This window comes from Perca flavescens, chromosome 13, assembly GCF_004354835.1.
Source record: "Perca flavescens isolate YP-PL-M2 chromosome 13, PFLA_1.0, whole genome shotgun sequence".
Taxonomy (NCBI): domain Eukaryota; kingdom Metazoa; phylum Chordata; class Actinopteri; order Perciformes; family Percidae; genus Perca; species Perca flavescens.
The window spans coordinates 26,006,396-26,078,484 of NC_041343.1; the positions used below are offsets into that span (position 1 = coordinate 26,006,396).

The 72,089-nt window shown below is 39.3% G+C and overlaps 2 protein-coding genes across 2 annotated transcripts; one reads left to right on the plus strand and one right to left on the minus strand.

The window, feature by feature from the left end:
- Positions 1-1,601: 1,601 nt before the first annotated feature.
- On the minus strand, positions 1,602-31,279 carry rabep1 (rabaptin, RAB GTPase binding effector protein 1). Its single transcript, XM_028596122.1, has 18 exons — positions 30,949-31,279; positions 26,387-26,515; positions 24,435-24,638; positions 23,312-23,472; positions 22,203-22,322; positions 21,506-21,641; positions 20,260-20,438; positions 18,517-18,627; positions 17,554-18,015; positions 15,418-15,522; positions 15,122-15,238; positions 13,444-13,542; positions 10,775-10,915; positions 8,747-8,936; positions 5,887-5,942; positions 4,664-4,762; positions 3,665-3,781; positions 1,602-2,463 (listed from the first exon to the last, which is right to left on the minus strand). The coding sequence occupies exons 1-18, from the start codon at positions 30,992-30,994 to the stop codon at positions 2,362-2,364; spliced, it is 2,574 nt and encodes an 857-aa protein (XP_028451923.1). The 5' UTR covers positions 30,995-31,279; the 3' UTR covers positions 1,602-2,361.
- Positions 31,280-43,535: 12,256 nt separating this feature from the next.
- Positions 43,536-70,083, plus strand: vps37d (VPS37D subunit of ESCRT-I). The gene is made up of 4 exons (XM_028596202.1): positions 43,536-43,832; positions 49,943-50,114; positions 62,811-62,893; positions 68,723-70,083. The coding sequence occupies exons 1-4, from the start codon at positions 43,710-43,712 to the stop codon at positions 69,254-69,256; spliced, it is 912 nt and encodes a 303-aa protein (XP_028452003.1). The 5' UTR covers positions 43,536-43,709; the 3' UTR covers positions 69,257-70,083.
- Positions 70,084-72,089: the final 2,006 nt, after the last annotated feature.

The window sequence follows — 72,089 nt, forward strand, 5'->3', positions numbered from 1 at the left end:
GGTTCCCAACCTTTTTCCTTGGCGCCCCCCCTACTCATGTCTAAGAAAAGCTGAGCCCCCCCCGAAACCGAAGTTGAGGTAACTCTCGAGATAGAGCCTTACTTTCTTTTTTGATACAGAGGAGTTATCAGCACTGTTACGTTTCTCCACCATGTTTCATTCATGAAATAGTGATGCCGTGGCAGCAGGAAAAACGAGGATACAACAAAATATATAGTTTTTATACAGACTTTTGTATACATTATATATTCTAGTGTATTATCATAATTTGTTTAACATGTGCAAATATTTTCTTTTTACCTCAACCTCAAACCAGATAAAGACTCGCGCACCCCCTGTGATCTTTGCCGCCCCCCCTGGGGGTGCCCGGACCCCAGGTTGGGAACCACTGGTTCAGAGTACGATTCAAGCTGTTCTTTTAAAAGGTCCCATGACATGGTGCTCTTTGGATGCGTTTATATAGACCTTAGTGGTCCCCTAATACTGTATCTGAAGTCACTGGGGGGGGGGGCAAGGTGGATGTTGGGGGTGTGGCATTGACCAACTGCCACTTTGCTTTTTTGAAAGCCATGATGTCTCTCTCTTTCTCATGGGCGGGCCAAATTCTCTGGGTGGGCAAAGCAGAGAAAGGGGAGGTAACCTTCCTCCTTATGATCTCATAATGAGAAGATTCCTGATTGGCCCATCTGAGCTTTCATTTTCTCAAAGGAAGAGCAGGATACCCAGGACTCGGTTTACACCTATCACCATTTCTAGCCGCTGGGGCACCATAGGCAGGCTGGAGGAACTCATATTAATGTTAAATAACCTCATAAAGTGAAATGTTCATGCCATGGGACCTTTAAGTGTAGCTATTTGTGTAAAGTGTAAAAACTTTTGCCTTTTAGATAAGGTCGGATGACGTCGTACAACCTGGTTTGCTTTTAGCATGCTTAGGCGTTAAAATAAACTTCTGGTTATAGTAGAAAAGACGTTATTATTGTTATTTTTTTCCCCTGGAAAGCATTCATGGTGTTTTATTCGGTTGTTGACATTAGAAGTGACAATACTAGGTTGAATGTCGGATTGTCAGAAAGTTACAGAAATGGTCGGAAACCGAAAGGTGTGAGGGAGAGGTTTCTGAAGCTATCCCACTATCTGACAAGCAGCTTCGACAAAGCATACTTGCAGCTTTAGTCTTCAGGATGTTCCAATGAGTTAGGTAGTGACTTAATGTTCAAGATTATTACTTTAAATAAATCCATTAGTAGCCTCAAAGATAACGGAATTTCTCGTAGTGATAAATGAACCTCGTAGGCAGACTATAAAGTAAAGCTGTCCTTTAGTTGGTATGTTATCCACTGAATCGGCCAGGAAGTAGACACCTTGTGCCAGTGTTGTCAGAACGGGCGCTTCCATTATAATCAAAAAGCTGCTCGCTGTAATTTAAGAGCTTTAGAATTACATCAAGAAACTCAAAAAAATAAATTAATAAAAAGGAGCCAAAGTGTGTATTAAAATTCATTATTTTCCATTTTCACTTCACCAAACATGTCTTCACTGTGAACGGTGTCTTTAACAGCAAGAAACAAGTGTGAAAAATAAAACTTTGATACAAGACATGAATGTTTCTTCACTGTATTTCAGCAGCTTTAGAAAAAGAACAAGACTTCTGTGAGACGTTTAGAACAAGAAGGAAGCAAGATACAGTCAAGGAGGCTTTCAGAAATGGAGGGTATTGCTGAAATGGTGTTGCTTTTTTCTTCTCGGTTAAGTTACGTGCAAGTATTTTCCATGAATCTCCTTCATCGTGTCTTTGTCACAGGGTTAATGACAAGGACGAGGTGGAAAATGTCAGAGAAAAATAGCCAAAAAGGTGTGGGTGGGGTGGGGTGAGGGATAACAAGTAAGTGGAACGAGGAAGCGATTATCAACCGCTTTGAGAACAAGAAGGAGAAAAGTTATGCATCCTGTTTTCTATATTTACCTGGAAAAAGAAGTTGCAGATGAAAAGTGCTTTTAGAAGACGACAAACCTTTTTTTGGTTGAGCTAATACAGACGGTCATATATCTACAGTAGAAACAAGACACAGACAGACCCACAGGAAGATGGACTCCCTCTGTTCATAGTCACACATTTAGTTATTTACATTTTTCTTTTCTTTTTTAGTAGTGTTCTTCTTCATTATTCTATCCATCTGTTCCAAGAATCTTAAATGGTACACAAAGAGGCTCCTCATGCCATGTCGGTCCCTCCAAACTCTTCGTCTGTGGTGGTTATGGGAGGGGGGGTGGGGGAGGGTTGGATCAATAATGTTAATGGGGCCAGAGATAAGAGAAAGAAGGGGGAATGCAACTGAAGGCAGCTTTCATTCAGTGGCATCATGTATCTGGAAGCTGGTTGATGTCAGTCAAGTTGGTGTCATTGAGGATAACTTTGATTCGATCCAAGGAGTCCGCCTGTCGGATTCGCTCCAGCTGTACCTGCAGACGCACACAACTCACTGATTGGTCCATTCAAACACAAAAACAATCAACATCTGCTTCTGTCTCAGCTATTTACAATAACATTTTGTTATAAAAAAAGTACATAAACATTTAATCTGTATTTTTGATGTACAGTTAAAGTCTCCAAAAAAACAGACATTAGAACTGATCATAAATAAAATATGAGGGGCACCCAGATAGCTCAGTTGGTAGAGCCGGCGCCTATATATAGAGGTTTACTCCTTGACGCAGTGGGCCCTGGTTTGACCCCGACCTGCGGCCCTTTGCTGCGTGTCATTCCCCCTCTCTCTCTCCCCTTTCATGTCTTCATCTGACCTAGGCCAAAAATGCCCAAAATAAAATAAAGTAAAATACAAAAAATATGAGCCTGTAAAGGACAGTGATCTTTGTAGTAAATATGTATCTATGATAAAGTCAGAGGTGCAGGGTCGTACCCATCTACAAGAGAAAAATAGAGACAGGTCTACAGGAATTTGGTTCAATTGAGAACGATTTTTTTTGGGCTTTTCTGCCTTGAATTGATAGGACAGTTGGGTGAGAAAGGGGAGAGAGAGGGGGAAAGACATGCAGGAAATCGTCACAGGTCGGACTCGAACCCTGGACCTCTGCGTCGAGGCATAAACCTCTCAGTGTATGTGTGCCTGTTCTACCCACTGATACAACCCGGCCACCAATTGGGAAAGTTTTAATTGTTCTTTCATGTCAGCTAGTAATGGCCACATTTCATGCTGTCTGGAGACAAAGACACGCTATGGGAATATCCAGGAAGACGGCGTCAGGAAACAGCTGATCAGTCCTGTGAGTTAAATGTTCGCTGTCAGAACTTATTCGGAAAGGGCATTTCCATATTCCATTTAGCGATTCAACTCTTTTTTGACAAAGGCAAAAAAAAAAAAAAAACTCAAAGGAATGTAAAAGTTGTATCGAATTTTGCGGTTTCCATCCAGCTTTTCCAATGCGATATTTCAAAATGTGCATACAAATAAGTAAATGGAAACAGGGCTAGTGTGGCTCATTGATGTGCTTTACAACAATGGAGCTCTACAGAGGAAGAAGCTATATTACACAAAGCACGTTAGTGGGTAGTTTTAATGGGATTTGTTGACAATATAGAAAATATCAGCCTTTAAATGTTTGTACACAATACTGTTCCGTAAATAAGACGACTCCTCCTTACCTGAAGGGTCTGAGAAAGTTTGACAAAGTCCTTCTGCACCTGCTCACTGACATCCAGCTCTGTTTGCAGCCGCTGAGCTTTGTCTTTCTCGTCAAACACCTGATTCTCTAGTGCACTCTGCAGTTACAACACACACACACACACACACACACACACACACACACACACACACACACACACACACACACACACACACACAGGATTAGATTAGACAGGCTAAACAGAGGCAATAAATTGCAATAAAAAATCTTCAACATTACATAAGAAGTGAGATAAATATTTAACTGAAACACATTTCCTGAATAATTTAAAATGATGTAGCTTTAGTGGCTGAATTAATGCTTCAGTGTCATCACAGCAGTAGTAGTAAATGCTTTAAAATATTTAAACACTGTATATAATCATGCTTCATCAACTTCATCTAACATACTACGTCTTCAATTTCAATAAGGACATCAGACATCCATTAAAACTGCTGCGTGGGAGCCACATACTGTATGTTGTTCATGGTCTCATCTATATTATTAATTGATTATTATATTGTGCACTCATTTGTAGGTGGTGGTTCATGATCAGAAGTGATAACATTATATTTGTTTGCTTCACCTGTTCACCTGGGTGTTTTGGGCTTTGACAGAGAGGGGGTGAGCCTGGGAGCTAACACTTTCTGTTGACCGCCACACTAACGCACTTATTTCGACTCACTAAAGTTACTTTACATTTGGTAACTGCAGTACTAGTTGTATTTTACGTGTGGAGGAATAAATCATTGCAAAACAATCTTGAGCGCCTCACAGTGTGTTTATGCATCTCTTAGTGTTTGGTCCCTCGCGGTAGCACTATGTTCGACGGCTTACAGCCGCAACATGCTGTCTTTAGATATATAATATCAGGGCTAAGGTTTATGAAAGATCTGCTATGCTCTGATATTACTGGTCACATTTTGGGTAGAGTTTGGTGTGGGAGGTGTACAGGAATATGTGTGTAAACGAGACTGACCTTTGCAGTGGTGAGCTCTCTGAGCTGATGCTCCAGGCGGCTCCTCAGGCCCTGGATACTTTCCAATGTCTCAGTCTTCTCTGCCAGACTGCTCTGCAACTACATAAACAACAGAGATATATATATATATATAGTACATAGAAGTACTGCAGATAATACCTTTTCACAGAGTCTACAACTGAAGTGATGGAGAGGGAGCAGTATGGCAATTAGGAATGAACCAATGTGCAGGATCAGAGATTAAGACTTTTTTTCCAAATGAGTTGCTACAAAGCTAATTAAGACTATCAGCTCCACAAAACTCTCTCTGTATTTCTCAATAGGACTATGTTCAGAAGATTGTGGCGTCCGGTGACTTTCCCACGCAGAAACTTGGTTTCCCGCGGTGCGCGATCACGGAAGGCTTGCACCATGTGGACGCGTTGACAGTTTTGTTGTCATTACTTAGAATTCCTCATGGGGCCGGCAGAAACTACGCAATATAGCTTTAATGTATCACCTTATAAAGCTACTGAACGTGTTAGCAGACAGTTGTCGCTTCACACATCCAGCAGGGACGGCGATTCATTAGCATTCATCTTGAGTCGTGTTTCTGTCCAACTGAGTGAAATATTCAATCTTCTCTTGGCTACATTTTTGGTTTCCATTAACTCCTGAGAAAAATATCTAGCTCTTTAGCTGCTAAATGCTCCAATATTTTCAGCAATGTCCAAGATCACCCCACCACTCCATTTTTTTTAAGTGTCTGAAATGTATGAAAAAAAATCCACAGCATGTACAATATGAAAACAATCCCACAATGAGTTGCATTTTTATAGATGTGTAAATTACAGTTGTGCGTGCCACTGCACCTTTGTTTGTTTATTATATATATTACAGAGCTTTTCCACTAAAAACAGCTGCCTCCTGCGACTGGAAACAGCGCTGATGATGAGAGCGCTGAGACTCAACCAAAACAGTGACGTTTGGGGGCCCTAAAACCAAAACGACAAGCTAAAAAAAGATAAAATGTTTAGTAGAGCTTAGAGGGAAAACTGCAGAGTTGGGTGATCCCTCATTACAAGCAACCCCCTTTCCCACTACATGTCATCATTTGATCCATTTTTAATATACGTTTAATATACGTATACATGTTAATACAGTCTTTTCACAGGCATGTACATTAGAGAAAGCTCAGTAAGGGACTCATTTTGACATAATACGTCATAACTTAGAGTAAGTACCTGTTCCTTCTCCACCTTTATTCGCTCCAGCTCCGTCTTCAGACTGGAGAAAGATGCTGTGGGAGGGAGACATCATTAGAGGATCTTACTGTACAGAACTCATCTGAATCTCAAATGATATTCTCTCTTGAATCATTACATAGTCTCTTGACAATTATTTGGCATTACATGAATAATGCAACAAAGCTGCACCTTTAGTGAAGGCAAAGAGCCTTGCTGAAAGAGTGTTTGGCTTTTGTGGAACACAGAGTAAGAGATCTACACGATAAACCCTATAAGCTAATAGACTGGCTTGGCCTTCAAGCCAGGGTTGGACACACTAACATGAAACACTCCGACATTTATTGGCTACATTGATCTTTTTGGGAGCTCAGCTCACTGGTCACTTTAAAAGAGGAGAGAACTGATATCAAAGTCATCTCTGGTACATCTGTCAGGTGTGAATGACCATGTTTTAACATCTAAATAAAGATGAACCTTTAAGTAATCCAATCATTGTTAATTTTTTCTTTTCTTTGTAAATTAAAAACAGCAAGAAAACAGATTCAGTTTTTTAATGTGCACTTTCTGTGCTCATATTTTACTCTATTTTGTTGTATTAGTTTTCTAGGATTAAACTAGAGCTGAAACAATTTTAACAATTTTGATAAGCAAAACATTACATAAAAATAGCAAATATTCTCTGGACCCTGCTTCTAAAACGTGAAACCTTTCAGATTTTCCGTATTTTATATTATATCTAATTTAAATGATAATATTACTAAATACAGAGATCCAAAGACAAGGCTTCAACGGGGTTCAGCAAGTAAAATTCAAGATTTTTTTAGATGTTTTTAACACCACATAGAATTTAATTTAATACCTGTTTTACAGTCATGAAAGTATGAAAGTATGATGGAAAGCCAGTAGTAGGATGATCTATTATTATAATATCATATTTTCCAGTACATCCCAGCAGTATCTAACAATAGTTTTGAACAATTTACAATTACAATTTAATGAATGCAACCTAAACCCAGATTAGTGGCATGAAATTGATGTATGATTAACCAATTAAAAATAATTCATTTATTCAAGGTTATTAAAATGTCCCATAACATGCTCATTTTCAGGTTCATACATTCAGGTTTCAGATTGCTACCTCCTGTATATATAATATAGTTGTGACATCCCAACTGTACAAAAGTCCTGACGGCTCATTTAAAGGCACAATTTCTGAATATGGGCTGTGTGCATTCCTCTGTGAATTAAGCATTTTACTTTCACAGTATTTAGCACCTTGACCTGCTTTATATTAAAAAAAAAACACATGGAAATCTAACTTTTTACAAAAATCTGAATTTTTCCCAATATGAGACGATATGCTTCGTAGCTGCTGTAGCTGGCAGGGGTGACAGTGTGTAGCAGGCAAGTAAAAAGATTTAAGATTTTGGTAAATGAAATGTTGTCGTTGACCTGTAGATATTCTGGAAGATGTTACTTTGTGCTCTCAGAACTTGTGATTGGCTTTTATTAATTTTTTTTAACCACAGAAATTGATAGGCTTAATTGATTTAAATAAATTGGAAAAATAATCATGGCTATATTGATAATAACAAAAATTGTAAGCGGCAGCCTTAGTTTAAACATTGTGTTAATGTTACACGAGACAGAACTATTAACCAAAAACAGACGATTTGGACGCCAAAACTTTCATCACACATTGGGTAAGGTAAGTGTACACATTTTACTAAGAACAACAGTGTTACTTATCAACAGAACACGCAAACATACTTGATATAACTACAGTGAAACATGTTATGAGCAATCTGTGGGGCAGGACAACATTCAGGGAGGTGAATTAATGTATCTATTAATGCACATTTTAGCCATTCCAAGACATTTCAAAACATTTTTAATGTGGTAGCATTGCTGCAGTTATTTATTAGTCTGACAGCTATGCCCTAACACGCACGCACGCACACAGGCAGTTAAAATGAGCTTGTTCAAAGTGTTTGTCATACCTTCCAAGATGTCTAAATGACAGGGTATCAATGGAGAAGAAACAAAAGCAGAAACAGAAGAGATTGTAAAAAATGTCCAGAAAAAGAAAAATAAAGTATGCTGGAAACATCCCCACAGAAGTGAAAGGAATAGGTCGCCCAAAAACAATATAAATTGTATTTAGGACTCACCTCCTTAGGCTCTGTATGGTCCAAAAAAAAAGTTTTCTATGTCGTTAAGGAGATTGGAGCGCATGAAAAATGAAAGCATCATCAGTCCATTTGTTTGGTCGTGGAAATCCAAACAACAATTTTCGCTAAACTATTGCTTAACAAAGCATTTTCGGGTTTTTCCACATGCACACAACAAATTCCTTCACTGGAAAAGCTAAGTTTTGTTTAGCAATAGTTTATCAAAAATAGTTGTGTTTGAATAATTGAATTTCCATGAGCCCACGAATGGATACAAAACACTTGGATTATGCTCCACAGAAATTTTTAAAATGTTTTTCAGCCATTTTCTTGTGTTAATGTGTGACTTTCCTGTCTCCTTCCTGCTTCTCCAAACTGGGAACGTGCCGACCACTATGTACTGAAGGTAATAAACTGACAATGGAAAAGTGCCCTTATACCAACCCCACCTCAAAAAATCGGAACTATCCCTTTAACGCCATTTGTTAGAAAACCTTTTCTGGGACCATAGAGAGGCTAGGGAGGTGAGTACTACATACAATTAAAATTGTTTTTTGGGTGAACAACGTTAACTTGTTGAGAGTTGAAAAGATTATTTACTAAAAATGAATGTTTAGTTATCTACGATTTAGCTGATCAAAGGTTAATCCATGATCCAACTGGACACTTGACCATGTGAGTCTTACCTATCTCCTCCTTACAGCCCTCAATCTCCAGCTGCAGAGTTTCCTCCAGGTTCTCCTTCAGACACTGCTCCGCCTGGTTCTGCTCCTTCAGAAACAGAATCTCAGCTTTCAGCTTCTCTTCCATGTGATCGGCGGACGTCCGTAACGCCACCAGGTCCTCACGTAACAGCAGCACTAGGCCATGAAGCTCCTGAAGAAGAATGAAACTACATTACAGGCATCAATGTGGGGGAATCATCATCATATAGCACCATTTGTTAAGATACAAGGACATTAATTAAGGAAGAACTTGCAGACAGAGCTGTGAGTTTCTTACATTTGGTTTTTGCACCTGTTTGATAATCTTTAATTGTTTCTATTTTGTTTTTTATTTGCACTCTTTCCTACTTTGTACTACAACTGTCGCAGCTGCACAACAATTTCCCTCTGGATACATACAGTTGTATCTTCTCTTATCTAAATGTCTGCTGAAGATGAAGTTGGAAAATGTCTCTATATTTATATGAAACCTTCTAAACTAAGATAAGTTGTTTATTGCAATACTTGTTTATACACACACACACACACACACACACACACACACACACACACACACACACACACACACACACACACACACACACACACACACACACACACACACACACACACACACACACACACACACACACACACACACACACACACACACACACAGTTTGGGGTCAATAGAAATTTCCATTCCACTCCATTACAGACAGAATACCAGCTGAGATCAGTTGCATTGTCTTTTTTAATCAGGGCAGCAGTTTTCAGATTACATTATGTGCTTACATAATTACAAAAGGGTTCTCGACTGTTGTAGAAAGAAGTGGCTGATCTTTAATGCAATATCTACATTGCCCGTTATCAGCAACCATTCATCCAATGTTCCAAAGGCACATTCTGTTTACTAATCGGATATCATTTTAAAAGGCTAACTGAGAAAACATTGAAGAACCCTTTTGCAATTATGTAAGCACATAATGTAACAAAAACTAATATATGAATGTTGAAAAGTTACACTGCCCTGTATTCATTTAAATGTTATGTGAGCAGCTTGTTTTAACCACCAACAAGTTGAAAATGTCCCTGGATCATCAGTGTTACTCCACCTCCACTAAAGCACGAGCCCACGCTGCCAGATATACCGCAAGAGAATCATTTAGCAAGAGGCTAAGATTAACAGTGTGGGAGGATGATGTGTGTCTTTGAGAGCACACGGTTGTAAAAATAAAAAAAGAAAGTGATATTCTCACCTTGTCAGAAAGTGAGTTTGGGTTCCTGCATTTTCTGTCGAACGCAAGTTTCACTGCAAACGCAAAGGCAAACCCGCGTCCACCTTCACACACAGTTTTTTTCATGCTACAGGATTTTTCATTTTCATGCATATCATGGAGTGGAACTGGATCATTCAAACGGCGTGTCACACAGGTGTTGATTGTTCCCTGACTCAGACTCTCAGCGGCATATGGAGGTTTCAAAGAAGTCGCTATATTTAGTCAACAGAAAATGCAAGAACCGAAACTCACACCCTCTCCAGCTTCCATCATGCATGTGCACAGGTGTATAAATAGACAATGACTGTGACTGACAGACCAACCCCCATGACATCCTACAAACATAATCGCTACAAACAAACATAATAGCTACAGTGCAGGGAATATCTTTCTTTAATTTGGTGTCCCTACTGTGGCATGCATGGGGACACCACTGCTCACACTGTGACAGTTTTAAAGAGGACCTATCATGCTCATTTTCAGGTTTCTTTCCACTAGAACATGTTTACATGCTTCAATGTTAAAAAAAACAACAGTTTTTCTCATACTGCCCATGGCTGCTACACCTGTATTCACCCTATATCTCAGACGCTCTGTTGTAGTACCTGTTTTTTCAAACTATTGGACCAAAGAATAATAAAAAAAAAAAAAAAAAAGACTATGCAGTACTTGACGGTTTTAGAGCCAGGCCCTACTATTGGTGCCTATGTTGAGTTTGGGCTTCACGTACTTGCACAGTGTTGGGCATCTGGAAGTCCTCTTGTTGCTGCAGTTCTACGTGCAGCCTGTGTTTTCCCTGCAGGCTCTCGTTGTCTCTCTGCAGTCGGCTAAGTTCATCTGCCACCTGCTCCCTCGACTTCACCAGCACCACCTGAAACACATAAACAATATAAATCACTCACTCAATCTAATCGTGTATAAGCTTCTTTCCCTTGTCTTATGTGGAACCAGCAGCACCTCCCCCCGTGGTGATGAGTGACTCACCAGCCATCCAATTCTCTCTGCATGGCCACCATTCTGCTCTGTGTAACATTATGACTGAATTCATGATAATATTAAGACCCATATTTCTTTAGCTAAAAGCCACATGCGGAAACAGAAATGTCTTATTTTTCTAGAAGACAACTTTGTCTGGTGGATGTCGGGGCTGGACTGGGACAAAAAAATTGGCCGTGGCATTTTTGGCCCAGGCGGCCAACACCCACTGTGATTGGTCAGACACATTCCCTGCAGACAGTCCTCTTGAAACATGCGTGCATTCTATGATATGAGTTGCCTAGTGTTCAGCGTTCATGTGATAGTTTTGGATCCTTCAAGAGGGGTGTCAAGATTTAACTGTTGATCTTACACTTAAATAATTAATTCATTGTTAGAGTTATGATTTGTATATTTATGGTATTTTTATATTTTTTTATTATTGATATTTGATATTGTATTGCCATTATTGTTATTATTATTACTATTTTGCTTAATATTGGCTTAGCAACTTTAAATTTAATTTTAACTATTGTAAGATTCATATTTTGTCGCTTTGGACAAAAGTGTCTGCTAAATACAATAACCATAACCCTTCCCAAAAGCTACAATAAAGCTGAGAGTAGTATATACCCTGGAAAAGAGCACCAATACAAGAGAAGCTAATTAAGCCATTCAAGGAACACTGATGCTTGTATCAACACTGATTGTATAGATCACACAGACTTTTCAGCTACACAACAGGCTAACCGCTAGCATTTTCAATGTAAGCTTAAACAGATAGGTTACCTGACAGCCACTAACTTTAATGTTACAGCCAAACTGCTTGTTGTTGTTATGACGTGACGCGCACACACGCACACGCCACACACACACACACACACACACACACACACACACACACACACACACACACACACACACACACACACACACACACACACACACACACACAGCCTCCCTCCCTTCCTGAGAGTCCCTGTTAATTTGCCTACTCCTTACCACGTCGTCATCCACTCTCTCGTCCATCTTTTCCTCACTCGCTCCCATGGCCCTGTCATGGTCACTCTCCTCCTCCTCGCGGCTTCTTCCCTGTCATGAAGTTGTTTCTGCCTCTCTGTATAGCCAGCCACCTCTCGGCACCTCACCTCGGCTTCAGGTAATGCTGATGTTGAAGCAGCTACTACAGCCCCAAACATGTCTGAAGTTTTTGAGGAATCCGCCTATAGATTCTTAATATTTTTCTCCTCTAATTTATCTGCACCTTCCTTGCACTTCAGTTGTCGTTTGTCCATTTTAACGGTGGATGCTAAACTTCCAGCATTACTAATACAGCTTGTGTCTCAGGGCCGGGAGGCGTGGCCATGGTGGGATTTGTAAATTTGTGGCCCGGAGTGCGGAAGGGGGTTCCTGGATTTGATTGGGTCAGGCCAGTGCCAATAAAGAAAATTAACCAATGGGCCGCTGTGAATTCTTTATGGGCCGGCCCGGCCAAAAAATTAAAAAGGCCTATTTATATTGGCAATTCGGCCCAAAAGTGCGTCGGCCCACCGGGAAAATGGCCAGTATGCCAGATGGCCAGTCCAGCCCTGGTGGATGTACTTATTATTTTAAACTTTGGGTTTGGGAATGTTGGTTGGACAAAAAAAGACAGACAATCAAATATGTCACCTTGAACTCTCAAAGCTTGTGATGGGCATTTTCACAATGTATTACTTACTTACATTTTACACTTTACTTTGTAATGCATATGGCAATTTTTTTCAAGTAAATCTTGATTTTAAAGCGGTTAAAAAGGTCCCATATCATGCTCATTTTCAAGTTTATACTTGAATATGTTTTCATGCTTTAATGTTCAAAACACATTTTTCTCATACTGTCTGTCTGAATATATAGTATAGCTGTGACATCACAACTGTACAGAAGTCTTGATGGCTTGTTTAAAGGAACAGTTTCTAAATACGGGCTGTGTGCATTTCATTGTGCTAGCATGGTGATACTTTCACAGTATTTATTTATATAGCACCTTGACCTGCTTTACATAAAAAAAACAACAACATTTTTTTACAATATGGGACCTTTAACACAGTAATATATTCTCATTTTTTGTATAGAGATGTACAGTGAATACATCTGTAATTTCCTGTTTCCTGTACATATTTAACGTAATTTTCCATCCCCACCTTCACAGCAAATGTTTGTGGTAGGGAGGAACAGTAACGTTATTGTCACAGAGGCAGAGAAAAGTAAATCCAAAACACTAACAGGCTGCAATTCAGCACTGTTGTCAAAACAAACAACTGATATGCTTATTTAAAAGGGCTAAAGTCTCGCCAGCTTTAGCGGACTCTCAAATTAGGAAGGAACTCAAGATCCAAACACAGCTGGCAAGAACAAGCAACACAGGAAGAGTATGCGGCTCACCATCTGTTCCTGTGTGTTCCTTTTTGCTTCACTGAAGGCCTGTTGTAGTGTGCTGAGCAGCGTTTCTGACTCCTGGACTCTTTGGATGAGAGCGGACACCTACAACACAGAAAAAAAGATAGAAGATGGATAGAAATACTCAGTGGTGGAAGAAGTACACAGATTTTGTACTTTGGTAAAAGTAGTAGGGCTGAGCCTAATGCTTCAAAGTTTCAATAATTGCAAGTAATCGACGAATGAGTACTTGAATTATTCCTTTTTTTATTATATAAATGTATTACCCCAGAAATCCCATTTTATTGTATTATATATTGTTGTATTCTAAATTCAAATATATTGTTTATACATTTACTGTGTGTAGAGGGAGCTACAAGTACATTTCATTGTGCAATCCTGTGTTGTATAATGACGATTAAAAATCCATGAATCCTCGAGTTTGAACACTTTGGGCTTTAGGAATTTGTAACAAACATTTTTCACTATTTTCTGATTTATTAAACCAAATGACTAATCTGGGAAACGGCGTAAAAAAAAAAAAAAAAAGAATAACAAAACGCAATGTGAGGCGGCTGGTGTTGATAGTGCGGCGCAGTGTGGGAAACACTGTAGTAGCATATATCTCAGAATAACTCCGTTAACCCTCAACAGATACTTTTCTATGTCAGTAGTAGTTGTGGTTACAGCAGCGTGAAATTGAAGCAACAAACACATTTATGTGATTTTGCTCCACCACATCATCACACCCACAGGTCTACTGAAAACAAATGTGATGATGCTTCAGACACTACTGTAGTTTTGTCAGTCAGAAAGAGGATGAGTCATGAGTAGGCTGTTGCCCTGGTAACCAGCTGTTGAGAATACACAAAGTTTTGAATCCTGAAGCCGCCTATACACGATAAGACAGCTGAATACTAAGATGTAAATGGCCAGTTTCAAACGCAAAAAAGCACTGAAGCTTGTGTGGTTATTTTTTTTTTTTTTTTTTTTTTTTTTGATCTAAATGTGTTTTTTTTTTTTTTTTTTTCAAGCAAAAATATCAAACATTCTCTGTTTTTTGCATCTTAAGCGTGAGGATTTGCTGCTTTTCTTCGTCATAAATGATAATAAACTTAATATCTTTGTGATTTGGGCTGTAATGAATAATCAGCAGATTGACTGATAATTAAAATAATCATTAGTTGCAGCCCTACACATTTTATTCTTACTGTGCATTTAGATGTAATAACTGGTAGAAGAATGTACAAGAGAGTAATTAGATAAGCAAATCATACATAAAAGGAGAGAGGCCTATGAAGAAACATTTAAGCTGGTCCAAGTAGGCACATGGTGGAATGCAAAAAAAGACAATGAATCTTGTCACCAAAATTACAATGCGCTGCTCAATCACCAGTTAGACTCCCTCCTACAGCACCTCTCCTCCCACTGTGGTAACTCACTGAAATACTAAACCAGATAAGAAGAAATCCAAACTGTGGATTTGCTGGTGCAAAGCTGCACTTTAGGTAATACACCTACATAGAGATAGTGCCTATTTTTCAGGAAGTCAACACATTCAGTCACTGCACTAGATCTAGGCGGACATCCTGCAAACAGTTATCATATTATACACATAGGACATTAATCACCAAACCAGATATCCCAAGAAAATAACACAAAGATACATTCACTGTGTCCAAACCTTTGCAGCGGTTTCCTCATTGCCGACTTTGACTGAATCTTCCAAATTCTGTTTCTCAGTCATCGTTCTTTCCAGCTGATCATTGGCCTGACGTAGCATCACCTGCAGTTTCTTCACCTGGAAGACAGTATGACGGAGAATCCTTCTAATGAACATTTTCAAAACACTATCCTACAAAATGTAGATCTCTTGCTGGAGTCCACACATCACCATGCTTTTAAAAGCATCTGTAGTATGATGTCAACAATCGTTCTTGTGGTAATAAAAGGTATCAAAGTGACAGCAAAGACAAAAACCTGATCTCGTGTCTCGGCCTCTTGTCCTTGCATGGCCTGCAGTTGCTTCTCGTAGTTGGAGCACATGTCACAACGTCGGCCAAGCTTCCTGCCTGCATTTTTCACCTGGTGACAGACCAACAAGAAAATCATATCCACACTTATATATGTTGCCAGGCTGAGACTGCAGCATCCGCAACAATGTTGCTAGACAATTGTCTCACATAGTCAGACATTACTTACCACTAAGTAATTGATTGGTTTCATTTTTGGATTTATTACAGTACATATATTACATATTGGACCATAAAGTGTGGTGCTTAAAAGAGCACTTCAACTTCTACTCAAGTCACTTTTTTGATAGAGCACTTGTACTTTTACTCAAGTATGGGTCTCTAGTACTTTATACACGTCTGCTTAAAACAAACCTCAAGAACAGTCTTTTTTCACCTACGTAACATTGCCAAAATTAGGAACATCCTGTCTCAACACAATACTGAAAAACTAGTCCATGCATTTGTTACTTCCAGGCTGGACTATTGTAATTCCCTATTATCAGGATGCTCAAATAAATCCCTTAAGACTTTCCAGCTGATCCAGAATGCTGCAGCGCATGTTCTGACAAGAACCAAGAAAAGAGATCAAATTTGTCCCGTATTAGCTTCTCTGCATTAGCTTCCTGTACAATCCAGGACTGAATTTAAAATCTTTCTTCTGACCTACAAAGCTCTAAATGGTCAAGCATCATCATATATTGAAGAGCTCATAGTACCTTATTGTCCCACTAGAGCACTGCGCTCCCAGAATGCTACTAGTTACTTGTGGTTCCTAGAGTCTCTAAAAGTAGAATGGGAGCCAGAGCCTTCAGCTATCAGGCTCCTCTCGTGTGGAACCAGCTCCCAGTCTGGGTTCGTCAACACGTTTAAGAGTAAACTTAAAACTCTCCTCTTCGATAAAGCTTATAATTAGGGAGTGAGGAGTTGCAGCGTTTAGCCAGACCGGCGGGGGAGGGTGTGTGTCTGCAGACGCGGCACTCCTTCTCTTCTCTGCTTCTCTTCATAGTCAGACTCATCTACCAGATAATCAATGATATAATCAAAGTAGAGGGAGGCAGGCCAGTACAGCCCGATCCGGCAGGGGAGAGTTCTAGCCCGACCAGGCTCCTCTCCTTAACCTGTCTTTCTTAATTATGCTGTTATAGTTTTAGACTGCCGGGGGACTTCCTTTGACAGACTGAGCTTCTCTCTCCTCTCTCTTTCCATCTGTTTGCTTCCATTTCCCAGAAAAACTCGTTACTAACCTAGCTCTGGGGAGCTTATTCCCCGGAGTCCTTTTTTCCACCCAGCATGTTTCCTTGGATTAGGGTGGCACCTAAATCATGGCTGCAGCTGTCGCCGTGGTCCTGCTGCACTCCCTGCTATGCCCTGCTACGCTCTGCTGTGCCCTGCTACGTCCTGTTGTGCCCTGCTACGTCCTGTAGTGCCCTGCAATGCCATGAACTACTACAACTACTATTTCTAGTCACTGTTCCATTATCTTTATTGTGACTATTATTGCTACTGTTCATCACACCCCCAACCAGCACCGTCAGACACCGCCTACCAAGAGCCTGGGTCTGTCCGAGGTTTCTCCCTTAAAAGAAAGTTTTTCCTCGCCACTGTTGCACTGAATGCTTGCTCTTGGGGGAATTACTGGAATTGTTGGGTCTTTGTATATTATAGAGTGTGGTCTAGACCTACTCTATCTGTAAAGTGTCTTGAGATAACTCCTGTTATGATTTGATACTATAAACAAAACTGAATTGAATTATATTATCTATTTGACAATGTGAAGACTAGCACCTACTATAATGGAATATTTGGGTTTATGAAACTTCTTTACCACTTAAGAAACACCTTTTACGAGAGCTATATGGCATGTTCAATAACAGAAATTAAAGTTCGGATGTTAAAAGATTATGGCGGCAAATGCTGGGAAAAGTAATCTAATACCTGAAAGTAATCGTCTTAAAATCCCAGGTATCCTTCAATGCTACCTAGTGCTGTTTACATTTAATGTCCTGTTATAACTATTAAATAGTTCAGGCTATATTTAACCACAACAGTGTAGTTAAACTAGTAGTTAAACTAAAAAAAAAGAAAAGCCTCAGTGATGCACCTCTTGCTGCAGCAGGTTCCACTCGCTGTCGCTGACGAGTCTGTAGCCTGCTGGCGATAAGTAGGCGCTGTCGGGTGCGTGGGAGATGCTGGACAGCAGTGACGCTGTCTCCTCCTGCTCGGGCGTCATGGCCTTGATGGCTTTCTCCTGGTCTTTAGTGAGCAGGAAGTGGCTCGCCGTCAGCTTGATGGAGCTGATGGATGAAGTTTCACCAAAACTACTGTCTGTCACCCCGCAGTCAGCCCCCACCAAGGGCCCAAAGTCTGACTCGTCCAAGTGGCTGGCCGACTTGGCCTTGTGGTTGTGGCCACCGAGGCCCTGCTGGACGGACAGCGAGGAGCCGAGGCTGTCTGTTGACTGAACTCTACGCAGGTTTTCCTTGTATGGGTCCATGGGGCCACCTGCCACCACATCAGTGTCTAAGGAGTGCATAGAGCCATGGCCGCTGTGATTGGCATGGGGCTGAAAGAGAAAGTAAGTGTCCTGAGAAATTCTGGTGGCTACTATAGAAACATGGCAGTGCAACATAGCGAGCTCCGTGGAAGAGGACCCGCTCCCTATGTAGATATGAAGGGCTCATTCTAAGCTACAAAAACACAACGATTCTTAGTTTCAGGTGATTATACACTGCTAACAAAACATAATTATGAATATTATATTTAATTTCTACTAATAGATTCCCTTAAATCCTACACACTGGTCCTTTAAATATTTAAGGTAGAGTTGAAAGTCACTAAAATAAACATTTCAAATCATCACTGGTTTCCACAGTGAGCTGGTTATCAATTACAGCAGTGTCAGTTCATGGCTGCTAGAAACACAATACACGAGGAAAAAAGTGAAGGTGCCATGTTGCCTGTTTGAAGCTCACATTACTCAGAAGGGAATTTAATATGACGTCAGACGATAATAGCTCTGCTCTGTTCTCTCTGAGGGACATATCGCATTACGTGATGCTCATACCTCCTCGACGCTCAGCCCGAGGAATAAATCCTCAAGAGGCTCGGTGTTGTCTCCCACATCCTCCTCATGCTGCTCCTTCACTTGGATCAGTCTCTCTTTCTCATCTTCCTCCTTGGACGAAGAAAAAAAGGTTTCAATCACACATTTTTCACGGAATTGTTTCCTTTACTGAATTTACTCCACTTTATTAGGTAAAACATGTCAAATCGGATGCAATCCAATACAACAGCTCAGCCAAAAATTCTACCTTTACAAAGATAATAATGTTCATAACACTGTCAGAGAGGTGTTAATTTATTTAACTATATGTAGAGGACCCCAATGTAAATAAGCCTTCGAACCTTATTGTGTTTTTATCCTCAATGATTTTTATTGTCAGTCTATGTAATTACTGCTGTGCAGTGTTATATGTGGTTCTTTTTTAAAATCATCAAATTTATTTAAATACAAAAAAAAGTTTATTAATGAGGTTGAAGTTTGCAGTGGTGTTAGACTTGAGTGAATTGAGTGCAGTCCAATTAAATGGACAATACAACTTAAAAAACAAGAATTTAACATTAATTGGAAAAACACATACAGCACAATAACATATTTCACATAACCTGCAACTCCACATAAAGTTAATACAGAATAAGATCCTGCATCAGTCCACATCACCACCCATTACAACGGTCTTGCATGGATCCACAGACAACAATGCACATTCACTAGATAAGAGGTCATGAGGTTCTCCCCGACTAACGTTACCAACAACACAGGACACACTGCATTTGTTTCCAAAACAAATCGTAAGAATCCAAATTTGAACTAGAAACCCCGATATCAGTGCTATGATAAAGGCAGAGTTAAACACTCTGTATTATTAATAAGTAGGTGCACTCAACAAGTTGAGTTGTAAGCTATTTTGTTGAGTTGCCTCTTAGTGAAATGCTCAGTGGTAAGCAGTGATTTTTTTAAATTTAATTTAATTTAAAATCATCCCCATCAGTTGGTGCCAATGGCACCAGCTAGTGTGTATACATCACACTGTATACAACATCACATTTACGTGTTACGCTATGTTCATCCCATCTGCACCTCTGAATGTGTTACATTAAAAAGTGGAAAAAAAAGTTGTTTCTAGGGCTTTTATTATAAAAAGGTAACAACGGAAATAGTAAAGCTGTAATGCACTGCAGTTGACAATGTGGGAGGCTACAAATAGTTTGTCTCGATTCAGACTGTGGAGCCTGTTATTACCTGGGATGACCTTAATAAGTATAAGCACAACTAAAGAGCTATCCTATTCCTTGGTGCCGTAAAGCGAGCCTTCATTTTCCATGAGATCATAAAAACGAGGTTCATAGGGAACCAATCTAAACACCGATGGTGGCACTAATCTGTAGTATTACATTGTGCAATCAACATTTACTTCATAATGATAAGTTAAAGCAAAAACGCATTTTTGCAAATCTCCAGGTTTTTTTTTTTTGCAGACAGAATTTATTCTTTTTCCTTTATATTATTAACATTTTCATATTCTTAAGTCAATGATTTGCAGGTTCTACCTTCTTCATTTTAAAATATATTTTGCATATTTTATTTGGAAATTTCAATTTTACATTTAAGACTCTTGACTTTTACAGTATTTGTTTGTTTTTTTCTGACTTTGAAAAGATAGAACTAAATTATCTGTCCTGATGGCTGAAGACTGAAAAACTATTTTACATAACAGGGGTGTCGTCTGTGTTTGTGTGTGTATACCTGGTCTTTCTTCTTCATCTCCTCTACCTGGCGGAGCTGTTCTGAGGACAGCACGCTCTCTATCCTCTGCATGTCCCTCATGAGGAGGCGCTGGGACTCGAGGAACTGGTCGTTGGCTCTCTGCCATGTGTGTTTCAGCTGGTTGTGCTGCTGCCGCTCCAACTCCAGCTTGTGACAGACTGAGAGGCCAAACAGCAGCAGAGAGAGACAGAGTGAGGTGAAAGAGAGAGGAAAGAGGTTGAGGTTGTTGTATTCTTATAGACAGTGGTGAAAGAAGTAATCAGACTTACTTAAGTAAATGTACCAATACCATAATATAAAAATACTCCATTACAAGTGAAAGTCATATATTCAAAATCCTACTTAAGTATAAGTATAGACATATTATCAGCTAAATGTACTCAAAGTATCAAAAGTAAAACTACTCCTTAATAATGATGCATCCACGCATAGGCAGCATTTCACTGTTGTAGCTGTTGTTGCTTTTATGTGCAATTTAGTCCAGTCGTTCCCAACTTAGGGGTAGGTCTCCTCCAAAGAGTTATAGGATAAATCTAAAGATAAAAAACAAAGTTTTACGTCTTCGGCCCTCAAACAATAATTAAAAATAAATATAAAATGTACTGCTGTTTTTTTATGCCTCACAAGTCTTAAACACTTGGAACCAGTAGTTTAATCTTAAAAAATGCATTTTATTTTATTAAATAAATGTTAAGTTATGTTTTTATGTAAAATCTTAATCTGAAAGGTAACAGATACATAGTGGAGTAAAAAGTACTACAGTTCATTTTGAATTAAAGTGGAGTAAAGAACAAGTACCTCAACATTTACTATAGTACTTAAGTAAAGGTAATCGTTACTTTTCACCTTTGAAAGGTTGTGTGCTAGAAACAGTAACAACATTGCATGTAAATGTGTCTACAGTTCGCACGCACGTACGCGCACACACACACACACACACACACACACACACACACACACACACACACACACACACACACACACACACACACACACACACACACACACACACACACACACACACACACACACTGAATAGTAAATTACTGAGTTATCTTACTGATTTTTATCACTAATGAAGGATCTCAGATCTGAACAGGACAGTGCTGCTGCGTTTCTCTCTAAATCAGCTCTCTCTGAAGTCTTCCTCTCTCATTAACCTGTGCAGCCATCACATATCTTCCATTTAACAAAAGGACATTCAAAAAAGAGCATAACTAAGTACCTTCGTGGAGCTCTTTCCGTAGTTTCTCCGCATCTTCCTGCAGGACAGACTTCTGAGTGTTCAACACGGCTACATACATCTCCAGGTCTGTACGACACGACTTCTCAGCCTCAAGAACGTGATTGAGCTCCTTGACCTGTAAAAGAAAAATGAGAAACATGCAACTCTGATTTATTTGATTTGATATTTTGATCAGAGATATTTAATATAAATGTTTCGGTACACAGACCTGATTAGGATGTTTTAAATGAAATAACATGGACACGTGGTTGAGACATAAGAATGAACAAAAAAAGTATAGTAGTAGTAGTAGTGTAAGTAAGTAGTAGTAGTAGATTATATATATATATATATATATATATATATATATATATATATATATATATATATATACACACACATACACACACACACACACACACACACACACACACACACACACACACATACATACATATATGGTATGTGTGTGTGTATCTTTACATTCTGTCTTTCTATGCAATGACATAATGTCCTAAATACCACGGACTACATTTTGAAATGGTAAAAAGGCTTTCTACTTGTAATATATTGAACCACTTAAAATGAAATTCACTTAGAAAAGAGCAGCTGCCATGCATGGTCAATATCATGCCCAGTTAACATCATCTTCGCCTCCCATTTCCCCCACTGAATCATCAATTTACTGCCAACTAACCTTAGAGGCCTCCAGCTCCTTCACCCTGTCCTCAGCTGTAGTCAGCTTGGCTTTCAGGGCGGCGATCTCATGCTCCATGGGCATCACCACTGAACGCAGCTTTTCCGCATCCTCCTGGGCCTTTAAAGGGTTTTAACACTCCCTCATTAAAACGTTAAGATGTGTACAGCCACTGAATAATTACAATTACAATTTTCTTTTACAGCAATAACATGATTCTTACAAAAACTGCATTTTAGTCTGTAAACATTCTCAGTCCAAATAAAAAGAAATCTGTACTGGTCTTAAATAAAAAATGTATTCAATCAGAAGGAAACTATCCCAAAAAGCATTAAGAGATAACACCAGGCTGAAAAGTAGCGTTTCACTGCCCTCTAAGTTCAAAGCCTCTTTCACCTTTGTCACGGTGTCCTGGAGTACACCTGTAAATCTCTGCAGCAATTTATTTATTTTTGTTGGTCCTATGACATGCTGCTTTTTGGATGCTTTCATATAGGCCTCAGTGGTCCCCTAATATTGTATATGAAGTCTCTTTCCTGAAATTCAGCACAATGAGCTTTCCTTAAGACTTGCCATTTCTGTGTCTGTAGCTTTAAATGCAATTGAGGAGGAGAGAGGGGGGGGCAAGGTGGAGGGTGGGGGTGTGGCCTTGACCAACTGCCATGCTTCACTTGCTTGCAAGCCATGATGTCTCTCTCTTTCTCATGGGTGGGCCAAATTCTCTGGGCGGGCAAAGCAGAGAAAGGGGAGGTAACCTTGCTCCTTATGACCTCATAAGGAGAAGATTCCAGATCGGCCCATCTGAGCTTTCATTTTCTCAAAGGCAGAGCAGGATACCCAGGGCTCGGTTTACACCTATCACCATTTCTAGCCACTGGGGGACCATAGGCAGGCTGGGGGAACTCATATTAATGTTAAAAAACCTCATAAAGTGAAATTTTCATGCCATGGGACCTTTAATCTTGCCTTGTTTGTTTTTTAAATCATGTTTATGTGGGTGTAAAAAAATAAACTATTGAAACTTGTGTAGTTACAGTATATGCAAAGACATGTAAAATAAAATATAAATTCTCCAAGTTCTAATCCTGTCACTCACACACACAGCCTACTTTTTTCATTTCGTCCTCCAGGTTCTCCTCCTCCTGGCCCTCAGTGAGGCGGCGTCTCAGCTCACCCAGTTCCCTCTCCACTGTCTCCCGGTACTGGTTCCACTGGGCTCGCTCCTGCTCCAGACGCTGGTGGAACTGGACCTCGTACTCGCACACAGTTTCTGGTCGCAGGACAGAGAGGAAGCACACAATAAAACAGAAAACATAGAATATACATATAACAAATCATTTAGTCAAGATGGAAATCTCAGAAATCTGTTTTGTTTTTGTTGTGTGTAGTTTTACAGTGAAAGGATTAGGCTCATTACTTTTAAATTCTATTATTTGGAGATACTTGCAGTTTTCCTTGAATACTCCCTTTAGACAGGCATGTGGACACTTGCAGTATATCAGCTATGGGCAATGCAAGCAGTTATATTTTGGGAGTTTGTGTTATTCAGGTATAGACTTGCTTTGGAAGACTAGCATGGCTAAAATTACCACAATTAAGCAGCTTCCTTAGGATCATTATGAAAGCCCACGTAGAAATCCTCCATCATACCTGACTAGGTAACATTACCTATACTTTGACTGCCTCCCATTTAGGTCACTCTTTGCTTAAGATATTTTTTTGGCATCTACATGCATCTAAGCATTCCTTCTTTACTTCCGTCATGGTACAGCTAACCGTTTACAGGTGTTTTAATATTGTTTTATTATTTTTTTTTGAGTCTCCTGATAACACTTCTGCGCTGCTAAATTTTATTAATGAAGTAATCCGGTTGAAAGAAGCACTTTACAACAGGTTTGTGCAGTTACAAGAATTTAGTGAATTCAACTTGGAGCAAATCTCTTTGGGAAGAATACAAAAATGTTGGCATCTCTCTTGACACTTTTTGCAAATGACTTATAATAAAGTTTTTGATGGTTCTACCAATACTTTACAGCTGTGACACTGCCACCTTCTTCCCACTCATAAATCTCTCTCGCTCTTCTTCCTTCTTGCTGAAAGCCAGGGTAAATAAGTCCCATTTTCGCAGCACAATTACAATATTTAGTGTATTGAATAACAAAGTGTTCTTTGTTAAATTAAACCATGTAATTAGGATAATATGTTTCAACTGCACTGTACATGCAGCTTTACCTTTCATGATGGCCTGCAGCGAGGCCACATCCTCTTGCCACTGGCTGCGGACCTGGTCTATGGCTTCCTGCTTGGTGTTTTCTGACACGGTGGCAACCGCTTTGAGGGTCTCCATCTCGGTCCGGGCCTGAGACAGCTGGGCCTGGAGGGCGCTCAGCTCAACCTGGGCGCCCTCCAGCACCACGTTCTGCCTCTTCAGCTCCTCTGGGGAAGTGGGGGGGGATGACATGTGGTTCAAAGATGACATTAATGATGGAGGGGGGAGGCAAATGTGCAAGCAGAGAAAGAAGGGGAACCAAGAGAAGGGGGAAAGGAATACATGAGAGCCAAAAACAAAGCACAGGGAGGGACAGATAAAGCAAAAGCTGCACATTACTCACGTTAGTTCAGTAGGTACAATTCCAGTGAGCATGTGTGGTTATGGTTATTCAGTGTTTCCTCTAGGATTATTTTTTGAGGAACTGTAGGTCTACAAACTTAATTTTACAAGAAATTCTGCATAGGGAAACCAAAACCCAAAGTAGGCTTTAGTATGAAACCATTCATAATGAAACTAATTTGCCTCAGTGGCAAAGTTGGCAGCCTTGCTGTGTGCATTTGATTTTTCTTGGCTTTTTGAAAAATAACTCCAAGGCTGGGTTATAGGGGAATTCAGAAAGAGGTGGCCCATTAATGCTGAGTAACAAGCATGCTGCTAGATGGTACCCCTGTGGCCTGAAATTTTGAAATTGATATGTGTAATAACTTTGCTAAATAAAAAAATTAAATCCTGCTGGTACCTGACTTTTCATAAAGTAGTCTGTATTTTCATTTAAAATTGTTTTTAGGCTATATGCATTACACAAAAGGCAAAGACCTATTTTGGCCATTTTTGCGGTTTTGTTTTTAATCTTTTGCGTGGTTGAAGATGCATCTTGGTTGCTTAGTAATAATCATAGTCTCTGTCAGAGAAACGGAACTAGCGGTCTCGAGTAACAAGTGTGGGCATTAAGGGCATTAAGGTGATAGCCTAAGTGGGCAGAAGAGCGATAGAGAAAGAGGAAGCAGACATGTTGTAGATGCAACCGGTGCAGAGGTGGTGGTTATTCATTTTATAACGTCGGCCCTGGAGGTAACGAGTCTCCCCTGGTTTTCTGATCACGGTCGGAAACGAAGCGATCGGGAGGTTAACCCATTGAACATTTTAACAGCTTATTAACGTGCGCTTGTTTCCCCATGCGCTGATGCGCTCATCTGTTGACATTTCCGAATGCCTTCCTACAGTTGCTTAATAAAAAAGGGCTTTCCACACAAACAAACGTAGCCTACATGTGTCATTAGTATGAGGAAAAAAAATGAGATTTTAACTGTGTTGGGCTCGGACACAAATTTCTTAATGCCTGTCGGGCTCAGGCCGGGTTCGGTCACGGCTCTGTCGGACGCAGGCCGGCTCGAACAGAAAAATTCGGCCCGATCCGGACTCTAGTGGGCATCACCGATGGGCCGAAGGCAAAGCCAGAGTCGGTAACGCAGGCTACAGCGTAGATAGTCATGAATGTATGAAATAATCACGGTTTAGCCTACTTGCCAGGATATGATATCAAGGGCGTTGTATTGAATCAACAGCCACGTGCAATTTAGCTAGCAGGTGAAGGTGAAACTAAAAATGTGCAAGCACTATAGACTAATACAGGCTTAAATCAACTGACAATATAAGTTAGGCTATACGACTTACAGTTCTCAAGGATGCACACATGCCATCTCAACCGGGTCCTCCGGACAGCCTGTCTCTTTTTTTTATCTCCCTTATCTCTGAGTGGCACGCGTGCCCACTCGCGTTGTGGAGTGCGTGTCCACGCTATTCTGCGACTCTCTAACAATCACTGCTTTTTTCAGAAACTGTGGTGGGAGAAATCTAACCGTGGCGGACCGCCACTTGCCAATCAACATAGAGGAAACACTGCGGTTATTACCTTCCTTGGACAGGTAGAGCTCTTTGAACTTGGCTCGTTTATGGTTGAACTCGGCCTCCAGCTGCTGCTTGAGTTTGATGAACTCGGCCCTCTCCTGCTCCAAAGCGGCCACTCGCTGCTGGAGCACCTCTGGATGACGAAGAAAGCAAAACAACCATCAACTGTTGATCACATATAGTTAAAAACAAAACTTGAAATTAAAAGACATGAACGTGCAAATTCAACTTTCATTCACTACGTCACTTCAGTTGCAATGTAAGGCCAACAAACAATCAAATAACAATAAAAAACAAAATAGTAGCAAGAATAGACAACTAATTGTTGAGTTATTTTCCAAGCTAAACGCTCTGGTACAAGCTTGTCAAATGTGATGGATGTGCTTCTGTTCTTTGTCTTCTATGATTGGAAAATAAATAGTTTTGGGTATAAGAGGATTTTTTGGGACAAAAACTAGACATTTGTAGATGTGAATTTGGGTTCTGGGGGATCGTGACAGGCATTTTTCACTATTCTTTGACATTTTATAAACCAAAAAAAAAAGTATCCATTCCATTCCAGGATTGATTTGTTTTAATAATTTCTATTATTTTTTTTATTTTAACACAGGCAGTATACATTTTTACTGCTTTCCTCTGCTGTTAATCATCTCACACCACCTGAGATCTTACTTGTGGACCCCCAGCAGGTCTGGAAAACACAGCATCAGAATGTACTAGCAAAGTTAAATAAGCCCCCCACCTGCTAGGGGGTGTCAAACTCAATTTCACTAAGGGCCACACTGGAAATGACAATCACAATAAGGCCCAGACATGTTGATTTTATTGACATGCTTGGAATTCTGAGTCTCAAAGTCTGCAAATTTGTCAAATTCTGCACAGCAGTGTCGCATAATTACAGTATGAAAAACAGTTTCCTGATTTTTTTGGTGTGGTGCACAACTAGTCGGGCCAAAATTTGCTGTGAACCTAAATTGAAATGTGGGCCGGATCAAAATTAGCAAGGGGCCGGATTTGGCCCCCGGGCCTTGAGTTTGACACATGTGCGCTAGGCCAACATATCTACTATTACAGATAGTTTTTAACATTTATTTGGACATAAACACCCCTTTAAAGCAGAGATCTTTAACAAGGGGTACGGGACACCTAGGGGGTCCTCCAACTACTGCAGGGGGGCCACCAAATTATTGTTAATCTTTTCAAAAACTAAAATGTCTTAACATGAAGTCAACATATTATTAGCAAAATGAAATCAACCTATTTGTGGAAAAAAAAACATTGACTACCTTACCTATGGGCTTACTGGCACATAGGTAAGGTAGCCATCCACAGATCCAGTTCATCATAAGGATTCAGTGTGCACATGTATGTTTAACATTAGAACATGATTTATAAAATCATGCCAACAATTATTATTTTAATAGCTTAATATTCTATGCACTAAAAAGGTATGTATACAGTACTTTAAGGCTACCCTACATGTTGTTGTACGCCCAGTTTAATATGCAACTTAATTGTATACAATATATGTAGTAGGGGGTCCCTGATCCGTCTCTCTCAGTTAAGGGGTCTTTGACATTGAAGATTCCTGCTCTAAAGCACCAAAAGTAACTCAGAACTGGAGAACATATTGCAATGGGATCCCACCAGCTGCGACGCCAAATCAGGCCAGGGGTGTTAAGTGGGGGAACAACCTTCCCTACTTCCTAACCCCCTACTTACAGAGGCCTTTGTGACTACATCTTCATGCATCTGGAAGACCAGCTAGTAGTATCATTTGTAATTATCACGCAGTATCAGGTAACTTATTAGTCTTCCCAGACAAATACGCCAAAGCCTAAACTGACAAAAGTCTTCCAAAATGGCTTGAAGTGACAAGTTCTCCCCCCCCCCACATAGATCTTGTTTGCTTTACATCTTATTTATTTCCTCTCTGTTTCAAAACCGAGAAGACAGAGAGACGATGATACCCTCAAACACAGACAGACAAACGGAAACATTTACTAGCACAAGCAGCAGAGCGGCTCAGCATAACTCCACCACCATCATGTGATAGCTGAACGGACTCTAAAGCAGAAATTCCATCACCACATAAGCTCAACACGCATTCACATGGATCTGTGGTGAATTTTAGCAGACTGTAGTATGTTAAGCCCTTTTGCACTTTAACTCAGCTTCTATGGTTATAAAACAATGGCTACCCAAACAATTGTTTTTCACACTGCCTGTCTTGGTAAGAAAAACTTAAGTCATTCAGTTCGGGAATGCACCAAGATCACGTGACTAACTGTGTTAAAAAAAGTCAGTAATTAACCAACAATCAATTAAGCTAAAGTGCAAATATGTAGATAAAGCTCAATCTCACTCCACTTTTGAGCAGTAACGCAACATCTAGAACCAGTATGCTGAATTAACAGTTAACATTGATCTTTTTATAACATAGAATGTATATTTGTATTTTGGTTTATGTGAGAGTAATGCTTGTCACATGTTGTTTTGATAGTATTGTCTGTATTGCCTATATTGCCCTTTTATCTCCCTTGCCCAGGGACCACAGATGTAAATTAGTTGTATAGCTAACTCTGGTACAGGGCCTGAACTGTGCATGGTCCCTGACAAATAAACTAATAAAATACAAAAACAAATGAAGACATACCGAATAAAAGTAGCCTGGAAACAAAAGTAAAGAGGCTTTAGGGATCGTTAGAGAATATTACATAGGGTCAATGTAGACACTTGGATCTGGTCCTGACTTTACCTCTCAGCATTTGTAGTATTATCAGAATCAGAATCAAAATCAAGCTTTATTGGCCAGGTTTGCATAGATAAACAAGGCATTTTACTCTGGCTAATCTTTGCTCTCAAGTACAACACTCACTTAACCTATAAAAGAATAAAAAATGTAAATGACAGTAAGAAATATATAAAAAATATATATAAAAAAGTTAAATAAAAGAAATGTGCAAAACTGCATACTGTAATCCTGATCCTGAGTGACACATAGAGCAGTATCACCTGATAAAAAAAGGACCTTTTATTTTACTCAATGTTTTACATTTATTATTATTATTATTTATGTTTTACATTGTTCACACTGAATGGCACAAGCATATTCTGTATTGATAAAGTCAACTAACTGGAGGGGAGGAAAAAGAAAAACAAAAGAATATTTCATCCACCCACACAGTCCAACCAATAGAAACTTGACAATTATACAATGCATCAACAGTCACGGTCATCTTTCAGATAATTTTACATAAAAGGGTTTAACTAAATCCACTAGGATGTAGGATTTAATAAAACCAGCAGCTGTTTTAAAAAACGTCCCTTGTCTTAAACCTTTAGAGCGTTTATAGTCAATCAGACTTTGAAGATCAACAGATCAACAACTGAAAGCATCCTCATACCCTGTATTACACTATGCTTAAACCACTGACATGCTCCATTTCCAAATATTGATGGAAATGGCCATATATCCATGAATGTTTTATTTCAGGTGTGGGAGTATGGGTTTGTTCACCTATTGACGGAAGCTGGCTGCTTTAGGTTTATCAAGGTGTATGTGATTATACCAGTCTGCACTAAATCACACACGGACACTCTCCTGGAGAGGGCTCTTAAAATAATCAAACTGAATTGTACATGGCATAAAAATGTTTTGCAACCCCTAACACTAACAATGAGTGACTGCCAGAGCTTGCTTTCTAATGCTTGCAGCAGTCATAAAAAAGCAACCAGAAAGTCACATTATTTTGTGGTTCTCTCGTGTTTCCACAGCAGTGAAACTGCAGGAGGAAAATGGGAGGCACTTTACATTAGTCCCAATGAAGCATATGAAAAGATCTTTGTTTACCTACCTATGCACAAAATATTATATTATATATATTATGCTTATTGCATAATTTGCCACCAACACGTCCATACCTGCTCATATCAACTATATTTATGGGTGCAAATTGTAGCAATGACTAACCATAAATTGTTATCCGGTAGGTGCGACTACAAAATAAAACCCTGCAAGATGAGCACTTAGCAGCCCAGGATAGTCCTCGGACCACGGTTTGAGAACCAGAGGAAGAAACCTCCTGCAGGATCAACCTCCTGTATTATGGTCCAACCCCCGAGTGAGCAGGTCATACACAGCACATTGTATTGAACTGATGTAACCCATATGATCCATATTAAAAGACTAAAAAGGCCATGCTAACAGCGGCTAGTGCCGACCTTAAAGATCAAATTAGTCAGACTAGCTTAAGCTACAAGCTAACTTGTAGTGATAAAGATAATACAATATTAGCTTGGTGATATTAGGATGCACTATCACAGCTCCTATTCAGCGATATAAAGTGTTTTAACTTCCCGCAAATTAGGTCAAGTCGATATTCTTAAAAGCCCCAACTGCGTAGTGTTAAATGTTCAATATGCCAGTGACAGCCAGTGACACGTCTCCCTGATGATGCTAACTAGCTAGCTAATGTTGTCAAGGATGCAGAGAGGGCCGCTGGCTTCGGTGCTCCCTGCCCTCAACAGTCCCAACACAAAACCCCACAGACACAGCAAATTTACCGTCATGTTGGGACGACAGAGGGGGTCCCGAGGCCTGCTCGGCCATGGTTTCCTGAGGGGGACTTGAGGAAATTACCAGGGCAGTGGGATAAGCGCTAGGAGTGTCCAAGAAAACAGGCTAACATCACAACTAGTGTTAGGCTAGCGAGGGGTAAGCTTTTTGCTTAAACTTTCAAAATAAAATCCATATGTCACTGCTCGACGACGTCTGTTTGAGTCGTAACCAATACGAATACAAGAACATATATCATAACAAATACTTAAAATGTAATAAGAATTTCAGAATCAATGCCTACGTTATATAGCCACGTCTTATTAATTTTCTTTTTCTTACAAATTACGACGCTGCGCTAGTATTTTGATGGCAAACTGCCCATTTCCTGTTTACTAAACGTAGCTAGCTTGGATGATTCCGGTGTCTTTCAAAATAAAATCAATTTACATAGAATAATTTTTCTGAGAAAGTATCAAGTTCAACATTCAAATTTAATTTGTCTATCTATTTTTTGACACAGAAAGAGTTAATGCACCAGATTATGAAATTGGTAATAAAACCAATGTAACACAATACTAATTTAAGAGGAACTAAAAATAAAAAGAGATATGGGTGTAATGATGTCCTCTGGCTTTGAAATAAGCCTCAATTCCAGTGGAAAATGTATGCATACAATATTGGTTTACATACTTTTAACATCACAGAGACTGAGTGAGTATAATTTCCCGTAAAAACATCACGCTTTAAGTCTTCACACACACACACACACACACACACACACACACACACACACACACACACACACACACACACACACACACACACACACACACACACACACACTGTAGTCACTGGAGCATGGCAGAGGGGCAGAGGGTGGGGAGAAGAGCAGTCTCAGCCTCAAGTTCCTTTATTTAACTAAGAAAATTAGAAACTGTCATGCAAATACAACACATGATGACTTTTGTCATATCTTGCCATCCGCTTTTATCATCCATTGACTGAGACTTTCAACCCACTTTAACGCTACCCTGTTCACTGAAAAGGTAAGGCACATTCTGAGTATTTGGATAATGTATGGTAAAATAACGTTTTGAATTCTAAACATCAAACTACTTAATTAATCAATATTAGTGACTTCAAGATAAGTTAGTACAAAAAGTAAAGATTGGCCCTAACTTCAACTATAAAAGTCACTTGTTCTGAAGAAAATAATTTAACACTTTCATGTGCATCCATATCCCAACATCCAGCAGGACTTTATTCAGAATCAGCATGTGTCAGACTTGTCTTTTTGTTGGAAGTTGACAGGAAGCTGTTGCAATTAGAGGATATGTGCCATTTAGATAAACAGAAAAAAGTATTTGTTTCATTCTGTTCATAGCGATAAGGGAACATAAATACGTCTTCCTAGCTGACATAAACAATTAAGTTGAAAACCCACCCATTTCAAGTTTATATCAACTACAGGCATAGATACCATAGTTTAACAAAGCTATAACACTTTTGTTAGACTTCTTCACAAGAAAAAAGTCCCTAGAGTTTGCCAAGAGGCTAAAGCAAACACCAAAATAACCTGAAGACTTAGTCAACGCACAAAAAGAGGAAGTGGTGAATGTCTTCTTTCCGATCCACAGTTTTGTATACTGAAAAGCAACAACTCAGATAGGTTCTTGTAGGGAAGAAAGTCTTTAATGTAATTTTTTTTCTTTAATCCTCTTTTGTGTCAATCAGAGTCACCATGGATTATTTGCACAAATACCGCTGGTTATGGATAATAATTGGGGTTATTTTTGCATCTGGGATGGTCATCATCATCTTCATTTTCATCAACAAATGCATATCAAGACGAGGTAGGTTGAACATGCTCACACACATTTATAATAAAGTTACTGGACGTGGCACCATTTAAATGTCAAAACAAAATGTGGTAATAGAAATGTGGAATCATGACCTCAAAATTAATAAAATAATGGACCTCTGCACCTCACTACAGTTTCTGTTGTGTATTACCTCACATCATTAGGTATTTTATCTTGACCAACAGACAAAAAAGTGCTCCCACATGTAGTTATCCTGTGGGGGAAGAAGTATTCTGATCCTTTGCTTAAGTAAAGTATTAGTACCACACTGTGTAAATACTCCACTACAAATAAAAGTCAAGCTTTCCAAACCTTACTTAAGTAAAAGTATGTAAGTATCAGTATCATTATTGATTGTGCAAAAAGTCAACTTTTCATGGTGTCAGAAAAACAGCCCTGTTTTCAGCTTTGGGACAATGTATTGTCCAGCTGATTGTCTGCTTTATTTAGCTTAAGAAGTATAGGAGAATTTTCTTTATCATTCAGTTTATCACAAACATTCAAAATCAACTGAAGATATTTGGTTTTTACTGGACAGGAAGGGGATGAAAAACTGTAATTTGAAAAGTCCCTAAAGCTGTCAGACAAATGTAGTGGAGTAAAAAGTACAATATTTACCTCTGAGATGTAATGACACAGTAGTGGTATAACAGTGAACAATAAAATAAAACTCACTACTTCAGTAAATGTACTTAGTTACATTCCACTACTGTATTTAACAGTTAGCAGCACCCTTAGACTTGGCTCAGCTACCAGCATTCATCACTGGTGACATCATTAGTGACAGCTGCCTACATTAAGTGATTATCTGGTAATGGTTTTCCACTACAGTCATTATACATGCTGGTAGACAGCGGGGTGTCTCAGAGTGAGACAAGAGTGACAAGCTTTTAATAAGATGTACAAACCAGCAGCATAACGTAATCCTCAATGGCATATGTTGGTGGGAAGTGAAGTGACATACGCCAGTAGCCAAAAATCCTTTAGAGTTAAAGTTTCAATATTGTAATAGAAAAAATACTACATTACTTACATACATACTTCATTGAAAATCTCAGTTAAATAAAAGAATGCAAGTATTATCAGCAAAATCAAAAGTAAGAGTACTAATAAATGATTCCTGTGAGTGTTATATTTAGCATTAGCATTTTTACTGTTAAAGTTGGTAGAAGTGGAGCAAATTTTTGCTATTTATTGGATAGTTTAATCTATGCATTTCATTTCATTTGTTAATTAAAAAAAATGTAGTGACGTAAAAATTACGAAGTATAATATTTCCCTCTGAATTGTAGTGTAGCAGAAGTATCAAGTAGCATAAACTGAAAATACTTGAATAAATATATTTGCCATTAGAAGAATGGTGGCATACCAGCTCATTAGGCCTTCATGTTAATATGTTACATTTACAGGAAAAAGAAGTAAGCAGTTAGACATTGGTTTCATTTTCATATTGTTAACTACCTGTTTGTTTTGTTAAACTCTATTACCCCGAATCAAAAGCCAGAAGAGGAAGAGAAACCAAGCCCAAAAAGACACTACATTATACTGTAACAGTAAAAGTATTAATCTGAGGGGTTTATTGCAAAGCAGAATGAAAACTATTATAATTGTATGAATTGCTTTAATCAGTGGTGCCCTCTGGATTTGATTAGTTTAGATGAAACTTTAATGATCCCTGTGGGGAAACTGGGCTGCAGCAGCATAGTGATGGTTTAGAATATACACAGAGCAAATAAAGGCAACAAAATATAACTGATAATCCAGCATGTGGGGATAAAAGAAAAACATAAATACTGTATGTATATGAATGTAGAAATAACCATGATTTAATGTGCAAATGTAAGGTTTTATCATGATTGTGTCCTACTTTCAATTACATTTTTCAATTTTATTGATAGTGTCAATTAATTACAGAAGTTATTTCAGGACACTTTACAGATAGAGTAGGTCTAGACCACACTCTATAATTTACAGATATCCAACAATTCCCCAAGAACATGAATTTGGTTCAACAGCGGCGAGGAAAAACTTCCTTTTAACAGGCAGAAACCTCAAACAGAACCTGGCTCTAGGTGGGCAGAGAGAGAGAGAGAGAAAGAGAGAGAGAGAGAGATGCACAGCAACTACAATAATAACTAACTATAATAATTATAGAAATATAACTAATAATAATTATATCAGTGGGTATAATGGAATGACATGATGAACAGCAACAATTATAGTAACTGTAAAAATCATAGAACTATGATTTATTATAATAGAATAATAATATTAATAATAAGTTATGATAATAATAATAAAAGTAGCAGTGGGCGTCGAGCAGGCCCAAGGCAGCAGCATCAGCCAAGATCCAGGTGGCACCACAATCCAAGGAAATCTGCGAGGCGAGAAAAAAAAGCTAAAGTAAAAAAGATAAAGAACCTTATTGTATGGCCTAACAAATGCTTTTGTATTATTTTAGTTCTCATCTTAAACACCCTTATCCTGCATCATACACCAGCTGAGCTGTTAATAAATTCACCAAAAAAAAACAACAACAACCCCTTTTGGTCTTTTATAATTCTCAAAGATTTAATATCAAGTTTTTAACATTTTATAAAAGAGTTTTCTTTTTGTCTGTCACCTTAATTTAACAGCATGTGTTTGTTTTTTCCACAGGAAAACACAGAATCTCACAGCTTCAAAGAAGATCTTCTGACTTCACTGTCGAGTAAAATATGAATATACACTGTCTTTCTCACATTTAATATCCAATACATGGATTGTTAAAAGTCAGACCTTAGCGAACTGTAAAAAGGAAAAGTTTCACATTTAACAAGATACACTTATTTACTTTCTACAAAACATTTCTTCTTCTCGACTTCATAGGAGCAACAAATACCAGGAGAGAAGCCTTCAAATCAACACCCCACCTTTACCTCCTCGGACACAGTTTCTCACAGCAGGCAAGACATAATTCTTCCCCCCAAAATCCCCCCTTCCTCTTCCAAACCACACATCCTCCACTCTGTTTCACCACATTATCACAAGAACTGATTACAAAACCTCATTCCATCTGCCATTTGACATTAACCCAACATCTAAAGGGGAAAAGAGGATTATATTTGTGGCATCACATGCATTTTTCTTGACAAAAATATGACCCTTGATGACAGTAAAACTAGACATCATAATGGGCAGTGGAAACCACAGAAATTGCACTCAGATCCAAGAAAGAAGCACATACAGTATTTTAATCCAAACTGGGATTTCTGAACCACAGTTCATCAATGCATCATCAAATCAGTATACAAATAACTGCTAAAATGACAACTAATGACAACATACTTGTAATATGTAATGCACAAAGTTTCAGTTTTTGTCTAATGTCTACGGACACTGGAATTCTTTTGTTGAATTTCTGGCATAAGAGGGTGTTTCTTACAGTTTTAAGACAATGGACAACTCAAGTTGTGTACTTAAAGGGATAATTTGCCCAATTTTAATCCAGCTCTGTGTCATCTTTGTGTGGGCAGTGTGTTTGGCTTCTCTCGGGGGCGGCATGCACTGAGCTCAGACCAGCCAAGGTCTGCTGAGATCCGCCAAATGATGCAGAACGTCTGACAGATCTCAGCAGACTTCCGTTTTTTTGTGGTCAACTCATACAATAAAATAATCAAACTGCCATCACACTGTACATTATTGCTGCAATCTATCACCAAATCCCAACATTGGTACACTGTAACTATCAAATGTAATAATGAACTCTACCTTAATGAAATTTGTTGTTTCAGAGGCCCAAAGCTATGAGAACCTGGCTGAGGTACCTGAGTGCCAGAACATGCCTGACTCTGATCAGGACAGTCATGACTACGAGGAGGCCGTGCCTGACTACGAGCAGGACAAGCACGACTACGAGCAGGACAAGCACGACTACGAGCAGGACAAGCACGACTACGAGCAGGCCATGCCAGACTACGAGCAGGACATGGCTGAGCATTCTGACTATGTAAAGGTGGAGGATGAGGAGTTGATTCTTCCTCCTCCGTACAAGGACCCTGATCCAGCAGAAGACAACACTTCCACAGAGGACTACGATGACATTGTAGGTGAAGACCAGGGCGAAGAGGATTATGACGATGTGTTTTAAAACGACAAGAGAACACGACAAAGATTATTCTAAAAAGGACACTTTCAACTTTTTCTTATCTGGATCCTGCTGAGCAGAGAGATCAGAACAAAGTTACTTTGACCGGTTGTATTTTTTCATATTATTCATGACAAAGAAAATAAGTATTTTATATGTATTTGAAAGCACAAAGAACAGCACTGAAGTCGTATTCAGACAACAGGGGAAGAAAGGTTTGATTCATGTAACCTTTAGCTAATTATTTCAACTTTAACCAACATTGTTTACATGCTACAAACAGTCCATTTAAAGTTATTTAAGTGGTCATACTCGACAACTAACGAGCAGTTATTTGACATTTCTTGCATAGCTTAAATATTTGGTAATTATTGAAAACATGCGTTACGTATTTTTCTGGTTTAAAAACTTATATTTTAATCTGGATACTTAAAAGAAATATGATTTTTTTGTGAAATGCCATTTGAAAGAATAGATTGGTATTGAGAAAAATATGCTTATTTGCTTTTGTGCCGAGTTATTTAAAAAAAAAAAAATGTGCGTGCTAAATGTGAAGCTATTGAAATGGGAGGCAGATATCTTAGCTTCGCTAAAAGCAGAGAGAAAACAGCTAGCCTGGCTTTATCCAACGTGTTATATCTAATTAGTTAAAGTTTAGTTTATTAGTTTATATATATACTACAGATGAATATACACATAATCAATAAAAGAAGTGATGGAGAGATGCAAAAAAAAAAAAAAACAGGGGCTTAATCTGGGCACTCTCCAAAGCATAATCCAATTAAAGTAGAAAGAAACTAAAATAAAAAAGAGAAAAAGCCCAAACTAAAATTACAATCAAATAATCAAATCAACAGAATAAATAAGAAAGGTAAATTAATATTAGGAGTTACACGGGTTGTTTATAAAGACATCCCATGGGGATAACATTGCACAGACAAAAACAAACCTTTAACAGCTTTCTGAAATTGTAAAAGTGTTGGCTTTGAAAAATCTAATGGCAAAGCATTCCATATCACTGAACCTCTGTAATTTAAACCAAACTGAAGTTGAGATGTTTGACAGATAGGAAGTCTGAGTTTGTATTTATTTCGAGTGGCATAATTATGAAGTTGGTAATAGTAAAAAACAAGAGTTCATCATAGAATGAAGGAAGTATCTTGTTTAGAGATCTGTATACAAATAAAGCAATCTGTAGTTGATTGACTTGATGTGACAATGCCTAATCTTAAAAACAGGAGTTTAGAAGAATGATTTTTATGCACACAGTAGATGATTTGTAAATGCCCTTTTCTGAAGACAAAAAACAGGGACAAGTTTAGTGCTGCTGAGTACTTCCCCATACAGAGTTACAGTATGTATGTAAGGATAAACCATATAATAATTTAAAAGCATGGCAACCTCTGTGTTTATGGAACAGATGTTTCCCAAGATCCCAGCACTTTTTAGCAATTTTAGTTGTGACTGTAATTTTTCCAAGAAAGAATTGTACACCAAGAAGTCTTGTAGACTGAACTCTATTTATGATAGTATTATTTATATGTATATATGAAGACTGATCAGCATTTCTTTGTCGAACACCAAAGTAAACATAACATGATTTCTTAACATTAAAAGATAATTTGTTCTTGAATGAGTTCTTGATTTAATACTTTCACTATTTCATCAGGGTCTTTATGGGAATAAAAAACAGCAAATAATACCTTATACAGTTTGTCTGATACATAGATCATTAATATAGATTAAAAATAATAATGGCCCAAGAACCGATCCTTGAGGTACACCACAAAAGAACAATTGCTATCATTGATAGAGATAAACTGTTTCCTGTCTTTCAGATAACTTGAAAACCAGAGTGATGTGGATTTCTTTTTATCCATACACAAAATGTAAAAGCTGATTTTTGTAATATCATATATGTTTCTTATTATAACCAAATCACATGAGGTCCAGAACCAACAATGATTCATCCTACTGGTCCAACAGGTATTGTTTATTCATCTGTGCCATAGAGCTCCATTGTTGTCCAAAATATTAAAAACATATTAATGACCCACACTGTTGCACTGGGTGACATGTTCCTTCTTTACAATTAACACTATGCTGTAGTTTATTTTAAGTCATGTGTAATAATCCTTAGTTGAAAAAAGTCCCCAATAAATGTGAAGTTTACCTCTGTTTAAGTTAAGTTTGCTTAAACTACAGAAATGTAATTTTTTTTTGACATGAATTTTTAAAAATGTAGATCTTCAGTAGCCTAGAAACAAATGAAGGCTGTGAGGCACAGACAGGGTAGGGCAATCAGAAAGTACTAGATGACATAATGTATTGTTGGTTTTAGGGATTTGTTGACAATAAGAAAAATATAGCATGTCACTGAAATGTCAGCTTACAGAGTTAAATGCTATACATTCGTCATTACAACGATTAGGGTTACGACCCTAACCCTAACCCTATTACATCTAGCTAGACTATCTGTTCAATCTGAGTTTTCAGTTGCACGACTAAAACAACTTTTGAACGTACACACGTTCCACCAAAACAAGTTCCTTCACGAGACTATTTTGCAGCGGCTTCGTGCAGTGGCCATGACGATTGTGATGAAAGAAATCCCAATAAACAAGACCACGTTTTTCTCCCATCCCGGAATGCTGTGTGGAGTAGCCAGACCCTCCTCCGCAGCATGTGGAGGAGGGTCTGGCAAAGCAAGACTACTTTGCACCTGATGCCATTGAGCCTTACTTACATTTAGATAATCCATAATCCATTTATTTAGATAAGGGCCATCTCCTCTTGTAGATTTGCTCCTAATGATTGAGTCTGTACCTCTTGCACAAAGAGACAAGTTTCCTCTTGACAGCAACTTTTCTCTCCAACACCATGGCACAAATTGGAATTGCTTTGAAAGGGAAGGTTTTATTTTACCTTTCACTGATTATCCAGAAGAGTACACATCATAAGAAACTGTCTATGTGTTTCCCATACATTTTTCCATTTATTGTTAATTGACAATGAACTTAGCATGTATTTTCACATTTAAAACTCTCCTGGACATAAACCAATCCAATACATTTGCATACACACTGGATTGTGAATGCTGGCTCACTGTCATGACGTGATGGGACTGAGTCTTCACTTGTGCTTTTCCTGCTGTGAAAAAGGTCTGTTGCTTTCTTTTCAAGAGCGTCTTTCAAAGCCAGAAGACTATTTAAAACATGTCAGTGCTTAAAACCAATATTTTTAATATCCTTTATTTTACAATAACTAATGCATGCTCTCCTCTGGTGTAATCTGCCCCACTGTCTTTTCGGCTTGTTCTTTCAGTTCCCTTTAGTTAGTAAAACCTCTCGGAAGGGTATTTCATCATACATCCATTTCATTAGCATTACATCAATAAAGTATCTATCTATCTATCTATCTATCTATCAGGCTGAGACTCCTCAACTCATCTTCAACTTCACACTCAGCCATAGAAAAAGTTTTTGTTTTTGTTTGTTTTAAGGGACTACAGCTGCAACCCACAACCCTGTGTTGTACAATGACAATAAGTTAACCTTTAACCTACTGTTTAGTGTAATGTACAGAAATGCATCATATTCCATAAGATCATCATATGTTTGTAGTGTCGCCGTCCTGTGAGAACCACGTAGCATTAAAAAGTCAACTTTTGTTTGTTTTTAGCTTACTGACGATGCATTTTCCAGCTGATCCAAGAGGCTTTTTAAAGACTTTGTTTAGCTTAAGAAGTAGGAAAAAACATTCAACACATAAAGGATTTCAACAATTCTGATTTAAAATCACTTAATTTGGAGATAGGAAAAGTGTACAAAAAATTATAATCAGAAACAATATAGTAAAGTACAAGTACTTTGAATGTGTAAATGTACTTACAGTCCACCACTGTGCGTGAGGTTGATAAAAAATACCCACAGATTGAAAATACCACCTCATCCAGACTTAAAGAGAGCTTGAGAGTCTCTTAAAATGATGATTCACATATTCTGAGAGAGGACGGTGTTTTAGACACTATAGTCTTGACAACAAAAACCTTGGATTGATTAGAAAGTTATTACTTTCTCGTCACTTTTGACTATAGTCCATGACACAGTTCCTCAATCCACAATAAAGAACAAGCACCTTGTCCTCTGAAACCAGAGTTTATGCATCTGACCGCTGTATGAAAACAATTACAGAAGCAGTCAGCAGAAGTGGTCATGTGGCTATGTATCATGCTGCTAACAGTACAGTAAGAAGGAAAACAAGAATTCATTTCCTGACTTCTAAGAAGTCAAACGTGCTGTCAAAGGCAGTTACAGCACAAAGTGTGGGGACTTCTAATAATATGAGATCAGTGGTGGCATAATCAGATCCTAATTAAGTAAAAGTACAAATAAACTATTGTAAAAATGCATACCTTGTAAACATATTCCATTTACAAGTAAAGGTCCTGCATTCAAACTCACAGTTCGGTCAAAGTACATACGTAATATTAGCCAAATAAAGTTTCAAAGTAAAAGTATTTGTTCTGCAGAAAAATATGACCCATTGTGATTCATTGTTAATACTGATGCATCCAGTGATGCATCAATGTGTAAGTAATATTTTACTGTTGTAGCTGGTTGAGGTGGAGCTTGTCTTTCTTTTTTATATATGCCTAGGCTAAATTTCTCTTACCGGTCAATGTAAGGATCTCAATTTCTATAAAGCCAACAAAAGGTTTAGTCAACTGAAATTACAAACAAATGCTTGTAAATGTCAAATGTAACTGTTGTAAATGAAAACATTTTGGTCCAGATGCCCCGATGAATTAAAGTGCAAAAACGGCAAAGCAATTTTGATGCTGGAGGAGGATTTTTCCACAACCCAGCCTCCCAAATGTTATTCTTATTAATGGCTTATAAATGATCTATAAAGGACTAGTAGTGGTTTACTAACATTCATTTTTAACCTTACTTCACACCAGTTGTCTTGGGGTGCCCCCGGTGGCAGCAGGTCCTTTAGCAGACTTTTAGTAAGTTTATAGGCTACTCTATTCTTATGCCTCAGGCAAATAACGGGGCAAAAATCTATACAAAATAATTTGGACTCTGTTTAATCTGGATAATAATACCTCCAGTGACCACATGATAATATCCTGTCATTCATTAGTCACTGCTTCACTTGGCCCTGAGAAGTTTAATGGGTACAAGTGGGTTTGAATGCTTCAGTTTAGGGTTTAGTAAACTGATGACAAAAAGGGCTCATCAAAGAGACGGGGAAAGCCAACAACAACAAAAAGGCACAAAAAGTAAGTGAAAGTCTTTGAGAAATTTGGGCACAAAACAGTCCGAACGCATTAAGGTCATTGAAGTTAAAGGGCAATTAAAGCTTTAGTGCGTAACTGTTTTGTAATAATGAACGTCCGTCACATTCAAGGCATTGCCAAATGAGTTGACGCAAATCTAATTAAGACTATCGGCTCCACAAAACTCTCTCTGAATTTCTCAGCATGGCTGTGTTTAGAAATTGGTGTCGTCTGTCAACTTTTGCGCGCAGAAACTCGAGTAAAGATAACTACCTCTTCTGAAGAGTCCATGTTTTTTTAATCCTCCGTGTCCTCCTTGGCTACTAGCAACTGCGTGGAGGAGGGGTGGGGGGGAAGCACGATCACGGAATGTTTGTATCATGTGGATGCACTGACAGAATTGTTGTCATTACTTAGAATTCCTCATGGGGGCGACAGAAACTACGCACTATAGCTGACCACAATTAAAGATTATTTTTGCACTCAACACTTTCTGTTTCAGTTATAATTATTGACAATACATTACACACAAACAATTCTATTTTCGTATAAAGAGGTTCTGATAAAGAGTAACTGTTGTTTTTGTTGTTGTTATCAATGAATGGCTCTCAGACTTTTAAATTATAGAAGAAATTTAATAATTTGTCATAAGAACTTCAAATTTGAAAAAAACGGAAGTCAAGCTAGAGCTAAATGTGCTGGCTTGAAACAGACCAAAAGTGACAGTCGTTCACTTTTTGAATAGAAAAAAACTCACATTAGCATGAACGTTATTATTAGATAGTATTAATTGATTAGAAAGAGACAATACAGTTAGAAAATATAAAATAAAAAGGAATATTGATGCATACATTTCTTTTATTTCATTAGTGTTATAAATTGAGTAATAAGCCTTTGAGGGCAGTTTGTGCCACAGCTGGGTGAAAATATAAATAATGAAATGCCTCACAGGACCTTTATTAACACTTTTACAGCAACAAATAAAAATGTGCAAATCCTTGAATAGGGAGAACATATGCAAAAAGTGCATGTTTCTAATGCTAACTTGCTAGAGACAGTATTGCACTATTAGTTGAATTACAACACTGTTTGTGGGTACTGTATGTAGCCTATACATATTCTTAATCTGATTTTTTTAGTATATTATTATTATTATTATTATTATTATTATATATTTGTTACTGTATGTATCTACTTGTTTCTGTGCTTGTGCTGCTGCAACACCTACATTTCCCCTCTAGGGATCAAAAAGGCTTATTTTATCTCTTTGTCCTTCAAGGTCTGGCAATGAGAGACTCTTCAGAGCATTGAGGCGGGAAATGTATTTTATTTTGAAGGTGTTGACAGGAAGTGCAACGGTTGACGATTAGTAGGGTTGTATTGACCCTGCTGCATGCGGGCTGATCGCATCGCATTCCAATGTGAGCGAGATGTAACCGCTGTGCGGACTTTATGTTTCCTAAACCGTCTTCAGCCGCATTTTAAAGGAATAAAATGTCCAACTTGAAGGAGGCAAACACTTGCCCTGACGGCTACAGAGCTTTAAGCACAAGTGAGCTTAGGGAGCTTTTACAAAACGACGACAAAATGGACCAAATCCTTCGACTCAATGAAAAGGTAAGGTATCCTCTGTCCCCCCAAAGAACCAAAGTGCCTAAAGGAATTTGAGCTGTTTCAACGCTTTGTTAAATATCTTCCTTTAACGGTAATTATGCGGTTTCAGCTATTTTCTGTACCGTTTTTTTCTTCGCTGAAAATGAACGTTTATGTCATTTGATGTGCGGTGTGTAACGCAAATCCGCTATACATGGCTCATCGATTGTCTGCGTGGCGAGTGGTCGGATTTCCAATTCGTTTCCATGAACCAGTCTCCTAATATTTGCGGTAAGTTATTAGTTAACGTTTTTGAAGCGAATATAAAACTAAGGGGGTTATTTGTGCGGTCTGTACAAGTGATTGTATTAATTTGCGGGCTTTCTTATCGTGCAGGAAGCATCCTATCGAGGTGTTGAAGACCCCATACGTGCCGTTATGTGGCTTGAGTCCTTACGCCGAATTCCCTTTTTAAAAATCTGGCAATTAAGTGTTTCATCCCTTAGAGGACTTACACATGAGGTAGAAGAGGACTTGAGAAAATATTAGAGTTTCTTACTGCATGCTATAAAATTCGGCATTACTTCAGCATACATAGCGAGACTTATTTGAACACAATTCCAACTTTTACAACTGGTCGTCCCTCAAAAGATACATCGGCGAGCAGTTAATTCTAAATGTACTTTTACTGGGTCTTGGTGTATTGGATTAATGCCAAATTGAGCAGTGATCTCTTGACAATCCAAAAAACATCTTAAAACGTATTCTTTCATGGGTGTAGCTTTAACATGGCAAATAAAAAATGCCAGATTTTTTTAAAGGAATTCCACGTGCCTACTCCCCATGTCAGAGAGGCACGTTTCGAGGCTACATGACCACACACGCGCACACACAGAAGGTGTACCAGTGGTTCCCAAACTTTTTAATGGTCCCCATTTTGCTTAGGTTTGCCTAGAAGGGGGTGCTCAAACAGAAAAGAGTCTCAGTCAGGATTCAGTAGGCTATAGAATTGCATGGCTTTCACAGCTATGGGTGGCCTAACAACAGTGTGTCTCGTGAAACATTACGTGTGTGTGTGTGTGTGTGTGTGCGTGTGTTCTTGTCCTCGTCATACATGTTCTTACTGTTATTGGACCAGCATCCAAGGAGTTAATTAAATAGGAGATTGAATGATTGATATTTCTGGATTCCCCACTTTGAGAACCAGATTTGCATTGCTGTCTTCAACTACACTATTTTGCTTTTAATATGACCAAACCTGAATGTCATGTGATTTTGCCGAGAAAACAAATAAAGTCATTACTTATTTGCCCGGTTCCTGGCGCCTAAGATGTGACATTTGAAACCTAGCTCTGTGAATGAATTTGGATGATGGAGCCACAGTGGTTGGAGCTCACCAAGAGGTCATACAATACTTTCCCCCACTGGGAGCAGAGCAGTTTGACTCCGAGCTATGATCCAGAGAGCTTGGGGGTGTTTTAGCAACTATTCATTCAGGCTCCCATTTGTCTGTCATTAACTAATAATACAGAGCTTGAGTTGTGCAGAGGACATTTGTCCTGTAAGTAGCCTGTCTCCCAGTAATACACTAGGCCTGTGTGTTATCCTCAGTGGTGAAAGAAGTAGGATCTTTTACTTAAGTAAAAGTAGCAGATATGCACTGCAGAAGTACTCTGTTACAAGTAAAAGTTCTGCATTCAATATGTTACTTTAAAGTACAAAACTATTAGCATCAAAATATACTTTAGGTTCCAAAAGTACTCAATAGGCAGACTGGGCCATTTCTGAATAATCTATATTATTAGATTGTAATGATTGATGCAGTAATGTTTTTCATTACTTTAATGTTGCAGCTGGTAAAGGTGGAGCAGAGTAAATGTACTTAGTTACTTTCCACGTGGTTATCATGGCCAACTGGCTGCACATGTCTCATCTCCATATGAGCTCTTGGAAGCATGGTGCTTCATTAATCTCATGTTAATGATGAATGTTATGTAAACCACTGAGTTTAATCATTCATGATGATTCATCACTATGAATGCTACAGCCTTATTGGAGGAGCATTCCTTATGTTCTCATAGCTTGCACACGCAATAAGCTACATGTTATACATATTTCCAGTGCAACAAGAACAAAAAGTCACATCAAAAGGGTACATAAAACATGTAATCATTTGGTCCTAAATGCATCTGCAGCACTGAGTATCAAAAGCACTATAAGCTGGTATTGAATGTCTGGTCAGATTTATAGTTTTGTTTACTTATTCTTTGATCAGATAGTTAATAGTTATTAAAACTACAATTTAAAAGTTGAGACTATATTTAGTTCTTGTATGGCTGCTTGTGTTTGGATATAATTTAAAGAAATGGAGAGTTAATTGAGAAGATCAGTTCCTCTCTCATATCTATCTATTAAATATAACCAGCAGGGTGTTAGCTTTGTTTGGAAACGGGAAATGGCTAGCCTGGCTCTGTCCAAAGACCACAAAACGAAAAACATTTTTGCCTGCGATGACCAGCCTTAAACACAACACTGACAATATAATCTCCTTATAACTATTGATATGGCAAACTTTTCAGCAATCGGTTTCCTATTTATACATCCAGCAGACACGCAGCAACATTAGCATTTATCTGGAGTTGTGTCCAATAGTCAATATTTTTTAGCTCCATTTTGGTGTCCACCAACTCCTGAGAACTATATGACTCGTTAGCTGCTTAATGCTCCACTATGTTCATTAGCTAGTGTCCGTTTGTTTATTGCTGAGCAGGTAGTGCAGAGCGGGTTAATCAGAATTTTTGTGTCGTTTTAATCAGTTGTTTTTATAAAAATGTTGATTATAGCTGATTTAAGCCTTCAACTCATCCGAAATGGCGCAAAGAGAGAGTTCTCAAGCTGGCCCTTCATTTCTCTCAGTTGAGTACAGGCCTGGCGTTACATGAAGAATTCTCTTTCATGGAAAAGACTTTTGCCACCCCCTGTCAGTGTCATTGCAGACCGTCAATTTCGGCTTGATGCGTCAATTGATGGCTTTGGACTGCAGAAGCCTAATTAAGCTTAAACCCTATTTAAGATAAAAGAGAAACACCTACTTACTGCATTTCATGTGGTCACACATGTGGAACCACAGAAAACAACAGTGCTGCTGCTCCTCTTCGGCGTCGTCTCCGGTGCAGAACTCCCGGCTGCTTAAGTGCTCCCCGAGTGTCATTTGTCAAGGATGGTAAACACTGTCAGCTCGGCTTTACGGCCCGTGCATCAAAACGCAAAACACCCCCCGAAGACTGCAGCAGTTGTTTGATAAATGGGGCGGACTAGCCAAAGCGGGAAATGGAGCGTCCGCTTAAACTCCTATTTAAGAAAAAACAATTGATTGGACTGTAGGTCTGAAACGAGCCGCGTTTATCTTACTCTCGCAGGGACCTTTTTCAGAATGGACATCGGATCTGTTGTATCTCTTTCTGCACTCAAACAGACCTTCTTTTGACTACAGGGCACATTCTGCAAATTCCTCTGAACTTAGGACTCGTGCATCCTTTTGATGACCTGTAAAAATGTGAGACAGATGCACCGTACAATTCTGGACTCAATGAAATGGCCTTCAGGCTCCAAGTGACTGACTGTTGAAAGAAAGCAATTGAGCAAGAAAAGTATCCGGCTGGGCAGAATCACAGGAATGCTTTGACTTGATGGGTTAGTCAAAGACAATTCAGATTTTTGCAGTGTGGAGCTCACAAAGTGGCTTTATGTCAGTGTTTGAGACACCGACTGTTTCTTTACAGCGATGTTGCGACTGTATTGTTTGGCAAGACAGGGAGTGGCATTCATTTTAATTATTTATAGCTTTTTTTTATGGTCTAGTGACCCCTCCCCCTCACATACACACACCCAGACCACCATCTCTCAATCCCCAACAGCAAAAATCCATCTCAATGACTCAAGGATTGTTTGCCTCGGTTTTGAAATTTCTCGCTTTCAAAACTCACTTTGCAATCCATAAAAGAACATCTTCCTCACGTTAAACAGCACAAAAGCTGAAAGGGCTTTTTATTCCAATATGCTCTGATTTTAACTGAAAATATATGTACGACCTAAATAATTCAGTTTTCAGAAGTGACCTACTTTAAAGTCATAAAATGTCATGCAGCAGTTGATTGGAGAACAGGTGTCCGTTTTTAATGATTGATGGCTCATCTTTGTCTGTCACTAACAGGTGACTATATACAATATACAAGGGTGCCCCCCTCTTATATTATCGTAGTAGCCTTTCAGTTGGATGGGGAGATTGTGACAGAGACTTGCACAGTTGTCGTAGTTTCTATTGTCTGTTATGGCTCTGTTGAAGTTAAAGTCTAGTTTAACCATTGATGGTGGTTTTAAAGAAGCAAGCCTGTGACTGGAAGGATACCAGTGTAATTCCCAGGGCTGGCTTTGGGGTGATGTGCACCAAGAATGTGACTGATTTGACCCTCTTCCCCTTTTCAGCAGGTGCACTTCACCTTCAGGTGATTCAGTGTCCTATGCAGTCCCCATTTGCCGTAGCAGTAGAAGACAAAGTAGTCTGCCTACAACAGTTATTCAAATAGTTAATTGTGTCAGGTAGCTCCCAACCTTTTTAAATACACAAAAAACTATCTCAGTCCAGCAGTAATTTCCTCTGGGGTGATTCAGGGTGTGTGAGGTCATGTCTAACTCTGCATGTTGTATAGGGTGACCATATTTTGATTTCCAAAAAAGAGGACACTCGGCCTGGCCTCGAGACAAATCCAGACAGTGGTGATTCTCAGAGGTTAATGGACATGCTTTATTATGCCTCAATTGTGCAAAAATAACTTCTGTAATAAAATAAAATCTGTAAATAATGATAATTAATAATATAATATATATAATAAATAATATATATAATAAATAATGGCTCTCTTTTAAGATAAATAAATAATATGAAATAATGTTCTAAATATGACCTCTTCTGTGTTAGAAAATCCAGCTTCAACAAAATATCTCTTAATACCTTTTCAATGTAATAAGATAAATAATAAAGACACTGAAACATATGTGCCAGCTTTGCACACGGTGCACTCCGCCTCCCACTTGTCCGGTCCCGACCGGGACTGTACGTGGGACATTTTTTTTGCAGTTCAACTGTGAAGCTGCACTAGTCTTGTTTTATGGTTTATACTTGTGCGCTAGTGTGTGCGTCGAGACGGCGTGTGTGTGTGTGTGTGTGTGTGTGTGTGTGTGTGTGTGTGTGTGTGTGTGTGTGTGTGTGTGTGTGTGGGGAGTGGGTGACATAGAGCGGGGGAGAAGTGAGAGTGACAGCGAGCGAGTCCTACCGACTCTAGAGTCATAGTGAGAGAAACAAAGTCTTTCCCGTGTGTTTTCTGACCACGGTGGGAAATCTTTAGCAGGAAACGCTTCGGCATTTTGTGTGTAATGCTGCTCCGCTGTCTGCCCTGGTCCCTGTCTGTCTGCCCTGGTCCCTGTCTGTCTGCCCTGGTCCCTGTCTGTCTGCCCTGGTCCCTGTGTATGTGCGCGTTGCAGAGCCGCTCACAAGGCAGCCTCTCAGGAATTACGTCACACAACAAAGTAGCCTACCGTAGTATTGTGTTGAGCAAAGCGCCAGTCAATTTAAGTACACGCTTAATGGTCCCATGAAAAACAGTGAAAACCGGACATTTTAATGAATTTATAAAACCCCCCTCGGACGCCCCGTACAGTAGGTAAAAAGTGGACATGTCCGGGCAAAAGAGGACGTTTGGTCACCCTTATGTTGTATAGGAAACTAGAACCAGCGGGACTGTCTTTCAGCAATTTATTGCAAGTCCCCAAAATAACTTTTCTTTAGTTGTGGAGAAACCAAACATTTATAGGGTCTTTTCTGCATAAATGCCCTCTGTGCCTCTTTAACGCTACAAAAGGGGTGAATGGGTCTACACAATGTCAGGGAAAAGTGTGCATCACAATTTCCCAGCGCTCAAGATCAAGATCTTCAGATGTGTCGTTTGTCCGATCAGCAGTCCAAAACCCAAAGCTATTCCATTTTACAATGATATTAATTGGAGAAAAGCGACAAATACACACTACTACACAATCGTATCGCATGCATGATGGAATAATCAGTTGACTTTGTACAGTTTCAGGAGCTTCAAGTGGACAGGGAGATGCTGCAGACGACCAATCGAAGCTTAGCCGAAGAGAGCCTCGCCAGACAACCCCGACTTTATAACGGCAAACTCCAACTGGCGGAAAAATACCGGGAACTGTCCAACCTGGCAACCACATGCTGGGAAAAACAGAGTCAGCGTGGTGAGTTTGACCCACCACTGAAGACCCAAAGAGGAGGAGGGGTGCTGGGGGGGTTCTGGTTTTATATAAGATGCCAGTGGACGATCGCTGTCGAGACATAAGTTAAGAGGAGTGTGGTTGTGATGACAAGGTCACTGGTTCGGATTCCAGGACTGGATGGGTAAATATGGCCTTGCTAAGTGAGAGTGTAGCACTGAAAAGCTGCATTCTAAAAGCCATTTTTCTGGACCTTTTTCTTCTGTGACCTTAAAACAACTGACTATTGTTGTAGTTCTTATTTACTTAAACGACCACAGAGCTCTCATAAGGTTTTCTCTAGACTTCAGTGAAAACAAACCAAAAGAAGAATTCACAGAAGACAGAAGAAAAGGGTGCATCCTAACCACTAAAGGTTAAAACTAATTATACATGATAGCCCACAGTGGCTCCTCATTGTCTTACCTTGTAATTGCAATGAGACACACAGACTTTACTGCAAGGTTTGAGACATAGAAAGCACAATTCAATCACTTTTGACTCACTGTGACACTCTCGCTGGTGCAGCGAATAAGTGACTTTTCACATCAGAGTACAGAAAGGCTTTTAGATCGTCAGTGAGACAAGCCTTCCACTGCTCAACAAAAAGCCTCAGCATGACTGGAGTTTTGGTCATGGGAACGAAATGGAGCATATCGGATGCCAGCAGGAAGCTTGCAGCAGTTTTGCAGAATTTGCGGGGTGAAAGGGGCCTTGTCTTTGTTTAGGCAAGTCATGCTTTTGACGGGGCAGCTATAAGGCAGCACCAGAGGATGTCTTCCTAAGCCTCTGCCTTAAATTTTAAGCCTCCATGGGCAAGCTTTAGAAATTCCTCACAGTGTACAGAGCCAAGCCAAGAGCAGGTGATAAAATAAATCCTGCTGCATTAATTTTCAGAGGTAATGTCAACTGCTACTTATTTATGACTGTTGAGTGTAAGCTTTTATGGAGCTGGCCCAGTTCTTGGTTTACTGTAATGAAAAGATTTTGTGCTGCAGCCTCAGCTGCTGGCCAGTGATGGAAGTTGGGTGGAATGTTAAAACTTCCTGTCAATGTGTGCGTGCATTACACAGATGCTGTCCCACCTCCCCAGCAAAGCAGGATGGGTGGGGGTCCTTTCTTCCTCTGCAAAACATCTGATTCTCATTTTTTTTTCAACAAGGGGCGGAGAAGAAGAGAAAGCTGAATGGGCAGGGAATAGGCGAGGAAATCGCAGCAGAGACACACTGGAGTGGATCAAGGCAGACAGCTGTATTGTTTAATACATCCTGCTGTTTGGTGGATGGGAATCTGTGACCAGAGAAAGCTGGAAGAGTGTGATGTGGTTTTGGTCCCCAGGTGGAGTCGAGCTCAACCTTGAGTGTTTCGTAATGTCTACTCCAGGCAGTTTATTATCTCTTTCCCCCCTGCTTTTTTCTGCTGCTAGCCTAGTTGCTAATCACCCGCACTGGCTTTCAAACTTTTGAGATAAAAGATAAAGATCAGACACACATGGCCCTGTTCTTTTAAAGCAGCCCTGTCTCTTACATTTCATCATTACATGCACATGCTCCTGAAAGAAATGTAATTGCTGCCAAGAATGTTTTCAGAGACATGTTTTTGAGTTCAAGGGAGGTGGTCAGGGCGCATGGTGGGCGTACAGAGCGCAGGACTTTTAGGTTCAGGCAACAAAAAGTACTTGGAGGGAAAGATTGTGGTTTTGGTTAAATGTTGATAAAGATAGTAGACACGTCTTATCTTGTGCTTTAAGTAACTGTTGACATTTTCAATATCAAACTAAGACCATGATCTTTTCCTAAACCTTAACTTGCCTAAACCAGTGTTTCCCCTAGGTTGGGGGGTTTCCGTTCTCAATTTTTTAACACATATGTATTAGTTGTTTTCCGAAATCAACATTGAACCACTCTTAACATCTGCATGAATTGGATCCACCACCGCAGCATGTCATTACGTTAGCTTGTCGTTCACTAGCAAGCTTGTTTGTAAGCGTTTTTTGAAAAAAGTTTAGATAACTGTTCTGCTGTTACAGACATGAACTAACCACGAGACGGTTGCCTCGTTCATGGACTCACAGCAGTGCGCTGCTGCAGAATTAATATAGGGGAATCACAATGGATTTTTGGCATTTAAAAACAAAAAAAAGATGTTTCTGGCCTGGTGGGGGTTCCTGTTGGCCTGCCCTAAGAGAAAAGAAGAGGAAAAAGACATGTCAGTGAATTTTTTGCAGATTGTGTGTGAACATGTTGTGACTTCTTTAAGAAGTAACTTTAAAAAAAAAAATCACTCTGAGACTAACTGATAAAAAGCAATATTAGGTCATGTATTGGGCCTACTTTTTTATATTAATGGATAATAGGTCAAATGTTGACAGCATCAGATCACTTTGAGATATTTTCGGTGCTGCCGCGGTGCTATTTAAGACCTTAACACACAGTGTCAGATATGGTGTCACTAACTATGAATCAAAGAGTAAGAGCTTCTTCTAGATTTTGCACTGATACAGTTAGAAATGCTTGTTAAAACAGTTGACGGTACCAATATTTCAGCTGGTTTCAGTCGAGTTCTTTTATTTTTTTTAACACTCTCCAAAACCAAAAAATATAGCTTTGTTCATGACTAGTACATCCTAAATTAAAATGTCTGATGGCATGTGGATGGTATTTATCTCTGTAGTGTAGTTCTTCCCTGTTGTGACTAAGAACCATTTAACTAAGCGAACCATGCCACTAAGACAGCTTTGTAGCAACTTTAACACCATTTGTAAGCCATGTCACAACAGCCTCCTGTTTGGCTGCTGGCATCAGTTAAGTCAATCCATTGTAGGAAGACTGTGGCGGATCATTTGATGCCATTGAATGATTTCAGCTTTTTGTCTTCTTCAGTCTACTGACAAACGGCTAGACTGCACCTTTCCGCTCTTCCAATTCTTTAATCTCCTGTAATCCATGTGCCAATCCATGTTTTACATCAGAAGACCATGGAAGTGCAGAAATTACAATTATTTTGTGTGACCAAAAAAATGTATGAACTATAATATCGAATTGAACTTTTACCCACCGACCACCACACAGTAAGTCCTCCACACGCCCACTAGTTCAGAACAAGTACAGGTCAGCCTCTGAACGTCCCACTACAGGACTGTACGCTCTGTCTTATTTTCTTACTTGTATTTGTGCTGTCGGGTGTGATCATCAAAATGGGATTATGGGCTTGTTTGTTGCCATGATAGCAGAACTAAGTGAATGTGTGAACTGTGAGACGTGGCTTTTACATTGACTTCCTGTGGGAACCCAGCTGATTGTTTTGTAGCTGGAGAACAAAGTGCAAATGGTGTCTTGTAACCAAGCTTTTTTGTTTGGGACTTTCCATATTCTGATTTGAATAAAAGCATTATTCAAGTCACTTGTCGGTTTTAAGGATGTAAAAGATCTGAATGTTTCTTTGTGTCTCTCAACTTGTTTCAGTCATTTTAGATTTATGAGGTGTTTTGCTGCCAGGTCAGATTCACTTTAGCTATCTACCACCTCAAAAACCCGGGCGTTTGATATCGGGGAGAGGCACTTTCGGCTTGGTAGTGCGTTTCAATATAATTGGCTGTGTTTGTTTAGTGGGAAGTTGTCAAGGGCTCTCCCTGTTGTTTCCACTAGGGTTAAATGATTTGAGGAAAATATCTGTGATAAAAAAAAAAATGTTGTCGCCTGGCTTTGACAAAGGGGCGGAGAATTGGCATCAGCTGTGTGCTTGGCCATCAAGTGGTATTTACTTGCTGCGATAATAGCTCAGTTCACAACGACAAAACACACAGATCACTTTGGTCTTGTCAATGGAACCATTTGGCAACTTTTTAAAAGTAAACTTTCCATTCAGACTCTTATTGGCATCCATTTCGGCGTCTAGCGCTCGCCATCCACTCACAACGTAACGTTAGCCTACTACTCTTTGGCCGGCTCGCAAGCCCAAACAAGTGTGTGCTGCGTGCCTGTTGTTTTGTTTCCGGTCTAGCTAGATCCGGTGTGGTGTCCTAGTTTTTGCACTAATGCTATTCCTGTTGGATTGTCAGGGCACCTGCACAGTGGGGATTTTATTTGGGGCGATATTGTAAAACTCCCACCCAGCCCTCCCCTAAACAACAATAGAGTTAACAGTGACATTGATGAAAGGGTGCAGGGAATTTGGCTTTTCGAATATGAATAAAAACAGGAAAAAAAATGAATTGAATATAAAGCTGTCAGAAGAGCTTCCACTACATGGGTTCTGGCATCAGACAGCTGTCTTAAAGCCAGCATTAATCCCATGAGTTGCATTGGCCATAGTCTGAATCAAAGAAAGTACATTTCATACATTTCCCCTCACCTTCTGCTCTCTGTATGTTGCCGTTCTCAAAATCCCTTCGCTACGAGAAACAACAACAAACTTCGAGCTAGCGAACCAGATGCTGAAAATGGCAAGTTGTAAAGAAAATTTGGATCGTGCAATAAGGCAGGTCTGCTTGGTTCTTTTGGTGAACGATTGTAAAGACTTACAAGGAATATGTTTTCGGCATTTTACTATCTAACTGGGATGCTTTGGGGCCGATTGGTGGGGATTGCTGTGGACGAAGTAAACACAGCAATACACATAAGACTATTTTGCAGAACCACCGTCGCTGCGTCTGGAACTTAGCGCCGCCCAAGACGACTGTGATTGGTTTAAAGAAATGGAAACAACCCAAAGCGTATTTTTCACCTAGAAATGTATATATTGGTGTAGCCAGACCTTATCGCACAGCGCTCAGCGTTGTGGAGATAGGTCTGGCAATGCGAGACTACATTGGCCTTGACTGAACAGGCCAAGGAAAGATCATCAAGCCACAACAGAAGGAAATAATATGCCATGGTGCTGATCACACTGTTTGATTGACAGGACACACCACAGTGATGAGTGCTGCAAAGGAACAGAACAGATGGTGGCAAAACTACATAGTGTTCTGATATTGTGATGGCAAATGTTTCTCTCATTAGAGCGTGGCAGCATTCAGCTCAGATTCATGAATTAACTTGAAAATAGCGTAGTGTCACACTCAGTTTGTTTCGCACGAAGCTGTGAAGCTGTTATCACACTTGTGTTGGATGTTACACAAAGCCTCTCAGGTTGCGCTGTGTTTGTAGAGGACAAACATGAGCCTGGAGTGCCGCAGGGGTATAATTCACTGCTGACTCGCTGGCTAATTTTCAAGCCTGGGATACATCCATGCCCTGCAATGCCCCATCTGTAATAACCTGACCTATTTGTGTATAATCAGCAGGAGAACGCTTGCCCGGCGTGTTAAACTGCATTTCTTCACTTGATTTCTCTTAACCATTCATTACAGTAGAGTCCCCATGTTTGTGTTGATTTCAGCTGGCGCTTCATCAGTTAGTTGCATTGATCTATCAGCCTTTGACCAGAGACAATGTTAGTGGAAGCCAGGTCAGGCATGAAACGTGGAAATCTGTTGTGCTTAAGGGCAAGATGGACGCTGTAAGAAAAGCCATTGTGCACTGATATTTTACTGACATTTCTGTTCAGTACAGTAAATCAGTCCAATCGTTATAATTTTGTTTTACCAACCTTCCATACACTGTTACAGAAGCTTTTCAAAGTCCTTTTCAGAGAATTGTCTCCATGATAAATGAGCAGCTCCACTTTCTTGTGATTGATTTGCACACTGCACAAAAAAACATCATTGAACTAAATGAGCTGCATAATGGATTAATGCCTAAAATGTAAATAAACGATTTATGTGAAACACTCGGCAACCAGTAGATGTGTTTAATTAGGCATTAAAGAAATAACGTTAAATGTGATTCAAAGCAGGAACGTCTGCAGAACAGATATGTTAATAAGACTGCGGCTTTTTTGATTTTTGAAGTGCAGCGTCAGTGTAGTACCATTACACACAACCATCCACTGTGTTTACCTTCATTAAATTACATGCAAATGACACCAAGCTGCTACATAATAACCACAGACAGTACACATCTACACACACACGCACACCAGACTGGTCCGTTATAACTCAGCATCCTGCCTGTTTATGCAGAAGATATCAGATTAGCAGAGTACATAACAGGCTGTTTTATTCTTGAAATGCAACATGGTGCAAATGCTGTTGTGCCACATCAGTTACTATATGATGTAACCATTTACAGTGTGAAAGACAGTAGAATTATAATATTATCTTTATTTGCGAAGTACATTTACACATACGAGGAATGTATTAATTAAGCATTTTCTTTTGTTTATCAAATCGCCATTTCCCAGAGACCAAGCTGATTGAACCCAAATCCAAAGGTTATTAATTTATATTGGTATAAAACTGACACAGCAAAACCTTCTCATTTGCTGTGCAAACAGTTTGATATTTATACAATTATTTTCTCAATTCATTGATAAATCATTTAGATATAACGTGTCCAAAAATAGTTCCCATGGCTTCTTCAAATGTCTTGTTTTGTCCAATCAGCAGTCCAACACCCAAATATATTCATAAACAATCACAGAAGATTAAGAAAACCAGTTAATATTCACGTTTGATTTTGCTTAAACAAATAACCTCAAATTAGTTGTTAATTTAATTTCTGTTTATCAACTATTCATTTTAGCACTAAGTTTGCACATACAATTGAGGCAGTTTGTCATTTTAAAAATTTCAGTTTAAAATACACTTATTTTATCCACCACATGATATTTGTCCAGGTACAATGGAGATTATTGGGGTTTCATTTTAGGTCCTCACAGCACAGCAAAGGTTGATTTACAAATTCAGCAGCAACGTCTCTTTTCAGGAACAGTGTCAATATTCTAAAATTTGCTGACCCTGTGTTCTGAGGATTATCGGCAATTAATTATAAGGACTATTTCCTCAGTAGAAAGTACTTCCAACGCAAACCGTTTACAACCAGAAATCTCAGAGGCAGAAATCTCAAACCTGGACATATTAAACCAAAAGTATCTGCCTGGATCGATGCTACAAGAGGGTCAAGTAGGAAAATTTGTTTTCCATAGTTTGAACTTTGTGAACTGACCCTTTTTAACAGCGGGGCCAAAGAGAGGTGATGCCAGTTGGTCCATCTGTCTGACAAACTGCTGTTCATCCCTCTGTTTGGATCCATCTGTGAGTATAATTCTGGAATGGTTTTAGTTTTATCTAGTTTCTCCATTAAGTCAGAAATTATCCCTGATAGGCACTCTGGTCCTTGGCAAGGTATCTTCATTTTTGCTTGAATTAGCTGCAGATATCATTGACCTTTTACACTTTTAGCCTTGTCTCACTTAGCTTGTTTTATGCAACCAACAGTTGAAAACCCAAAGATATTTAATATCTTTATATAGAGACATTGCTATTAAATCAATTCTTTTAATGTTTAAATATTTCATTTATCTTCACACTTTTTTTTTTTTATAAATGTTTATTCAAGTATACTTTATTTCTTGCAAAAAGCTTAAACGTTTTAAAGCTCTATCAGATGCTGAGCCACGCCCAAGATGGAGAGGGCAAGGGTGAATTTCTTTTTATTAATCACCCGTTTAAATGATATTCAGGTTTTAAATTCTGCATAATAAAGGGAGTTCCGCTTTCCCCCTGGCGATTGGATGGTCTATCTGCGATCTTGAGTAACCACGATTGGACGTATGAAAACAGAAGTAAAAATTACCCAACCCTGATGCACAGTGTATTGTATCACATACTCATACGACCGGATGTTGTCAGATGACTCGAACATTGTAAACATATGAATAGACAGTTTATTTGATCAATTGAATCGACTTATCGTTTCCGCTCCAATCAAGTTATCTTAAATGTCTGGTGTGAAGTAGGGCTGGGCGATATAGAGAAAATCCAATATCACGATATTCTGGACCAAATACCTCAATGTCGATAATGCGACGATATTGTATGGTTGACTATTGGTGCTTTAACAAAATGTTATTTACACAATGAGATTTTTGATAAATAATCACCAGAAATGATTAAATGACTTAGTGGGTAAAGGTAAATAATAGAACAGCTAGAACAGTCAGGTAGGTTCAGAAAATTACATCCCTTTAATTTCAATTCAATTCAATTTTATTTATAGTATCAAATCATAACAAAAGTTATCTCGAGACACTTTACAGATAGAGTAGGTCTAGACCACACTCTATAAATTCCAAAAGCCCAACAATTACAGTAATTCCCTCAAGAGCAAGCATTAGCAGTGGCTATTGCGACAGTGGCAAGAAAAAACTCCCTTTTAGGAAGAAACCTCGCAGACCCAGACTCTTGGTAGGCGGTGTCTGACGGGCGGGTTAGGGGCGTGATGAACAGTGGTGATAACAGTCACATTAGAAGTCACATTGACTTGAAGGTTATCGTGGAAGTTCATGTCATAGCAGGGCACATCGTGTCATACTGAGTATTGCAGTCTCCTATACCGATCCTGACTACTCTGTGCGTATGAACATCACAGCAGGGCGTAGCGGGATGTAACGTGGCGCTGCAGAGCACGGGGAGGCTGCGGATGCAGCAGGACGCAGCAGGATGCAGCCGAAATGCAGAGAATCGCAGAGCATAGCTCTGCGAAGAAGAAATATAAGGACTCCGGGAGTAAACTCCCCAGAGCTAGATTAGTAACAAGCATTTCTGGGACAGGATGCATACAAAAGTAACAAGTAGAGATGAGAGAGCAGCTCAGTGTGTCTTAGGGAGGAACAGCCTCCCGGCAGTCTAGAATTGTAATAGCATAACTTAAGAGAGGCAGGTTAAAGAGAGGTGCCTGGTCGGGCTAGAACTCCCCCCCAACCGGGTCGGGCTGTACTGGACCGCCTCCCTCTACTCTCGCTCGATTATTAATTATACAGTATAGAAAAAAAAAAACTGACTACGAGGAGAAGCAGTGGGCCGGGTTAGGTGGACGCTTCAACTCCTCGTTCCCTAACTATAAGCTTTATCAAAGAGGAGGGTTTTCAGTTTACTCCTAAATGTGGTAACGGTGTCTGCCTCTCAAACCCCGACTGGGAGCTGGTTCCACAATACTGGAGCCTGATAGCTGAAGGCCCTGGCCCCCAGTCTACTTCCAGAGACTCTAGGAACCATAAGTAGCCCCGCATTCTGGGAGCGCAGTGCTCTAGTGGGACAATAAGGTACTATGAGCTCTTCTAAGTATGATGGTGCTTGACCATTTAGAGCTTTGTAAGTCAGGAGGAGGATTTTAAATTCAATCCTATATTTCACTGGAAGCCAATGCAGAGAAGCTAATACAGGAGAAATATGATCTCTTCTCTTAGTTCTCGTCAGAACACGTGCTGCAGCATTCTGGATCAGTTGGAGAGTCTTAATGGACTTATTTGGGCAACCTGATAATAAGGAATTGCAGTAATCTAGTCTAGAAGTAACGAATGCATGGACTAGTTTTTCAGCATCGTTTTGAGACAGGATATTCCTAATTTTGGCAATGTTACGAAGATGGAAAAAGGCTATTCTTGAGGTTTGTTTTAAGTGGGCGTTGAAGGATATATCCTGATCAAAAATAACTCCTAGATTTCTGACAGTAGTGCTGGAGGCCAGGGTAATACCATCCAGAGTAACTATATCTTTCGAAAACGAAGTTCGGCGGTGCGTTGGTCCTATCACAATAACTTCAGTTTTGTCTGAGTTTAACATCAGGAAATTGTGGGTCATCCAGGATTTTATATCCTCAATACACGTTTGAAGTCTTGCTAACTGACCACTTTCATCTGGCTTAATTGACAGATATAATTGGGTATCGCTCTGCGTAACAGTGATAGTTAATCGAGTGTTTCCTAATAATATTACCTAGAGGAAGCATATATAAGGAAAATAGAATTGGTCCAAGCACTGAGCCTTGAGGAACGCCATGGCTAACTTTAGCGTGCTTGGAGGGTTTATCATTAACATTAACAAACTGGGATCGTTCAGAGAAATAGGACTTAAACCAGCTTAGTGCGATTCCTTTAATGCCAACTAAGTGTTCCAGTCTCTGTAACAGGATAGTATGGTCAATAGTGTCAAATGCAGCACTAAGATCTAGTAGAACAAGAATGGAGACAAGTCCTTTGTCTGCAGCAGTTAGAAGGTCGTTAGTAATTTTTACTGTAATGCAGCCTTTAAAACCAGGAAAAGACAACGTTTACCATATTACGATATCCAAAATGTAAGATGATATCAAGTCTCATATCGCGATATCGATATAACATCGATATATTGCCCAGGCCTAGTGTGAAGCATTTACCCAAAGCCAGTTGCTTAGTCAATAAGTGCCTTTTAGGGAAGCATTATACAGATAAACTGGTTCTAGCCTTCACAGTGCTCAATCCAGAAGTGTGACTGCCTCGACTCCTCGTCAGCTCATGTCTGCTCCCAGACGAAGCATGGTACTCTATCACTGACACCATTCACTTGTAAGTGCAGCACCACACGCTGTACGCTGCACTGGCCTCTAGGTCAACTCCACACCCCCTTCCCTCTCCACGTCCTCAGATGTAGGTCACATACAGCTGCTGTGGGTGTTTTTTGTTTGCTTGGCTGTCACCTTTCATTACACCTCCCATCTCCTCACATCTGCTGTGCGGGGGCCATAAACAGGGCCATTCCTTAATGCATGCTTGCTTTTTACTACTCGGTATTTGCCTCTGAGGCTTAGAGTTATTAGGTCATTACCATGACCTTTATTTGCCCCTCAGACTGCACTGAACCCTGTCTGACTTGTGGGGGTTAGCAGGGCTGTCACAGCATCTCTTGGAGGTACAAGACACACTTGGCAGTCAGCTGGGTCAAGCGTGTTTAAAATGATGACCGGCCGCAATCCCCGGGAGGTGAACACATGCTGAGTATTTGCTGTGCTAAAAAATAAACAATAAGAGGTATATCAAACTTAAATAAGAATATAAGTGGAATTAGAAACTATACAATTTTAAGACGAGAGCAAATTTGTTTACATTTTGGAAAAATTGGCACCATTAAAAGTATGCCAAATTAGATATTAGCAGTTCCTGTCTGCATTTTACCCATTAAGACAACTATCACTGGATTACTTTGATACTAAAATTATGATGATTGTCAGGCAAGTTCTTAAGTTTTAACAAGGGGCTTTTTTCAATGAATTCTGTGGACATGTGAGGTAATGATATCCTCAGGAAGTTAAAGTCACACAGAATTTAAATATATATGTGTATCATGTCTGTTGGGTTAGATTTGTCTGAGCTATGACTTCGAAGAAGAATGCACATTTATTTTTTAAAGATTATTTTTTGGGGCATTTCTGCCTTTTAATGGACAGGACAGCCGAGATATGAAAGGGGAGAGAGAGGGGAGAGACACGCAGGAAACCGTCACAGGTCGGACTTGAACCCCTGACCTTCTGCGCCGAGGAATAAACCTCCTACACATGGGCGCCCGCTCCCCCAACCCGGCCACAAGAATGCACATTTCTAACGCAAATTGTGGCAGTCGGGCACTAATGGATTTAAAGTACAGCATTTATGAACTGTGGGTAACAGCCTTTGCTGCAACTCCAACTGTTGACCATGTTGATGTCAACTCTCCCTCACAATTTGAAAACCTTTTGCTTTATTATCTTTATTAGCAGTGAAGAGATGACAGGAAATAAAATTCTGCATTCAGAGATGGAAAACAACATAACCAAATGTTGTGGTTAATGGTTTGCACCTTTAACCCCAAGGCCACCAGGGCAGCCCAATCAAATTTTAATTTAACTTTAGTCATGTCCGTAGGAAATATCCTTAAATAAGTTAAATTTAATATATTTCAAGGCTCTGGGGATTTGCTTAATTTTTTGGTCACATTTTGTAGTTTTGGCCACCATTCCTATCAGTAATAACAACATTGTACTGGCCATTTTAACTGTTGGGATCTGGGAACATGGTGACAGTGCAAAAGACGATCAGACAAGTTTTATTTTCACTCACAGGTTAGACAAACTTATATGAAGGGAAAACTAAGGTGAACAGTAAAAAAATGTTCTTGCAAGCATCCATTACTGAACAGTTTGCTGACCTAATGCATCACAAAGACACAACAATATATTGTCAGTCATAGTGTCATTGCTTGTTCGTTCCTGACGTAATGTTGCTATGTGCTGGTTTGAATGTTCTATGGAAGATTATATTTAAGGTGGTTTTGTGAGCTGCTTGCCTCAATCTTTTTGTTAAGGCTTTTTTTTTATTTCTTTTTTTGTTGTTATATTGACATGAACATAAATAATTCAAACATGGTATTTGTGTGAACACTGAGTTCTCAGGCATTATGGTTGAGGTACGATGTTAAAGAGAGCTTGGATAAATGATTGCAAGTTTTATAGATTTAAAAGAAGAGAGAAAACATCTAAACGTTGTATTTGAGAAAGTAATGAGTAGATGGCAAAAATGAGACTCCAAAATGGGTTTCTGTCTTGTGGTCGAACCAAACTAAAACCGGCTTCCCAAAACAGCTCACAATTTAATATTTACAGGCCAACAACTGCCCACCCCATCACCACCATCTCCTCGTCAGCACATACCCTCAAGGCTCTTTTGTGATTTGGAAAATAATTTTCTCTGCTGCGGTTTCTTGGTTACTGGATTTTTCTTCCAACCCCCAGTGACGTAATACCTCATCTTCCTCTCTACACATGCATCAGTGATGTGTCTTTGTCTTTGCAGAGGCTCGTGTCCAGAAGCACAGCCTGCAGACGGCGCAGAACCTCCTGCAAGAAGAGGTGGCACATGCTGAGGAGCAGTCGGAGGTAAAGCAAACAAACAAAAAGCTCCTAAAATTGATCTCTTTTTCTCTGTTCTTGGTGAGAATCAAACAGTCTTTTATCACTTTGGCAGAACATTGGATGATTCTTGAACAGCCTGCAGTCTAGCTGACAGCCCACCCACTTCTGTGCAATCTGATCTCTAAAGACATGAGGCATATACATACAGGGAGCAGTACAACAACATCTGAGAGCAACTAAACCCACTCCCACCATGGCAGTCTCTGCAGAAACCCCTGCACATACTGTTCATGTGTTCTGCCAATCCTGTATTCAGATTTTACAGTTTTAAGGATTTTGGATATATATATATATATATATATATATATATATATATATATATATATATGAATATATATATATATATGAATGAATGAAGCAGCATTATTTCAGCAAGTGCCCCTGTGAAGAAAGGGCTAAAGGAGCATTTCTCCAAAGATCTTTTATTGCATTCAGTAATATAAAAAAAAAATACAATAGTAGATTTATTTTTAAATTGGCTGCAAAATGGATGTTTTTTTTGTGCTTCCAGTTAGACTTTCAAGATCAAATCATGTGTTGGCTTATGCATATACTATCAGGCATATTCCTCGTATGCACTGTGTACACATGAAACCTATAAAAGTGGGAACATCCTTGTTGGAATAAAACCAATTATATTTGGACAGTCTGCATGATTTATCTTTGTCCTGATTATGCATCACATACAAAAAGCTTCAGCTGCAGGATTAAAATAATTAATAACAATCGCTTCTGTCCAAATGATGCATTAACAAGTGGTCCTGTTTAAATCTTGCGTGTTCTTTTGGCATCAATCCGGACGGCGAGGAAGAGTTACTCGCAGATGAAACCCACACTGCTGCTCCAGGCTTGGATTGATTCGCTCAGCACACCTCCCCCACCTCGCACTGCTCCGATCAATACCCCCATGACTCAGTCATTAGAAAGGCTGTCCCACTGATTGATTAAGCAACAGCCAGAACACGCCAAACAGCCTCGCTCGGCCTCAGTACATTTGTATGTGAGACGGCCGTATCAGTAAATGTTTGGTACAGGTCTGTTATTTCATACCTTCGAATATCTCCATAAATACACCCGTAGCAGTTTAAAATATATGTGCGTCTAACCATAGCTCTGTGCTTTAGTAGACCTGAATCCATACATGGAGATCTCTTTGTCTCTTCTTCTATCTCTTCTGATCTAAGTCGTTTTGAGAATCAGCCCTCTAAGGGTCGGTCCTTCAGTGAAAAACCATCTTGATTTTCGTGACAAGAAATGCAGCAGTTTTCCAAAACCTCTTTCAGCATTCGGAAGTAATCACAGCCGTGCCACTGTGAACGTGAAATTCGGGAAAAGCATGTTTTCCCTTGGCCTAGGGGTCAGACAAAAATCCCCGCCTTTTAAAGACTCTGGCCAACCGTTTCTTCTTCTGTTGCCTAAAGTCAAACAAGCGTCCTTACAAGGAAAATTCCTCGTCAGGTACCAACATGAAAACGGATATCTGATGGAGGAAACAAAAACTTGTTGTCCTCTGTGCTCGTATAAATCACTCCTAAGAGGGCTTCATTTTATCACCGCTTCATTTTATCTGCTGGTTATGTGTTAAAGCTGTCAGATTGCTGCCAAGAGGGGACTGATGTTCTTAGGGACTGCACTGCTGCCATAGTGATGTTTTGTTGTTGTTTTTTGTCATGCACACACAGGTACAAAAAAAAAACCTTTTAAAAAAATTAGTTAAAGGTGCAGTAAGTGATGCTGCGCCGAGATTGTTTATTTGAAATCAACTGCCAAACAAATACACCCACCCATCCACCCCCCCTTTCAGAATCTCCTCACCCCCAGATTCATGGACGTGCATTGCCATGGCGACCACTTCTGTAAGTGTCTCTGCTGACTAAACAAAATATGGCAAAGTTGATATTAGCTCACATTACGGTCATACAACTTTTTTTAATTTGTATTCTATAGTCTTTTTCCTTTTTTTTTTTGTTGTATTTCTGCCAACTCTTCTTGTTGATAACCCATGTGGCCGCTGCTTCCCCCCCCCCCCCCCCCCCCATCACTTGCTTGCACCCGCCTTGTTGCTGATTGGCTGGAATAGTGTTTTGTGCGCACCTTTCTGTGTGTTTTGCATTTACGCAGCCAGTGCTTTTTTCAGCGCACACAGAAAATTAATTTGACATAAAGTGCATTGGATTAACATCATACAACGTAACTATACCTTTGTGGCTTAATAATGAAGTATCTCCAGCAGAAATCTTGATGCATTCACCGGGTTTCTTTTAATTCCCCAATCTGATAAAGCACATCAAGTTTTTAGTTTTTTATTATGTGTCAAAGATCAAGTTACTGAGAATAAAGAGATTGTAAACAGTGAGAAACTGTGTGGAGAAGCTGAAATATAAATAAATAGTAATTAGCTGTTGATAAGGATATATTTTGTTGGCATAAACTGATGAAAGATTCTCTGCAATAACTAATTCAAATGGTCAAGTTGAAGGGCATTTTTATTTATGAATCGAAACAAATAATTTGTGGATGAATCGTTTTGTCAGTAAAATAGATCTGAATGTTGTGGAGAAACCTCCGCATATTCAGCTTACTGTCATAGAAGACAAACAGAAGCACCAAAAACAAAACATTTGAGAAGCTGACATCCGAGTTTACTGAAACGATTAATAAGTTACCAATTCATTTTCGGACAAATTTTTGAATAACCGATTACTTTAAAAATAAATGAGCTTTGCCTGTAACAGCTGTTCACTGCGACCTAAGGTTGTTTAAGGGCGTCCACACCAGATGGAGAAACTCTCCCTTCACAGTGGGGGGGACGGGGGGGGGACACAGTGGGAGGAGATGTAATAAACCACAAACTCCACCAATCACACGACAGGGTCGGCCAGTGGCGAGTCACTGTTAATGGTGGCTGGTCGTCATAGCGCCGCCGCAGGAAACTGCCGTGACCTAACGCGACACACACAGAACGTCGAAGGTGTGTTGTTGTTGCCATGGCAAGAACACATTTTTTTTTGTTTTGTTTCAAAAGAAGCTGGAGGCAGCAAAAAAACACAACTGGCTAAGTCGAGCAGGTACCACGTAATGGAAAAACGCCATTAGTCTCTGTTTTAGCCTTTTAACTGACTTTTCTTTAATGATAAAAATGTTGATGTTCTATATTTTTTACATTGTCAATAGGGGTGGGAATCACCAGAGGCCTCACGATACGATATCATCCCGATACTTATGTCCCGATACGATATTATTGCGATTTTAAAGATATTGCAATATTCTGCAATATATTGCAATATTTTACCTTTTTTACAACTTCAGATTTTTCCCAATTTCAAATGATGTCCCAAAAGGACAATTTTGTCAACATATGTTGTATCTAAAAATATACATTTCTCTGTTTGTTCATCTCACTTCAATTTTATTGGTGCAAAATGTGATTGTCAAGCAGACAAACTGACCAACACATATATCATAAAAGATCGATACTTGGCGTCTGTGTATCGATACAGTATTGCCACAAAAAATATCGCGATACTATACTGTATCGATTTTTTCCCCCACCCCTAATTGTCAACCAATCTTTCCTTAACTGTACGTATAGCCAAAGCCCGATATAACTTATGTCAAGGAGCTCCATTGTTCAAAAACTTCAAACCCATCAATGAGCCACACTGTTGCACTTGTCCTTCATTACGTTAGTTTATTTTGTTTTAATCTCACATACACCATCCTGCTGCCGTAAATGTTTATTAATCTGCAGCTAAAAATAGTACCCAAAAAATGCACTATTTACTACTGTTTGATTTGCTTAAAACGACAGTGGTCGGCATTTTTAGCAAATACTGTGCCTTTTTTAAAAGAAACAAAAATAATTTTTAATGTCGTTTTTTTAATGGGCTTCAGACAGGATAGGGACATCGGATAGGATAAAGAGACGGACTAACACATTGTTGGGTTTCGTCTTTTCATGAGGTTTGATAAGAGAAACGATGACGAGGAGAAAAGTAAAGAATAAAACCAGACTTATCCTTTAAATCTCGGTGCTGTGTGCCCTGGTTTAGGACTTTTCTAGATATCAGGATCTTTAAACAACGCTGGGGTTTTTCACTTGTTGAGAACCATATTTTAGTCCTCATTAACTGTTAGACACCGGGTCAGTCAGTGAGGAAAAACCAGGTCACTGGGAGAAATCAGGTTACACGGGTCAGTGAGAACACATTTAGGGATGAAACAATCGATCAGTTGATTAACTGAAAAATCCGTCAACTATTTGAGTAATCAATTAGTCATATAAGACATTTTTTCAAGCAAAAATGCCAAACATTTGATGATTCCAGCTCCTCAAATGCAGGTTTTTCGGCTTTTCTGTGTGATAAACTGAAAATGTGACATTGTGATGGGCATTTTCCCTTAGTTTCTGACATTTTGTGGACTAAATATTTGATTTATTAAGAACATTTTCACCAGATTAGTCGTTAGTTGCAGCCCCAGATCAAACTTTATATATTTGAGCAAAAATGCAAGACACATTGCACAATATTCTGACATTTTATTGACAAAACAATCTCTAATAAAAAATAATCATTCGTTGCACCTCTAGATCTAACTATATCAGATGAACAAAATACCATGTTAATCAGTTTTCTAAGTTTTTTTTTTTCATTTTATTTTTAGTCATAAACCTGATTATAGTTTGGTCCCAAAGTAGCATTTTTTATTTAGTTACTGCATAAATATTTTCATCAATTTATGTCAAAAAAATGTCTGCTTACCAATTATTTGTTTATAATTCACCTTCTCCACACAGTTTCTCATTCTCTAACTCTTTATTCACAGTAACTGGATCTTTGACTCATAATAGAAACCAAAAACCTGGTTTCTTTACCAGATTAAAGAACACTCAGACGAATATACAGCGTTTCCTCAGAGTATACATGTATGGGTTTTACAAATGGTAAGATGGAAACCGATAAAGTTAGACTTCTAGAGCTTTGTGTCAGTTTCCCTTTTAGTCTGACTTTGCACGACATTATCAGAAATACAGCTGAGCTTTCCTTTCATCGCACCACACTGATCTCACATATAGATACCTTACCTGAACAAAGTCTTTGTCATGCAAATTAGTTTTCATAAAACCCTGTTTGAGACCTGTTTATGTTGTTTATACATGACCATGAAATTAGGTTCCGCTAGCCGAAATGTTTCTCTAATCCCTTACCCCTATTGTGGATCCTTCATTTACATGATCGGGTTACTTTAGAAAGCCAACAGTAGCTTTACTACCTCACTGCACGTAAACGCACATAAAGCACTATATTTTGGCTACAAGCGTCCCACTCTTTCTGAGAATGTAATTAAATGACGAAAATGTGAATAAACCCTCTTCTTTTTAGTCCCAGGCGTGTAAAACTAAATCACAATTGGTTTTTAAACAATCATTGTGGTTTATGCAGTGATTACTTTACAAATATAACTTGTCCTCAATGTTCAGCTCAACCAGCCGAAGCTTCTCACATCCTGGGAACACATACAGAGAAAGATCACACGGCTTTCAAGCGTTGCCAAAAGTAACAGTTGCAGCACATGGACACATGGACCTTTTGTTAGCTGAGTCAAATGTGCTCGCAGTGAAATTGTGTAGCGGCCAAACTATGCCGAAGTTCACGGGGAAACATCCCTGAGCTAATTAAATCCTCTTTATACTTTAGAGGAGTTTGTTTGAACGCTTCCCCGCGGTCGGACCTCCCTTTGTGTGTTGTCCTGACGGCTGATGTCGGTTTATTTATCTGCCCTGCTTCACAGGAGCTGCTGGAGAAATTCATGGAGGGGAACGTAATCCTGGAAGAGTTCCTGGACTCCTTCCAAAGCTCCAGGAAGACGTATCATATCCGCCGGGCTCAAGCGGAGAAGATGCAGGAGGTCGTACAGGCCAAGCGGCAGCCGAGTAAAACCAAGAGAGCGGAGGAGAGCAAAGAGGTCAAGAAGGACTCGGAGCAGCCTCAGGAGCCTCAGCGGCCCAACGGCTTCGTAGCACAGGGACCCCTTAGAGTGTTCCAGGTACGCTACGGCCTCACGCCAGCCATCCTCCTCCCTCACTACCCCGTTTCTCCACCTGCCTCAGCTCCAAGCTATCAAAGTAGCATCCCCCCATCTGAACCCCAACTGGGACAGACCCACATCCTCAGCCCCAGCACCCCTCTCCCAGGACACGGTCAGCCAGTTGGCCTCCGAGTCATCGGACAGTTACCGGGTGGCTGGCCAGCGAACGGGCGCCCGGTCAGAGTGCAGCAGCTTTACAGGCCGAACCCTCAGCAGCCTGAGCCGCCATACCGATAAGTTTCAGCAGGGGGGGAGGAAGATGAAAAGCCGGTTTGAGAGGTCTTCCAAGACATGGAACCAAACAGTGGCTGTCCCAATCATGTAAGCAAAGACTGATCCAGATACAGGCAGCACTGCAGACGTCCCATTTCTGTTCTCCATCCATGACACACACATGTAACCAGAGCAGAGTCAGGTAGGCGGCAGGTGACTAGGACCAGGAGGGAGGACTAGGGATGGGCTCCGATAGCCAGATCTGTTAAGCTCCGACGTTAAAGAACCTCTTATGAAACCTTTTTATCTCTCCTTTTAGTTTTTCATTTATAATGGAAAACATTGAGACAGATCCGGCGGCCGGTTTCTGTGGCTTTCGAGCGCCTTCACCAGCGGAACACATTTACACTGAGAGTGGAAGCAGAGATGTTCGGCTTAATCAGGGTCAGCAGTTGCTTCCCTTCTGTCAAGTTATTCAGTCTCAAACCACCAGTCTGAAATTAATTATGACACAGATTTGAGAAAGACAAAAAAAAAAAAAAAAAAAAAAACATTAACGTACCGCTTCTGTCCGACCTCCACAGTCTGGATGTGTATAGGTTGTGAACATGAACTAGGCTGCCATTAAATATTATATTGTTTCTGCCAACAAAAGGTGATTAAATACCTTCTTATTTAAAAATTAGGGGACCACTAAGGTCTATATAAAAGTATCCAAAGAGCACCATGTCATGGGACCTTTAATTACTTGCAAATGTTTACAGCTAAACCTGAGAGGCTATAAGGGATTTAAAAGGATTCAGACTCGATAAAATGCTATCGAACCCCATCCCTAGAGATTTTTGATTTTATTATTATTATTATTATTATTATTATTATTATTATTATTATTATTTTATACTGTACACATAGGGATGTGAAGCACAGGGTTGTGAAGCACACCTTCAACGCTGAGAAAAAAAAAAGGATCTCATTGTTCATTTATACAACTTAAGGACAGAGAGGGGCTTTGAGAAGAGTCATCAACGTAAATGATGGCATCAATAAAGTGGTGTTTAATATAAACTCTCATTGTTTTTCATCTTATCAAATAATAACATTCATACTTGGAAACATTCCCAAGACCATGAATGCTCATATTAGATCGCTGCAGAGTTAAAACAAAAAAGGGAGCAGGTGTTATTTATTAATAATTCCCAGACTATAACCTGTCAATATTATTTGCAGCGTCATGTGTGTTGGCATCACAGATGATTCCCCAAAGCTGTCTGCCTTCTTGTGCGATTTCATGAGCAGTGTTGGAGCTCACACGATTTATTTATTCATGTAAATCCTATTTTAAATGGCTGACTTCAAAGCTTCTTGTTTACCGTGCTAAATGAAGAGCTGCTTCTCTCTTTAAAGGCAGCCAGTGTTTTTATTTCTTCTTCTCAATTGTAGTTATTTGATGGTTCTGCTCTTAAACAAACATTTTTCTCATTAATAACTCATAAGTGCATGATTACTACAGATTGACAAAGTACACGAAAATGCCTTTTGCAGGCCAGTGCCCAGTCGCAGTACATAAAGCATCTTTTAAGATTCACATTGTAATGAAAGAGTTGTTCTTAATAGGAAAAATTATTAAATAAGCAAAAGTTGTAAATGCATTCCAAGGCTTTGATGATTATTTTTTTTCACAACTTGGGTTATATTTGTGGAGTTTTGGCCATCATTCATATCTAATAACGCTCTGAAAACTATCTGCTGAGATCTGTGAATGAAGCTACACAGCTAAAAAGACGTGGAAGTGCCAAGAGATGCAACATTTATAAAAAAATAATAACAGGACACTTTACACATTACCTGAAAAATAAAGTCATCCAGCAAACCCTGTACTTTCTGATACAGAAATGCAGTTTTTATATGACCGTATGATGAATTAATGAGTTTTTTTCATATTTTTTTATGTTTGTTTCTGTTTTGTTTTGCTTTTTGTCTTACTATTTATTGTGGGGGGAGTTAAAACCAGCAATTATATTCCAGAACAAAAAAAGCGGTCACACCATGACACAGGTTGTAAACAAAGCTCCAGATTAATCAAATTTATTTGGGTGAAAAAATGAAGGTGAATAGTAAGATCATTACCCAAACCCTTTACTGTTGGCTTGTTTACAACCTGTCTGTTGAACGTGATGTTCAATGTTGCCACATTCACAGATCTGATTACAGTGTTATTATAATAGTTAAATAATAATAATGATATGGGATGAGAGCGATATCAATCTTCTCATCTAACGGCAAGAAGAAAAACAAGCCTAAGGAAAAATGTACATGTTAAGGACATCAACTTTTAATGTAACTGGGCACTGGCTCCAACCAAACATGCAGTTCCGTGTCCACTCAGGAAGAAAATGAATCCGTACCCATGGATCTCATGCTACCCACCTCTAACCATAACCAGGTGCCACCAAATCACCTCATACCTTTGTTGCAGTGAGATTTTACCAAATGAAAGTTGTAACCATCATTGCTTGAGTCCTTAGTGTTGTCTGAAGAATTCACCGTCGAAGCAAACTCATTGGGATTGAATTCAGGCCAAATGATTCATGTCAGATTGGACACTTATGTGTTCTGAAATATCCTCAAAATGTAAAGTGCTTGTTTCTGCGACTGTGGTCTTGTTTGTCTGGTCTTATTATATCGTGTGTCCCTTTTTCCCTAATCTCGGGATTAATCCCAGCAGCCTTCTTTCAGGAAAAAAGAAAAAAGCAAGCAGTAATGAAGTGGATGAATAAATGTTGCTTTAGAATTTAAATTTCAAAATAATGTGTGCGCTGCCACTCACTGAGCCAAACAACCCTCAAACATCTCGGGT

What these genes read in the sequence shown, in the direction of transcription:
- rabep1 (XM_028596122.1), bottom strand. Translation starts at nt 30,994, where the DNA reads ATGGCCGAGCAGGCCTCGGGACCCCCTCTGTCGTCCCAACATGACG. An exon ending in AGGCCGAGACACGAGATCAG is followed by an intron (nt 15,239 to 15,417) that starts GTTTTTGTCTTT and finishes ACTGTCTTCCAG; the next exon opens with GTGAAGAAACTGCAGGTGAT. An exon ending in AACTTTCTCAGACCCTTCAG is followed by an intron (nt 2,464 to 3,664) that starts GTAAGGAGGAGT and finishes GTGCGTCTGCAG; the next exon opens with GTACAGCTGGAGCGAATCCG.
- vps37d (XM_028596202.1), top strand. Translation starts at nt 43,710, where the DNA reads ATGTCCAACTTGAAGGAGGCAAACACTTGCCCTGACGGCTACAGAGCT. An exon ending in GGAAAAACAGAGTCAGCGTG is followed by an intron (nt 50,115 to 62,810) that starts GTGAGTTTGACC and finishes TTGTCTTTGCAG; the next exon opens with AGGCTCGTGTCCAGAAGCAC. An exon ending in ATGCTGAGGAGCAGTCGGAG is followed by an intron (nt 62,894 to 68,722) that starts GTAAAGCAAACA and finishes CCTGCTTCACAG; the next exon opens with GAGCTGCTGGAGAAATTCAT.